At 39.7% G+C, this 72,089-nt stretch overlaps 1 protein-coding gene across 1 annotated transcript; it reads left to right on the top strand.

Moving 5' to 3' along the window:
* The first annotated feature begins 18,836 nt into the window (after window positions 1-18,836).
* LOC136875796 (uncharacterized) lies at window positions 18,837-47,204 on the top strand. Its single transcript, XM_067149399.2, has 2 exons — window positions 18,837-19,955; window positions 46,680-47,204. The coding sequence occupies exon 1, from the start codon at window positions 18,863-18,865 to the stop codon at window positions 19,931-19,933; it is 1,071 nt and encodes a 356-aa protein (XP_067005500.2). The 5' UTR covers window positions 18,837-18,862; the 3' UTR covers window positions 19,934-19,955; window positions 46,680-47,204.
* The last annotated feature ends 24,885 nt before the right edge of the window (window positions 47,205-72,089 follow it).

The following is a 72,089-nucleotide window of genomic DNA, read 5'->3' as shown; positions in this document are numbered from 1 at the left end:
ATCAATCAAATTTGGAATTGCTGTAAGTCTGCCTGATTTTTATGGGGGATACTTTGCCAGAACACCAGAGTCCCTTGTTAGTTTTATGCACTGCAGATGGTCATTAATATTTAGGCTTACTTGGTGCTTTGTTATTTTGAACATACAAATTTTGTTCCGTCTTATTTTGTAATGGTTCATGTTTGTGGGTTACTGTAGTCACGTCCTAGTTTGTGAACCATGGGCAACGGCTGAGTGGCCTAGTAAGTGGTCCTGAGAGTCGGGATACCAGTTGCTATGGGATGGGAGTGGGCACCTCGGACATATTCTGAGTCATGGTCCTCCTTGTGCTCCGGCGGCTTGGACTATACAATTCACCGGTGGTCCATAACCTGTTAGAGGAGAGATCCTCACTTGGACTATGTGCAAGTAGGGTAGCATCCTGCTTCATGAATTTACCGAGCTCAGATCATTTTAAGCAAGCCTCGGACCTGTGGGAGTAATGGAGTCCCACTCCCATTTGACAGGTGAGGGACTCCTTGGAAACAACTTGGCGAACAAAATGGAATTCGATGGGGAGCTATCAATATTAATGGGGCTTGTGGAAGAAAGAAGGTAGAACTGGCTGAGTCAGCAAAGAGGATGCATCTGGATGTGCTAGGAGTAAGTGATATTCGGGTAAGGGGAGAAACGAGGAAGAGATAGGAGATTATAAAGAGTACTTGACGGGTGTTAGAAAGGGAAGGTCAGATTCTGGGGTATTGCTCTTTATCAGGAATACCATCGCACGCAACGTAGTTTCTGTTAGGCACGTAAATGAGTGAATGATGTGGGTAGATTTGTCAGTTGGAGGAATTAGGACAAGAATTGTGTCCGTGTATTCACCATGTGAGGGTGCAGATGAGGATGAAGTTGACAAGTTTTATGAAGCATTGAGCGACATCGTGGTCAGGGTCAACAACAAGGATAGAATAGTGCTAATGGGCGATTTCAATGTAAGAGTTGGGAATAGAACTGAAGGATACAAAAGGGTGATTGGTAAATGTGTGGAAGATATGGAAGCTAATGGGAATGGGAAGCGTTTGCTGGACTTCTGTGCTACTATGGGTTTAGCTGTTACAAATACATTCTTCAAGCATAAGGCTATTCACCGCTACACATGGGAGGCTAGGGGTACCAGATCCATAATGGACTATATCTTAACAGACTTTGAATTCAGGAAATCTGTTAGGAATGTACGAGTTTTTCGTGGATTTTTCGATGATACAGACCACTATCTGATCTGTAGTGAACTAAGTATCTCTAGGCCTAGGGTAGAGAAAGTGAAATCTGTCTGAAAACGAATAAGGGTAGAAAATCTCCAGGACGAGGAAATTAGACAGAAGTACATGGATATGATTAGTGAGAAGTTTCGAACAGTAGACAGTAAGCAGGTTCAGGATATAGAAAGTGAATGGGTGGCATACAGGGATGCTGTAGCAGCAACAGCAAGGGAATGCCTAGGAACAACTGTGTGTAAAGATGGGAAAGGGTGAACATCTTGGTGGAATGATGAAGTGAGAGCAGCCTGTAAACGTAAAAAGAAGGCTTATCAGAAATGGCTCCAAACAAGGGCCGAGGCAGACGGGGATTTGTACGTAGATGAAAGAAACAGAGCGAAACAAATAGTTGTTGAATCCAAAAAGGTCGTGGGAAGATTTTGGTAATAACCTGGAAAGGCTAGGGCAAGCAGCAGGGAAACCTTTCTGGACAGTAATAAAGAATCTTAGGAAGGGAGGGAAAAAGGAAATGAACAGTGTTTTGAGTAATTCAGGTAAACTCATAATAGATCCCAGGGAATCACTGGAGAGGTGGAGGGAATATTTTGAACATCTTCTCAATGTAAAAGGAAATCATCCTGGTGGTGTTGCAAATAGCCAAGCTCATGGGGAGGAGGAAAATGATGTTGGTGAAATTATGCTTGAGGAAGTGGAAAGGATAGTAAATAAACTCCATTGTCATAAGGCAGCAGGAATAGATGAAATTAGACCTGAAATGGTGAAGTATAGTGGGAAGGCAGGGATGAAATGGCTTCATAGAGCAGTAAAATTAGCGTGGAGTGTTGGTAAGGTACCTTCAGATTGGACAAAAGCAGTAATTGCACCTATCTACAAGCAAGGAAACAGGAAGGATTGCAACAACTATCGAGGTATCTCATTGATTAGTATACCAGGATCGTCACCATAAGACCTATCTGTGTCGGTGCGACGTAAAGCCCCTAGCAAAAAAAAAAAAAAAAAAAGTATACCAGGCAAAGTATTCACTGGCATCTTGGAAGGGAGGGTGCGATCAGTCGTTGAGAGGAAGTTGGATGAAAACCAGTGTGGTTTCAGACCACAGAGAGGCTGTCAGGATCAGATTTTCAGTATGCGCCAGGTAATTGAAAAATGCTACGAGAAGAATAGGCAGTTGTGTTTGTTTCGTAGATCTAGAGAAAACATATGACAGCGTACCGAGGGAAAAGATGTTCACAATACTGGGGGACTATGGAATTAAAGGTAGATTATTAAAATCAATCAAAGGCATTTACAGTATGTTGACAATTGGGCTTCAGTGAGAATTGATGGTAGAATGAGTTCTTGGTTCAGGGTACTTACAGGGGTTGGACAATGCTGTAATATTTCACCTTTGTTTTCGTAGTTTACATGGATCATCTGCTGAAAGGTATAAAATGGCAGGGAGGGATTCAGTTAGGTGGAAATGTAGTAAGCAGTTTGGCCTATGCTGATGACTTGGTCTTGATGGCAGACTGTGCTGAAAGCCTGCAGTCTAATATCTTGGAACTTGAAAATAGGTGCAATGAGTATGGTATGAAAATTAGCCTCTCGAAGACTAAATTGATGTCAGTAGGTAAGAAATTCAACAGAATTGAATGGCAGATTGGTGATACAAAGCTAGAACAGGTCGATAATTTCAAGTATTTTGGTTGTGTGTTCTCCCAGGATGGTAATATAGTAAGTGAGATTGAATCAAGGTGTAGTAAAGCTAATGCAGTGAGCTCGCAGTTGCGATCAGCAGTATTCTGTAAGAAGGAAGTCAGCTCCCAGATGAAACTATCTTTATATCAGTCTGTTTTCAGACCAACTTTGCTTTACGGGAGCGAAAGCTGGGTGGACTCGGGATATCTTATTCATAAGTTAGAAGTAACAGACATGAAAGTAGCGAGAACGATTGCCGGTACAAGCAGGTGGGAACAATGGCTGGAGGGTACTCGGAATGAGGAGATAAAAGATAATTTAGGAATGAACTCAATGGATGAAGCTGTACGCATAAACCAGCTTCGGTGGTGGGGTCATGTGAGGCGAATGGAGGAGGATAGGTTACCTAGGAGAATAATGGACTCTGCTATGGAGGGTAAGGGAAGTGGAGGGAGACCAAGACGACGATGGTTAGACTAGGTTTCTAATGATTTAAAGATAAGAGGTATAGAATTAAATGAGGCCACTAGTTGCAAATCGAGGATTGTGGCGACGTTTAGTAAATTCACAGAGGCTTGCAGACTGAACGCTGAGAGGCATAACAGTCTATAATGATAATGTATGTACTTACTTACTTGCTTACTTACTTACTTACTTACTCCTTGACGCTACGGTCCTTGCAGAACCTTGGTCTCCGCAACAATCTTCTTCCAAAACTCTCTGTCGATTGCCTTGGTCCTCCATCTCCGGACTCCCGTGGTACGTAGATCAGCCTCCACCTCTTCTATCCATCGCTTTCTTGGTCTACCTCTACACCGTCTTCCACCTGGATGCTCCTCCAGCACTTTCTTAGGTTCTCTTGTAGTCTCCATTCCATGGACATGTCCTAGCTAACGCACTCTAGCAGTCTTCATCAAAGATACTATATCCTGCTCTTGGTACAGGTCTCTAAGCTCCTGATTAGATCTAATACACCATCCCAGTTCAGTTTTAACTGGCCCAAAAATCTTCCTCAATACCTTTCTTTCCCATGTCATTAATCTATATTCTTCTGTTTTATTTAATACCCAGGTCTAATGACAGTCTTATAAATGGTCAACTTAGCTTTCCTGGATATTTGTTTATTTCTTAATGTTGGAATTAAGGCAGCATGGCATCGATTTCCTGCAGCCAGTCTAGAGTTTATTTCCTTTTTTGTTTCATTTTGTGAAGTAATCAGAGAGCCTAGATATCTAAATTCCTGTACCCCTTCAAAACACTTTTCTCCACACCTAAGTGCATTTGGAGGTTGACTAGATCTGGAAGTCACTAGGAACTTCGTTTTGTTGTTATTCACTACCAGTCCAATTTGCTGTGTTCCCCTTTCCAATTCTTCATAGGTTTCGAGAAGTGCATTCTTTGTACGAGAAATTATGGCCACAACATCTGCATATGCCAATATTTGAATTAGTCTATGATATATGTTCCTTTTACGATTTGCAGTAATGGTACGCAGAGCTGTTTCTAAAGCAATATTGAAGAGGACAGCAGACATTGGATCTCCTTGTCTCAAAACCACTTTTACATCGAAGGTTCGCGATACTTTCCCTTGTACGCATACCTTAGATTTACTTCCACTCAAAGCTGTTTTTACCAACCTAATCAGCTTCCCAGGATAACCAAGGGCTTTCATTTCGATGAGTAGTTTTACTCTTTGCACTGAATCGTATGCTTGTTTAAAGTCAACGTACAGTTGATACTGTGGTATGTTATATTCATAGCACCTCTCCAGGATAATCCTCATTGTAAAGATATGATCTATTGTTGAATGGTTTGCACGAAATCCACACTGATATTCTCCAAGATCCTGCTCTGCTTCGTGTGTTAGACGCTTAGCTATTATTATGGTAAAGATCTTGTAGCCTATGCAAAGCAGAGATATCCCTCTGTAATTTTCACATTTCAATTTCTTTTCCTACTTAAGAATTGGGTACACCAAAGCTGTTTCCCATTCTTCTGGTAATTTCTCTGTTCGCCAGATTTCCAGTATCAACTTATACAATGATTGTATCAATACCGTTCCACCATATTTTAACAACTCAACTGTTATTCCATCTTCTCCTGGTGACTTATTATTCTTCTTCGATAAGAGGACACCTTTTACTTCTTCCAAAGTGGGTGGTTCACTATTGCATTCCTCAGATTCATCTTCATTAGATTCACTATTTGGCAATTCTAATTCATATTCTTCATTTTGTTTTTTAACTGGATTCAAAACCTCCCTCAAAATATTCTACCCATCTATCTAATATTTCCTGGGTATTTCCAAGTAGTTGCCCATCCTTATTTTGTATGCAGCTTACTCTTGGTTGAAATCCACTTTTTCTCTGCTTTACGTTTCTATAAAACTTTCTACTTCTCTTATGCTCGTAATCTTGTTGCATCTCTTTTATCAGATCTTTTTCCATTTCTCTTTTCTTTTTCCTACAAAGATTCTTGGCTTCCCTTCTGCATTCCACATATGTTTGGTGAGTAGCTCTTGTTGCCCGTTGCATATATATCATCCTTGCTTTATTTCTTTTCTCCAAGGCTAGCTTTACTTCCTCATCATACCAATCCTCCTTTGGCTGTTTCTTTCTTTCTCCTAGTACCTCCTGGGCTGCATTCGTGATGGCTTCTTTAATCACCCGCCATGATTCATCCACTGTTACTGCAGTTTTATGGTTTTTCAAACCTTCTTCAACCTGTCTTTCATACTCCTTTCTCCTTGCATCATCATTAAGTTGCTCTTGGTTAAATCCTTTCCTCCTTTCTGCTATACCTCTGACACTTACCGCAAGCTTTTGTTTCAATTTAGCTTTCACCAAATAGTGGTCTGAATCTATATCTGCACCTCTATAAGTACGCACATCCTGTACATCTGTCGCATGTCTCTTATCAATCAGTATGGGGTCGATTTGATTCTTGGTGTTCCCATCTGGTGCCTCCCAAGTTTCTTTATGAATTCTCTTGTGCTCAAATGTAGTGCTGCTGATTACCATATCCTTTGCTGTAGCGAAGTCAATAAGCCGTAACCCATTGTTGTTACTTTCCAAATGTAAACTCTGTGCTCCTATTGTGGGTCTAAATTCTTCCTGTTGTCCCACTTTTGCATTGAAGTCCCCAATTACTATTTTAATGTCATGTCTAGGTGCCTCATCGTACTGTTTCTCTAGTTCTTCATAAAACTTATCCTTTAGTTCATCCTCCTTTTCTTCCGTAGGTGCATGTACGCTTATAAGTGTATAATTGAAGAAGCGGCCCCTGATTCTCATGATACAGATTCTTTCATTTACTGCCTTGTAAGACATTAAGGTATGCTTCAGTTGTTTAGATATCATAAAGCCTGTTCCACAGATGTTATCGCTATCCCACTGTTGATTAAAGTATAATCCTGTAAATCGAACATCTCAATTTCCCGCCATCTAATTTCTTGTACAGCAGTGATTTCAACATTACACTTTCTTAGCTCCTCTTCTAGTTTTCTGCTTTTCCCTGGCTGGAGTAGGCTTCTCACATTCCAAGTCGCTAATACCAATCCATAACCATTTCCTCGCCTAGGTCGTTTATCAATTTTATCCGTCCGGTTTGTTCTTACTCTTTGCGGCTTCTCAACATTTTTTTTTTTTTTAAGGGATAGAGTTGTCAACCCTATGCCCAACCTCCAACGTGGAGGACCAGGGTATCACTTTTAGTCTGGATCATCACCTTCGACCTGTCCGGCAAGGGAGGCCCTACCAGTAGCTAAGCTTCCGCCGGCATAGCTCTCAAGATCTTTTGACCACACAAGCCCCACCACCACGACAAGGTAAAAATACCATCGATGGGGGATAATGTATGTATGTAATGTGATTTTGTAGCTTTTATTGAAGGTGTTGTAGGATATTGATCATTCTTGAAAGTGTTTAGTGAAGTATTTAGCAGATTTCTTCAGCTTTTTATATATATAGATTATTCTAAAAACAAAATAAAGCTTATTCCTACCACTGAGATTCTGACTTAGATTGTAAGGTATCTCGTCCTGCGAGGTACCATTTTAGGTCATTATGTGCTTGATAATGATTTTTTCTTTCTTTTTTCAGTTTGTTTTACTTGGTCATATTTGAATATGTTTCTTTTTGAGGTGTAATTCTGTTATCGTATGTTTTCTTTTTCTGGTAGTTTCTAAATTTTACTTATTCGTGAATTAGTTTTGACAGGTTAAAGAACCGAACAGTTTTAAATTTGTTTTAACTTACGACGACACAGATAGCTGTTATGTCGATGATGGGATATGAAAGGGCTAGGTGCGGGAAGGAAGCGACCATGGCCTTAAATAAGGTACAGAACCATATTTGCCTGGGGTGAAAATGGAATACCTCAGAAAACTATCTTTAGGGTTGCCAGCAGTGGGGATTGAACCCACTATCTGCTGAATGCAAGCTGAAAGCTGCTTGCTCGGTCATCCGTTATTAAAATGGTGTGTAGAGTTTTGACATTAATGTTTTTTACACTTCTTAATAATATTCATCAATTCATAATATCTATTAAAGTAATATTAATAAGAAGTGTGATTTGGTGGAATCTTATGATGTTTTTTTCAAGAATAAAACATGGAGTTCTGTTTTTAATTAATTATATATTTTTCAGGTATAATCTGTTATTTTGAAGTTTTCTGTTTCTGGTATTTTCTAAATATTTTATCCTGAATTAGTTTTTGACAGACTGAAGAACCTAAGATTTTTTTAAATTGGCTTACGTTGCACCGATACAAATAGGTCTTATGGTGACGATGGGACAGGTGGACGGGTGTGAAAATGGGAATCCACAGAAAACCATCTTCCGGGTTTCGAACTCGCTGTCTCCCTGATGCAAGCTTACAGCTGGGCGACCATAACCACGTAGCCAATTTGCTCAGTGAACCTAAGATTTCATAACCACGTAGCCAATTTGCTCAGTGAACCTAAGATTTATGGATTAAGTTCAAACAGAAGAGAAATGGCGTCCACTATTAAAGAAAACTTCATGAATGTTGCTTGTTTTTCATTTTGTTCCAACAACCAATGAGAATAATTCATATATTTATATGACAAAAAGAATTGTTTTTGTTGACAAATGTTAAGTCACCACACCGAAAATGCAAGATGAATAGTTATCACCATATTTCCAGTGCACTACTTTTTTTTTTTCAGGCCTAGTCATTTCAGGACTTGCACTCATGGAGGGAAGTCTCCATACAAGGAACTTGTCTGTCTTGAAAAAATAAAATGATTTAACCCTTTCCCACGGAATATCTTTGACTCACTGTCGGCGAAACCTAGAGTAATAATTTGTTTGTCAGTTATAGTTGTGGAGTACCTTCACTAAATAATTTATTCTGTAAAAACCACTTAAAATATCACCTTCAAATTTTGTAACAACAGAAAATACACTATAGTTATTCTAAAATGACACAATGAGATCACCTAATTACACGCAAGACTCCCCGCTGTTCAGAATGATACATCAAGAAGCATCCAATATGGTGCACAATGTTAAACTGCTTGTTCTTAAAGTCAGTCTGAATTGCTGGACCTGATGGGGCTCTTATTTTCTTGGTAATGCAGAGAACGCAGGAATTCACCCTGATTCTCCCAATTTATTTCATTTTTGGGATCAGTCGGATGAAGATATTTAGATAGCAAATCGTACTCTCTCTCGGACATATAAACTATGAACAATTTTTGACTGAATGGTATTGGAAGATAAATTGACATTAGTTGGAATATTATGTAATTAAGTAGAGGCTCATAGTCCGAAACAGAATTAACTGAAGAATTAAAACTGATAATTATGTGTTTTACAAGTAGGCCTAATATTTTAAAAGGAGACGGTACCTGAATGAACATTTCCTGTCCTGTGCCGTATTTCGATTTCTCTGATTCATATCCTGTCCCAACTGCTTCCCATACCATTTTTATTATCATACCTACCACTTCAAACTCACTACCATTGCATTTGTCAACATATTGATCTAATTTGTAACAAATATCCTCAACACTCAACTGGTTATGAGCAGCCATGTTGCTACAATGTGTTTACATTCAGTCAGCTGTCTGTCCTGTCTAAGAAAACATATAAAAGAACACCTTATTTTAGGATTCCGTGCATGCCAGTTGTATCTACAAAGCGTAGGGAATTCACTGGTTCCAAAAAGTTATATGTTTAGCAGATAGATGGCAGAGCAAGGCGGTTTGAAAGTCGAGTACGCCTTACCACGCAACCCGCGGGAGACAATGTGCGACTCCAATATGCTTTACTATGCAATCCACGGGAAAGAGTTAATGGACTACTTCAGGGGATAGCTATGATGAAACTGAAAAAGTATAAAAATACGGAACCTGTATTCTTCAAATGGAAGGAGGGGAACATAAACAGACTTAAATAAAATGAGGTTTAATTCTAAAATTGGGTGGGTGCATCATCACAGTAAGAGTCTTAAAGAAGCAATGACAAACAGTGATGGATATCGAAACAGCATAAAATAATTTTTTAAAACAGGGAAAGTTTTGATAACCTCTACTATTTTAGGAAAAAGCATGTAAAAACATGCGGTTAGTATAACAAAGAAATTGCATAAAGCAGCAGTAGAAATGATAAAATACAAATGTCTCTATAAACAAACTATGATACAATGACAATTTTGAGTAAATAAAATACATTTAAATTCTTCGAAACATACAAATTCACAGAATGTAATAAAGAATAAACAAGCATCATCTTATTTTGTCAGTTGTAACAGCAAACTATCAAATTTAAGAATGTGAAGCACAGTTTCAAAAATTACTCAACAATTAATTTCTTACAGTAATATGTAAAAGTTTGCATCACACCTTTCATCTCGTGGAGGCACACCGGCTGCTGTTGTAGGCACACTGTTTCATGATGTTACTGTTTCAAATTTCCCTACTGTAGTTAAGGAAGTTCTTGGTTCAGTTGCCGAAACTTGCAGACTGCACACTGAAAATGAGACCATTTCATAATTACATTATCTGTGTAATGTGTGTGTTTTGTTTTGTTTTTTACTATGGTAGTAATAAAATTTATTTTATGATTCAGGTTTACGTCCTGGCTGGTGGAGAGATCTTCAGGATTCTCACAGTACTAATGCAATTCATTTCATTCCCTCACCTATTCTTGGTGGTTCAACATATGACTCTGCCGAAAATCCACCTCAGGGATGGTATCAACATCTGGATGTGACTGAAATTCCAAGCTTCAGGCACACTTCTGATACGATGACTAGATCTTCAGGGAGAGAATCGTATCCTAGTCCTGATACTGCTTCATCCCCAAACTTACACAAGCGACCTCTTAGGCAGAAGATTGCTTCAGTGATTAATGTAGGAGTTTTTCAGGATGCTTATGACTTAGGAGATTCTGAGCACCATTCCAATACAAGATCGAAGCCCTTGCAAACTTCATCTCATAATTCCAATAATATCTCTGGTGAACTTGAATCTCTATCAGACCGAAACACCTGTAAAAATAATTTTACAAGAATCAAAGATAGTAACATTGTACATTCCAGCGTTTTTTTGGATACAGATGAATCGCCTGTTAGAAGTAAGAGGCCTCTCAGGAGAGATTCCAAATTCCCATCTGATTATCATAATTTTGATGCAGTCCTTGAAAGTAGTGACACGGAAATACAAGATGCTGTCATAAGCACAAATGTAGCTCAAAGTCATTCAGTAAATGTGTCAAATAATGTGGAGCATCATTCTGTGTCCAGACATGATGGAGTAACAGAGGATGGACAGTCGTCTCCATCCCCCTTAAAAAATACTAATTTGAGGATAGTTGGACATCGTCCCTTTGCTCAGAAAAAAAATGAGAAGTCATCTCTTTACAAGAATTTGTATGCTGCCTTGGAAGATGCAGACTCTCCTCAGGGTGATGAAATACATACGAAAAGCAACTCCTTGCATTCCAAATCTCTATCAGAGCCCACCAGTTCTCCAGTTAAGAATTCCTCAGAACCTTTACGAAAGAATAGATCAGTGAAGCTGTCAATCAGTGAGGATTTTACCCAGACTTATGAAGATGACGCAGAATTAGTGCAAGTTAAAGATGGATGTAAAACTATTGATGGTATTTATGACGATCAGAAGGAAAGAGCAGACAAATCGGAGTTAGGAGAACATGTCAGTAATAAAGATCAAAAAATTTCTTATAGTAAAAGATCTCGAAAGTCTATAGGTTCTAGCATCTTATTACATTCAACCGAATCCGCAGTTCCACCTTTAAAAAAACGCTTGAAAATGGTAAGAGATTATCAAAATTTTGAAGAAACTCTCGAGGACAGTGACCACGATGTTACTCGCAGAGATGAGGGCAGGAGGTCTGGCCAGGATGAATTATTATTAAAGACAGTCGCTAGTTATGAAGGTCCTAGTAACCTTCATCAAGTTTCAGAACCATCCAAATACCCAATAAGTATCGAAGAAGAATCTCCTACTTCAGGTAATGTTTCTCCAATAGATAAAATGGTCTACAAGCCCTTTGCACAGAAGAAGGGCCGGAAGTCATCTGTTTATGGCGGTTTAGAATTAGTTCTGGAAGACAACTCTCCTTCTCAAACTCGTATCGTTCCCCAGAAAAGTCCTTCTCTACCTTCCAGTGTTCCATCAGAATCTTCTGGATCTCCTTCAAAGAAGATATCTGGATCTCCAATTAAAAAGGTTTCCAAAATTTTCCAGAAGAATAAATCAGTAATTCTGTTAAATGAAAGAGACTTGGCAACTGCCTTCGAAGATAATTCATCTCAGACTATTGATAGAAACAGATCCAAAAGGGTAATTTCTGTTGATGGCGATGATAATGTAGCTTCCTCCACGAATCGTACAGTATTTGAAAAATCTGTTCAGTCATACATCCCTTCTGATACCACCGGATCTCCAGTTCGAACCAACATTAGACCATTCAAAAAGCACTCTAAGATTATAACTGATTATCAGCATTTTGAAGAAGCTTTTGATATTAGTGATTCCAGGGCATCTGATAAAAATAAATCCAGAAAGTCTCGGAGAGCTACTGGTGGTGTACCTTCTGCTTCAGGCTCTTCAAGAGAGGCAGCAATGCTTGTAGAGCAAGGCTCATTAAATGAATTGTCATTCGACATACAGTCTTCGGTAAGCAGTGCTTCTCCAGCAAGTAAAATGATTATTAAACCCTTAATGGGTAAAAATAGCCAAAAATCATCTTACAAAGATTTAGAATTGGCTCTACAAGAAAAATCTGCCTCCAAGATTACAACTGATGATGAGGATTCGAAGGCATCTGGTAGAAATAAATCCAGAAGGTCTCGCGGAATTACTGGTGCTGGACCTTCAGCTACAGACGCTTTAAGAGAAGCAGCTGTCTTAGTGAAAGAAGATTCGTATGAAATGCAGTCTTCAGTAAGTAATGCTTCTCCTGTAGGTAAAAAGAGTATTAAACCCTTAATGGGGAAAAAGAGCCGAAAATCATCTTACAAAGATTTAGAATTGATTCTACAAGAAAAATCTTCGTCCGAATTAACAACTGATGATGACGATGATGATTCCAAGGCATCTGGCAGAAATAAATCCAGAAGGTCTCGTGGAATTACTGGTACTGGACCTTCAGCTTCAGACGATTTAAGAGAAGCAGCAAACTTTGGGATTGTTGATTCATATGAAATGCAGTCTTCAGTAAGTAATGCTTCTCCTGTTGGTGAAAATATTAAACACTTAATGGGTAAAAAGATGCAAAAATCAACGTACAAAGATTTAGAATCGGCTCTACAAGAAAAATCTTCGTCCAAGATTATAACTGATAATGATGATTCCAAGGCATCTGGTGCAAATAAATCCAGAGAGTCTCGCGGAACTACTGGTGCTGGACCTTCAGCTTCAGATGCTTTAAGAGAAGCAGCTGACTTTGAGAAGGAAGATTCATATGAAATGCAGTCTTCAGTAAGTAACGCTTCTCCTGCAGGTAAAAAGAGTATTAAACCCTTAATGGGGAAAAAGAGCCGAAAATCATCGTACAAAGATTTAGAATTGGTTCTAGAAGAAAAATCTTCCTCCGAACTTACAACTGATGATGATGATACCAAGGCATCTGATAGAAATAAATCCAGAAAGTCTCGCAGAATTACTGGTACTGGACCTTCAGCTTCAGACGATTTAAGAGAAGCAGCAAACTTTGTGAATGATGATTCATATGAAATGCAGTCTTCAGTAAGTAACGCTTCTCCTACAGGTAAAAAGAGTATAAAACACCTAATGGGAAAAAAGATCCAAAAATCGTCTTACAAAGATTTAGAATCGGCTCTACAAGAAAAATCTGCGTCCAAGATTATAACTGATGATTCCAAGGCATCTGATAGAAATAAATCCAGACAGTCCCTCGGAACTACTGGTGCTGGAGCTTCAGCTTCAGATGCTTTAAGAGAAGCAGCGATCTTTGGAAGGGGAGATTCATATGAAATAGAACCTTCATTAAGTAATACTTCTCCTGTAGGTGAAAAGAGAATTAAACCCTTAATGGGAAAAAATAGCCAAAAATCATCTTACAAAGATTTAGAATTGGTTCTACAAGAAAAATCTTCAACCAGGATTACAACTGATGATGATGATGATGATGATGATGATGATGATGATGATGATGATGATGGTGATTCCAAGGCATCTGGTAGAAGTAAATCCAGACAGTCTCGTGGAACTACTGGTGCTGGCGCTTCAGCTTCAGATGCTTTAAGAGAAGCAGCTGTCTTTGAGAAGGAAGATTCATATGAAATGCAGTCTTCAGTAAGTAACGTTTCTCCTGCAGGTAAAAAGAGTATTAAACCCTTAATGGGTAAAAGGATCCAAAAATCATCTTACAAAGATTTAGAATCGGCTCTACAAGAAAAATCTGCGACCAGGATTATAACTGATGATTCCAAGGCATCTGGTAGGAATAAATCCAGACAGTCCCTCAGAACTACTGGTGCTGGAGCTTCAGCTTCAGATGTTTTAAGAGAAGCAGCTGACTTTGAGAAGGAAGATTCATATGAAATGCAGTCTTCAGTAAGTAACGCTTCTCCTGCAGGTAAAAAGAGTATTAAACCCTTAATGAGTAAAAAGAGCCAAAAATCGTCTTTCCAAGATTTAGAATTGGCCCTAGAAGAAAAATCCGCCTCCAAGATTATAACTGATGATGATGATTCCAAGGTATCTGGTAGAAATAAATCCAGACAGTCTCGCAGAACTACTAGTGCTGGACCTTCAGCTTCAGATGCTTTAAGAGAAGCAGCTGACTTTGAGAAGGAAGATTCATATGAAATGCAGTCTTCAGTAAGTAATGCTTCTCCTGCAGGTAAAAAGAGTATTAAACCCTTAATGGGAAAAAAGAGCCGAAAATCATCGTACAAAGATTTAGAATTGGTTCTAGAAGAAAAATCTTCCTCCAAGATTATAAATGATGATGATGATGATAATGATGATTCCAAGGCATCTGGTAGAAATAAATCCAGACAGTCTCGCGGACCTTCAGCTTCAGATGCTTTAAGAGAAGCAGCTGACTTTGAGAAGGAAGATTCATATGAAATGCAGTCTTCAGTAAGTAATGCTTCTCCTGCAGGTAAAAAGAGTATTAAACTCTTAATGGGAAAAAAGAGCCAAAAATCATTGTACAAAGATTTAGAATTGGTTCTAGAAGAAAAATCTTCCTCCGAACTTGCAACTGATGACGATGATACCAAGGCATCTGGTAGGAATAAATCCAGAAAGTCTCGCGGAATTACTGGTACTGGACCTTCAGCTTCAGACGATTTAAGAGAAGCAGCAAACTTTGTGAATGATGATTCATATGAAATGCAATCTTCAGTAAGTAATGCTTCTCCTACAGGTGAAAAGAGTATTAAACCCTTAATGGGTAAAAAGATGCAAAAGTCATCTCGCAAAGATTTAGAATCGGCTCTACAAGAAAAATCTGAGTCCAAGATTGCAGCTAATGATGATGATGATGATGATGATGATGATGATAATTCCAAGGCATCTGGTAGAAATAAATTCAGAAAGTCTCGCGGAACTACTGGTGCTGAACCTTTAGCTTCAGATGCTTTAAGAGAAGCAGCAAACTTAGTGAAGGAAGATTCTTATGAAATGCAGTCTTCAGTAAGTAACTCTTCTCCTGCAGGTAAATTAATTATTAAACCCTTAATGAGAAAAAAGAGCCGAAAATCGTCTTACAAAGATTTAGAATTGGCTCTACAAGAAAAGTCTGCGTCCAAGATTGCAACTGATGATAATGACGACGATGATGATGTTAATGATTATTCTAAGGCATCTGGTGCAAATAAATCCAGAAAGTCTCGCAGAAGTACTGGTGCTGGACTTTCGGCGTCAGACGCTTTAAGGGAAGCTGCAATCTTTGGAAAGGGAGATTCATATGAAATAGAACCTTCAGTAAGTAACGCTTCTCCTGTTGGTGAAAGGAGTATTAAACCCTTAATGGGAAAAAAGATCCAAAAATCATCTTACAAAGATTTAGAATCGGCTCTACAAGAAAAATCTGCGTCCAAGATTATAACTGATGATGATTCCAAGGCATCTGATAGAAATAAATCCAGACAGTCCCTCAGAACTACTGGTGCTGGACCTTCAGCTTCAGATGCTTTAAGAGAAGCGGCGATCTCTGGAAAGGGAGATTCATATGAAATGCAGTCTTCAGTAAGTAACGCTTCTCCTACAGGTAAAAAGAGTATTAAACCCTTAATGGGAAAAAAGATCCAAAAATCACCTTACAAAGATTTAGAATTGGCTCTACAAGAAAAATCTGTGCCCAAGATTACAACTGATGATGATTCCAAGGCATCTGGTAGAAATAAATCCAAAAAGTCTCGGGGAACTGGTGCTGGATCTTCAGCTTTAGGCTCTTCAAGGGAAGCAGCTATCTTTGTGAAGGAAAATTCATATGAAATACAGTCTCCATTGAGTAATGCTTCTCCTGCAGGTAAAAAGAATATTAAACCCTTAATGGGAAAAAAGAACCAGAAATCATTGTACAAAGATTTAGAATTGGCCCTAGAAGAAGAATCTTCCTTCATATTTACAACTGATGATAAAGGTGATTTCGAGGCATCTAATAGAAATAAATCCAGAAACTCTCGTGGAACTACTGGTGCAGGACCTTCACCTTCAGGCACTTCAGAAGAAGCAGCAATCTTTGTGGAGCAAGACTCGTTTAAAGAAGATCTAAGTGACGTAGAGTCTTCAGAAAATAATGCTTCTCCTGCAGGTAATATGAGTATTAAACGCTTAATAGGAAGGAAGAGCCGGAAATCATCTTACAAAAATTTAGAATTGGCTTTACAGGAAGAATTTTCTTCTCAAATTCATGGAACTCCCAGAAAAAGCTCTTCCATGCACTCGAGTCATCCCCTAGAAATTTCAAAGTCTTCTGTTAGAAATCTTTTAAACATTTTCCCTAAGAACAAATCAGTGATCCTATCAGGTTCATCAATAGCTTTTGAAGGTGTTTTACAGTTGTCTGATGCTGTTCAAGGAACCAAATCTAAAAAAGAATCTGACTCTTTTCAGACTAACATCCTGGAAAATTCTAGAAACTTGGCTGATTTGCATAAGAACAAAGTATCAGAGAGATCAATTTCTTCTAACACTCCCTCAAATACAACTGAACCTCCTCTTCAGACTGTCCTTACTTCATTTCAGAAGAACACCAAACTAGCATCAGGGCATCAGGATTTAAATGAAAGTCTCGAAGACAGTAATTCGAGTATGTTTGATAGAGGGAAAATTACGAGGTCAAAAACAAGTACCCAATTGGAACACCATGAACGATCAAGTATTACACCAGATTATTCAGTTCGTGTTTCGAGTCGTAAGGAAATGGCTGAAGAAATGGAGCTTTCTTCTGCTGCTTTAAATAATATTTCTCCCATAAGTAAAATGAGACATCAGCAAAAAAACATCAGAAAGTCATCCATAGATGAAAATGAAGAGTATTCCCATAAAAGTGAAGTTCACGGAAAAGGTTCTTTAACACATTCCATTCTTCCACCTGAATCTTCTGGATCCCCAATTAAAACTCCATCGAAACCCTTTCAAAAGAATAAATCGGTACTTCCATCATATGAAGGAGATTTGGGAGCTATCTTTGAATATAAGTCCTCTCAAGATAGACTGTATAACAGGCAGTTACAGTCTTCAGTAAATAATGCTTCACCTGGAGTTAATATGAGTACTAAACCCTTAATGCAAGAAAAGGGCCCAGTTGAAGAATTTCCTGAATCTTCTGTTACTCAAGAAGGAACCAAATCTAACAAAAAGAAATCCAAGTCTTCCCAGGAAAAGGAATATTACAGTCAGTCAAAGGAAAAGAATGACAGCTGGGAAAGTGCTAAGAATTCTGCTGCTTCCCATAAGAATCAAGCAGTTTCCTTCAAATATGTCCCTTCCAGTGTTCCATCAGATACAGCTGAATCTGATGCTCTTACCAACCTATTTAAAAAGAACCCCAAACACAGATCAGGTTCTGATGAAAGTACTGAAGACAACTCCAGTTTATTTGATAGAGAGGAGTCCAGAAAATCCAGGCCGACTGAGGTATTAAGAACGAGAAGTGTCACATTTAGAGATATTGATGATCAAGAAGATACCCAGGAACTGCGTACTATTTTGAGTCATAAGGAAGGGGCAGATGAAATCCAGTCCTCTTCATCATTAAACCATAATTCTGCTGACGGTAAAATGACTCGACAACCTTTCACACAGAAGGTTCGAAAGTCATCTGTTTACAAGAGTTCGGAGTCGTTTCTGGAACAAAACGCTCCGCCTTCTCGAACCAATGCAGTTCTGAAAGAGGATACCCCGCTACTCTCTGGTTTGCCACCAGAATCCTCCGGATCTCCAACTAAAATGGTATCCAAAATTTCTGAGAAGAATAAATCCATAATCCTGTCAAATGAAGGTGATTTGGCAGCTGCGTTTGAAGTTGGTTCATATGCTGATAGTGATGATATTGAACCCTCCCAAGATAGGCTGCATGACAGTCAATTGAGTGGAAGTAAAAAAAATGTATTTCCTAAGCAATCAAAGGAGATAAGTGCAAAGAATTCTTCATCTATGAACCGTACTGTGTCTGACAGTTTGGTTCAGTCCACCATCCCTTCTGATAATACTGGACCTCCTATAGCTGATAATCAGTATTTTGAACGAATTTTTGATAGTACATCTGCTAGAAATAAATCCAGGAAATCTGACCAGGTACAACAAGAATCTGTCAGGCGAAGGGAGATGTACAGTCTACAGCCCTCCGTAAGTAATGCATCTCCTGGAAGAAATATGTCCTTGATGCAAAACAGCCAAAAATCATCTGTTTCTAAAAGTTTGAAATTTGCCGTGGAAGAAAATACGCTTTTTCCTCAAACTAGTAAACTTCACGGGAAAAGTACTTCAGTGCAGTCCAACTTGTCTTCAGAGTATTCAGAATCTCCAAATAAAAAGTTTGCAAAACTAGTCCAAGATCCTGCTTCGTCTGATATCTCAGTTGAAATTACATCTGAAGAGGAAACATATTTTCATGCTGATATTGAGCTTCCCCAGGATAGACAACATTCTAGTAATTTGAGGGTAATGAATGAAAATCCACTTTATTTGAAACAAGATAACACTAATATGAAGCGTGGACATAAAGATTCTGTGAGTAGTGATGACACTGTGAAGATTTCACCTCGCAGAAAAAGTGTGAAACAAAGTCATTCTAATAGAGTAAATACTGGTAAGAATACCAGTGATAATAAGATGCCATCAAGCCAGGTCCTTGTGAAACCATCAGAAGAATTGGAAATATCCTCCTTTTCAAATTCAGATCCTGTTCCTGTTGCAAACTCTACAGCTTTTCATTCTCCTACTAAAAAGATGAAATATATAGCAGCCACCATATCTGATGCTGGCGGCAGCAGTTCTTTAGCAGAAAGGAATTCACACATTCCTAGCCCAAAACAAAGAAGCTTTGTGCAGAATAATGAAACTTCAGAGAATTTTCCTTTTATGAGAAAAGATAAATCTCGTGTAAAAAAAGATTCTTCTACAGATCCTCACCATTCATCTGGATTATTAGCAATAGAAAATGATCCTGGTAATAAGGACAAGAGTAAAGGAGATCCTTTTGAACCTTCCCCCATTGTAAGAACAAACATTAAGAAAAGCATCTCCAGATTCAGGATGTCAAAAGAGAAGAAAAATGAAGTGGGCAAACCTCCAATAAAGACGACCAGTGAGTCGTTATTGTGTAAAAGCATTATATTTCCTGTAGGGACAAAGAATACTGATAAAGAAAATTTGCTGTCACTTCCAGCAAAAGGACGCACTAATAATGTCTCAGGTTTGAGTCAGTCTCTTCAGAAAAATCAAGACCTTGGGAAAGCAAAGGAAATGAATCAAGAAAGAATGAATCAGATTGAAGAAAACCTTCGTAAGGAGCAGAAGAAACCCAGGACTATACAAGAGTATATTGAAGCCTTGAAGATGGCTGAAAATCAGAAACCTAAAAAACCTCCAAAACCAAAACCTCCTATTGATCCCGATTTCCTTGTAAATGGCAAGGTATACCGCCCTCCGCCATTTAAGAAACCTAAACCTTGGGTAACCAAACAGCTGATCAATACTCTTCTCAAACACTGCGAGAAGAAGTACGGCCCTATAAGAAAGAGACGCAAGGCGGAAGAATTTTTGGTTGTTTTGTGTAAGGAAGTAAGTAATGCAATCAGACGTCCTAAGAACTATTTAACTTCAGTGGAAAATACCAAGAGGATGTTATATAAATTTGGCCTTATTAAGAATCTTCATGAACATTATTGCTTTATTGAAGATTACTTGCCCCCAGAATTCAGATACAAAGCTATTCCATGTTTACGTGCATTTGGAAAGACTACTGGGCCACCGTGGATACCTGGTACCAATATATTTCTAGAATTGGAATTTGATTGAAGATTGTGAAGCTTCACTTATGGTAAGTTTTGGCACCAGACTGGAAGTAAGGTTTTTTCTCCAATTCAATATTTTTACAGTATTTTTTAAAAATGTTAAATATTGTAGAATTAAATCTTAACATTAATACGGTTGAATCTCTTTTTTAATGAATCTCAGGGAAATTTGATACCTGTTCCTTAAATAGAAGTTTCCTGTAAAAGGGGGCTCGTGTAAAAATTGCAATATATTAAATAAAATAAAATTGTAATTGTGACCCATGTTAATTTAATGGTCATAATTACGGATGGGAAGTCCGACCGCTCAAGTGGGGTCACAAGCATAACCTTGCTGATAAAGCACAATCGTAGCTAACCTGCTTCATCGGCAATGTTGGCTTGAGTGCCTTATGTGGCCATGTTTAGAAAATGTGTCAATAGCAAGAAGAGCAAATTTCTCAGTTCGAGCTTAAAATTATTTGATTACTCACTCTCTCACTCTCACTCACTCTCCTGGCGCTACAGTCCATGCAGGACCCTGGCCTCTCCTATAGCTGTCACCCAGCCATCTCTGTCTGCTGCACACCTTCTCCAGTTCCGGATTCCCAACGCCTGCACATCCTCTCTGACGTCATCCCACCATCTCTTCCTAGGTCTTCCTTGCCTCCTGCCTTCAGGGTGTTGTTCAAGGGCCTTCTTTGGAACCCTCTCCTCCTCCATTCTCACCACGTGCCCCAAGTAACTCAGGCGTCTTTTCTTCGCTTCTGCAACCAGGTCTACTGCAGCATAGAGCTGGTACACCTCTTGATTTGTTCGGATGCGCCATTCACCTTCTTCACATACAGCCCCATAGATTTTCCGCAGCACCTTTCTTTCCCATACTCGGAGCCTGTTCTTATCACTTTCCGTAAGCGTCCAGGCTTCACATCCATAAAGAACTAATGGCCATATTATGGTGCGGTACACAGTGAGCGTAAGCCTTCTAGACAGACTGGAGGACTTCAAAAGTTTGTGAAATGCATAGAAGCTTCTACTGCCTGCTGCAATGCATGCTTGGATCTCTGCACTGACTGCATTATTTTCCCGTTACCATGACACCCAGGTACTTGAATTCTGCAACTCTCTCATACTTTCCTTCTTCCCATTCCAGGTCTCTCACCCCTTAGAACCTTTCCTTCTCCCCCGTACTCACCATATACTTTGTCTTTTAATTCTCAGCCCCAGGTGTCTCGCACTTTCACACATGCACCGTAGTGCCTCCGTCAACTCTCTTGTGTTCCTACCAAGAAGGACAACATCATCCGCAAATGCCATATACTGAAGCGACCTGTTGTAGATAGTACCCCGAGGGTTCAGTGGTATTTTCCTAATGACATGCTCCAGGCAAAGATTGAAGAGTGTCATTGTCAAAGCATCTCCCTGCCTAAGCCCTCCTCTCTCTCTCTGGGAACTCCCTGGTCAGACTCCCCTGGATTTTCACTTTAGCTCTAGTATTCCTCAATGCCATTTCCACAAGACTGATGATCTTTCTTGGCACCTGCATTTCCTCCAACACCATTCGTAGCTTGGGTCTATGGACACTGTCATAGGCCTCTTTTTAATCAACGTAGAGTTGATGTACGCTGATGTTATACTCGTGGCACTTCTCCAGAATTAGTCATAATGACAGGATGTGATCAGTTGTTGACCTGTTCTGCTGAAATCCACACTGGTATTCACCCAGTTCTTTCTCTGCATATGCTTCTAATCTCCTTGCTAGCACTTTTGAGAAGATCTTGTATGCCACATTGAGAAGGGAGATCCCACGGTAATTGCTACATACTGTCTTGTCATTACTTTTATGGATGGGGCAAATGACCGCTAGGTTCCAATCCTCTGGTATATTTTTGCTTTCCCACACTGCACAAATGAGATTATGCAGCTTTCTACACACTTCCTCCCCACCATACTTGAAAAGCTCAGCTGGAATTGCATCTTCTCCTGGCGCTCTGTTATAGTGCATGAGGGATATTGCCTCCTTCACCTCTTCTAAGGCCACTTCAGGCATGTTTTCCTCCTCACCATCTACAACCAACTGACCATCTCCCACCTGCTCTTGTGATTCCTGAATTTTTTCCTCTATAGGGTTCAGAAGGTCTTCAAAATATTCTGCCCACCTTTCCATTCTCCCAGTCTCATCTCCAATCAAGTGGCCTACTTTATCCTTACAACATATTGTCCTTGGCTGGAATCCCTTCTTAATTTCCTAGCTCCCTGGAACATGGCTCTGACCTCTTTTCTGTTCTGCATTTCCTCGATCTGTTGTAACTTCTCTTTTTCCCACTCCCTCTTCTTCCTTCTCAGTAGCTTCTTCGCCTCTCGTCTAGCTTGTTGGAATCTCTCAGTGCTTGCTCTTGTTCTTTGCTGCAGTGGTATTTCTCTGGCTTCATTACGCCTTAAGACTGCTGCCTGACACTCGTCATCGTACCATTCTGTCCTCCTCACAGATTGCTGAAATCCCACCGTTTCTGCGGCTGCACTCTTCAAAGTATCTTGTAATACTTTCCACTGCTGAGTCACTGTAGCTCCTAGTTCTTGCTCTCGACCTCTGAGCTTTTCAGTAACCACTTCCCTATAGCTTTCTTTCTTCATTTCATCTCTTTGCAAAGACTTCTTTCCCTGTGTCTTCGTGATATTGGCTATTCTCTGCCTGTACTTCATTATCACAAGATAGTGGTCCGAGTCTGCATCTGCCCCCCTCTTTGTCCTGACGTTCATAACGTCCGACCCGTGTCTTCGGTCGATAAGAACATGATCATTCTTATTCTCTGTCTCTCCATCGGGGGATTTCCATGTTACCTTGTGAATATTCTTCCGTGGGAAATACGTACTGGAGATCGTCATCTCGTGCTATTGCGAAGTCTACGAGCCGAAGTCCGTTATGATTACTTTCCATGTGGACCCTATGCAGTCCAATCGTTGGTCTAAATGCTTCTTCTCTTCCTACTTTATCATTCATGTCTCCGAGAACAATCTTAACATCATGAGAAAGAATATGAGGCAGCTCCAAGACAAGTACACTGTAGAATTCATCTTTCACATCTTCGCTTGAGTCTTCCATAGGAGCATGAGCACAGAATACTGTTATGTTAAACAGGGAGAACTTTAAGCGCAGGGCACACAGTCTCTCATTCATGGGTTTGAATCCCAGAACCGCTTGCATCACATCATTTGCTACCATGAATCCTGTTCCCAGCTGGTTTTTATCACCCCCACTGAAGAAGATGGTGTAATTTCTCAAGTCCATAATATCCGCACCTTTCCACCTGATTTCTTGCAGTGCAGCAACCGACACCTTATAATTCTTTAAAACTTCCTTCAGATTCCTAAAGGCTCCCTCTCAGTTCAGGCTTAGCACATTCCAGGTTCCAAAAATAACATCTCGTTTTCCTTTTCCTCGCTTAGTCGTCATCAATTTATCCATCCAGCTATTTCTGTAGGTAAGTCTCATATCAAGATTTTTTTCACGTGGCTGTGGTGTTAGCCCTGTGCAGAACCTCCAACCTGGAGGACCAAGGAACCTTCTTTCTGGGTTACCATACCATAGCCGAGAACATCCCGTTTTAAGGCGCTGTATACTCGCCCTCACCCATCTCCTTAGAGAGTAGGATTTGCTGGTTACGTTGGTAGGCGAACCCTCCAACTTAAGCATTTCTCAGTATTTACCATAGACACCCACTCGGCATTGGTGCCCACACTGAGACTCAATAACCAGCCATTGACCCTCCTCCTTTTTCCAGGTTTGGGACTGGCGCTGGGATTTCCGTGGTATCTCCCAGTGGCAGAGTTTAAGATTATTTGATGCAAGAGAAAAATCAGTATTTGATATGCACATTGAATAATTTCATAAAATCCTCTTTATTATTATGAACCATGTAACAAGCTCTAAAAGCTCCATTTTAAAATCTGTATGCACGTGTGTTCAGTCTTCAGCCCTAAGGCTAGTTTGATCAACAGCTCTGCCATCAGCTGTCATAGAGTGCCTAGGCATTACTGAAGAGGCGTACTAGGGAAATGAGAAGTGAGGTTATTTCCCGTTGCTTTCCTCACCGAGCCAGAAGTTGCTATTATATGTCAGTCTGCTAAGCCCACTGAAATGCATGCACCAACCAACACTATGAGCAGCATTATCACACCATTCATAGCAGGGACTGGCTGCAGAAGGAATGGCATTACTAGCATCTCTCATACCTGTCACTTTCATATCATCAAAACCAAGGATAAGAAAGTCTAGCCCATACCAGAAGACATAGTGCACTGTAAACACTAGGTCCTGCTGGCAAAGGCATATAAAACCCGTCGTCATCATCCATGTCTCACTCCAGTTGCTCAGGTGTGGTTAACAAGCCTCTCCCACTCCTTTCTGACCTTCCACATCTGATCCATCCACCTTCTTCTCGGTCTTCCAACTGGTCTCATTCCCTTAACTTCTCTAATTCCCTTCTTGCTACCCGTTCCTTTCCCATTCTTTTTACATGTCCGAACCATCTGTCTTGCTTTCTGTATGTTCTGTACTAACGGTTCTATATTTAGCTCTTCTCTGATTTTAATATTTTGTATTCTCTCTCTTCTTTTCTTTTTAACCGATGTTCTTAAAAATTTCATTTCTACTGCTGGATCTTACTATCTTGTCTCTTATTAGTTACCAGTGTTTCTAGTATGTATGTTACAATTGGTATGAAATACTATTTGTATAATGTTAATTTCGTTCTCTTGGGTACTTTGTCATCCCAATAAAGCTCTCTGACTTGATGATAAAATGTTGTACCTTTACTTAGTCCGTTATTCATTTCAGGGTTGATTTAGATACTTCCATTAGTAATGCTGACCAGATATGTAAACTGTTCTAAATTCTCTAACCATTCTCCATCTATGTTCACTTGGCTTCTCTTTTCCACAGTGCATGACTACAGTTTTCTTTTACTAATTACCATCCCAAACTCCTTCAGATTTTCATTCCAAATGTCCAGTCTCCTTTGTATTTCCTTTTCTCCCTTTCCCCACATCACCGCATCATCTACAAATACCAAAGCATTCACTTCATCACTACTGATACTCTTGTTTTACACGTTTCATGATTTCACCCATCAATATAATAAACAATAATGGTGACAGTGCACTTCCTTGCTTGAGACCCTTTTTGTATAAAAAATTTGAGTCACCATTCCCCACTTGTACACTGCTTTTGCTGTCATGATACAACATTTTTATCTTGTTAATTAATGATTCTGGTATATTCCTTTTCCGTAGGCATTGCCATGCAGGTTTTCTCTTAACTGTATCATAAGCTTTTTCCAAATCCAAAAATACGAAGATGATTTCCTTGTTCCTTTCCAGGTGTTTTTCCATTATCGTTCTCACTGTAAGTTTCAAGTCTATTGTTGATCTATTCGATCTAAACCCATATTGTTCTTCCTCTGTGTTTCTATTTATCCCTCAGTCTTTTGTCTATGACTTTCTCCATTATTTTTAGCCCATGTGATAATAATTTTAATTTTCACATTTCTTCCTATTTCCTTTTTTGAGCAATGGCACAATGCTTCCTTTTTGCCAATCTTCAGGTATCCTTTCATCCCTCCACATGGCATTGAGGACTTGGTATAGCCACTGTAGTCCATTCCTTCCTGCTGCCTTAATCATATCAGCATTGAATTAGTCTTTTCCACTTGCTTTACCTTTGGTCATTGCTTTCACTGCCCTTTCAAGTTCCAACTAGGCCTATGTTATCGGGTTCTCTTCTTTTTCCCATCTATTATTTCCACTTTTTTTATCTCCTTCCTCTGAACAGTCATCTCATTATAAAGTTTTTCAAAATATTTTGCAATTACCTTCAGAAGACCCTTTTCGTCACGTACTATGGATCCATCTCCCTTCTCTAATGCCTTGAATTTTTTCTTGATTTATTCTCTTCAATATTATTCCTCTGTATAATAGTTTCTGATTTCCTCGACTATCTTGCTCAATTTCATTCATAAACTCTCCACAACATATCTCCTCTTCTTCCTTGAAACTCCTCTTTACTTGTAGTTTCTTTTGTATTCCATATGTAACCTTTCTATCTTATTTTTTTATTTTATTTTTTTATTTATTTTTTTATTTTTGCTTTTCCTTATCCATTTCTGTCTTCACCTTGTTCCTTTCTTTTATTTCTTTTTTATTTTGTCCATCACTGTGTCTCCTTTCCTTTAACCTTTGCTTTTGTTTCCCCACATACCTCAGTTGCTGCTTCCACAAATGTCTCATATTGTCCCACTCTTCTTCTCCACTTTATATTTCTGTGTTAGGCAACTTCCTTTTTATACAATCTTGGAATGCAATTCTTTTATCCTCCTCCTCCAATTACCAAATTCTGATCTTTGGTTTCTTATTCAGTACAATCTTAGGGATTGACTAGAAAATCAAGTAGATAAATATTTAAGAATGTGTAGTCAAATATTCTATATAGCCGTCCGCCTTTTCAATACATGTTAAATACGTTAGTCTAGTACATGTTTCGCCCCCTGGGGGGGACATCATTAGCTAGAGTGAAAAATAAATTTATATCTGAAACAAAAATTACAATTTAAAATGGTGAGACACAAGCTAAAAATCACTAAAATACGAGACATTTAAAATAGATTACAAAATGTGAACAATAAAAAAATGTTCTTTCTAAGTTCTGTTGAGGTTAAATCACATTAAAATGTATTAAAATTAATCAAAAAAGGAGAGTTCATGAAACTCTTGATTGGGTCTTGAGGTTCGTGGAAACACTTTTAGGTACAAAATTTGAAGGTATTTATAATTGTATGTGGAAAGTGATACTGTTGTTGAAATTGTTGCTTAAGTTAGACATGTGGAAAAAGACGCCTGTAAATGGCTATTAACAAATCATTTTAGAAACCACTCATTGATACATTAAAAGTCTGTTATGGCGAGAATTCATAATGGTGGAAAATGTACTCTCTATAGCTGATTGTCGTTATATCCAATTTTTCGTCAAAATTGGGGAAAACTCCACATTAAAAGCGGTATGAAACAATCAGTTTGTTCAAAACTTGCATTTTCGCAGATGATACCCACACCACAGCTTACTTGTTTCTTTTTTTCAAAATCCTATACTTCGTTAAAGTGTGTTTAATTTCATTCTGAAAAAATTATAGTGTCCCTCCAGTGTTCTCTGTCCCAAATGTTTCAGTTTTCTTCTTCAAGCAGAATCATCTAACCTAACCGTATTGCACCATATCCCGTCACAGATTTGGCTAAGCTCAGGGTAAATCGCGTGGTTACGTTAGAAAAATAATGGGCGACACAAAAACCTCTAAAAAGTATAACAGGAAATACAGATACATAACTAGCGATTAAGAACGCAAGTTAACCCTCTACTGCATGAATTATTTTTCGTTACGTTTGGTGAAGAAAATTTCAAGCTTTAATGTTCAACATACGTTCAGTGTATTAGATGTGCCGGCAATTCTTAACTGGGGTTAATAGCTTAACACTCATATGTGATGTGGATTGCCATAGTTGAATATACATACGATTTATCACGATCGTAGGTCGGTAATGTCTTTGAGGTTGAGCCAGAGGTACTCCTGAAGCCTGTGGTAATGTGATGGGGAGGGCCCACGTAAAATAAACAGTGGTTGGTTTGCGTGGATGTTGACGGGGTGGAAGGAGTAAAACTACCTCTGTCTACAATATTTGTCCATTTAAACAGGTGAAAAGAAAAATAATGGGCGACACAAAAACCTCTAAAAAGTATAACAGGAAATACAGATACATAACTAGCGATTAAGAACGCAAGTTAACGGGTAAGGTTGATTTATTGATGTAAAAACATAAATTTAGTTCATACTAGTGTGCCCAATGCATTTTCTGATGTGTTACAAAATACGTCAGAATAGAGGTATAGCCACACAAGTCAGAATTATATAAAGTGAACTATAATTTGAAAGTTCACAGGAGGCCAAGATCAAGAAAAGAGCGCACAATTTCAAAGGCTGTGAGTAAAGAATATTAAAACATCAAGTGGATTGTTTGAAAAAAAAAAAAAATGAATATATTATTACACTAACTAATTTGCCGAGATACTGGATGGTCACGGAAGATTTCAGCTGCGTGAGAAGAGAGAGAGATATTAGCCGATTTAAAGTAGAATTCTCAAATATTACTTGTCTTAAGAAGATATGGCGTAATACAAAGTATTCTGCGCAGAGGAAAATAATCGCAGCATGAAATAAGGAGATTTAAATTAAATACGCTAGTCAACTGGTCAGACAAGGACTGAAACGACACGTCGAAATCTATTTGAGGATAGAGATCGGAGGACTGAAAATAGCTAAGAATTATTACCAAGAAAGCAGAATTAAGAGATTCTTAAACGTTAAAGAACTAAATTATTATATAAAATTCTATACAAAAATTAAGGCAAGGATAAGACTGAAAATACACTGAACCCAGTGTTTGATATTTTGGAAGTCATCAGTTCAATAAGCAAATATAAGAGGAGTATTGACGAGATATTTGATCTTCAGGAAGCATTAAAATGAACTCTTAGTTGTCGGTATTATTTTATGTTGACACTAGCGCAAGAGAGATGATGATCACAAGTTGCTAAATTCGTACCGGACCGACCTGGAGATGAATATGTAACTACAATAGAGTAAATTAATGTACATTGACTGACAGAGCAAATGCAACACCAAGAAGGAGTGGTCAGAACTTTATGCCAATTGCAGGGTAGACTGACGTCACTGAGGTATGCTCATGATGTGAAATGCGCCGCTGTGCTGCGCACGTAGCGAACGATAAATGGGACACGGCATTGGCGAATGGCCCACTTCGTACCGTGATTTCTCAGCCGACAGTCATTGTAGAACGTGTTGTCGTGTGCCACAGGACACGTGTATAGCTAAGAATGCCAGGCCGCCGTCAACGGAGGCATTTCCAGCAGACAGACGACTTTACGAGGGGTATGGTGGTCGGGCTGAGAAGGGCAGGTTGGTCGCTTCGTCAAATCGCAGCCGATACCCATAGGGATGTGTCCACGGTGCAGCGCCTGTGGCGAAGATGGTTGGCGCAGGGACATGTGGCACGTGCGAGGGGTCCAGGCGCAGCCCGAGTGACGTCAGCACGCGAGGATCGGCGCATCCGCCGCCAAGCGGTGGCAGTCCCGCACGCCACGTCAACCGCCATTCTTCAGCATGTGCAAGACACCCTGGCTGTTCCAATATCGACCAGAACAATTTCCCGTCGATTGGTTGAAGGAGGCCTGCACTCCCGGCGTCCGCTCAGAAGAATACCATTGACTCCACAGCATAGACGTGCACGCCTGGCATGGTGCCGGGCTAGAGCGACTTGGATGAGGGAATGGCGGAACGTCGTGTTCTCCGATGAGTCACGCTTCTGTTCTGTCAGTGATAGTCACCGCAGACGAGTGTGGCATCGGCGTGGAGAAAGGTCAAATCCGGCAGTAACTGTGGAGCGCCCTACCGCTAGACAACGCGGCATCATGGTTTGGGGCGCTATTGCGTATGATTCCACGTCACCTCTAGTGCGTATTCAAGGCACATTAAATGCCCACCGTTACGTGCAGCATGTACTGCAGCCGGTGGTACTCCCGTACCTTCAGGGGCTGCCCAACGCTCTGTTTCAGCAGGATAATGCCCGCCCACACACTGCTCGCATCTCCCAACAGGCTCTATGAGGTGTACAGATGCTTCCGTGGTCAGCGTACTCTCCGGATCTCTCACCAATCAAACACGTGTGGGATCTCATTGGACGCCGTTTGCAAACTCTGCCCCAGCCTCGTACGGACGACCAACTGTGGCAAATGGTTGACAGAGAATGGAGAACCATCCCTCAGGACACCATCCGCACTCTTATTGACTCTGTACCTCGACGTGTTTCTGCGTGCATCGCCGCTCACGGTGGTCCTACATCCTACTGAGTCGATGGCGTGCGCATTGTGTAACCTGCATATCAGTTTGAAATAAACATCAATTATTCGTCCGTGCCGTCTCTGTTTTTTCTCCAACTTTCATCCCTTTCGAACCACTCCTTCTTGGTGTTGCATTTGCTCTGTCAGTCAGTGTATTATTTGGGTCCACCTTTTCAATACAAAATTTCAATAGTTTAAATTACATAAATGATTAGGGACTAGTTTCGACCTAGTACTAGGTCATCGTCAGCCTAAAGCACAATTAAAACACAAAATATCGAAGAAATTAAGCAATGTAAAGACACATACGGTCTCGTAAAAGTACATACCATGTGAGATATTGTGCAGCACTATGTTAAAAAATAACTCTCTGAAAGAGATTCATAATAAGTCCAGTGCATATTAAGATGATGTTATAGAAAGGAATCCTCGAATTGCTGGAATATGCTGGCTCCTTTAAGATGCAGGTATCCAATTGAAGAACCAATGAGCTGAAGTTACGTCGTTTAGTTATGAATAAAGTCCAGTGCGCCGTATAGCATTAAAAAGTCCAGTGCGCACTAAAAAGATGTTAAAGAAAGAATTCTCGAGTTGCTGGATAAGGAGATTAGAATAAGCTGGCTCCTTTAAAATACTGGTATCCAATTGAAGAACCACTGAGCCGAAGTCATGTCGTTTATTTACGATTAAAGACCAGTGCGCCGTGTAGCATTAAAAAGTTGATAGGGATGGAAATTTTTCAGTTGTTGGTCAAGGAATTCAACATATGCTGGCTTCTTAAATTTGCTGCTGTATATTCAAAGAACAACTGAGATGAAGTTACGTCATTTTTTAAGATATTCATAGACGTAAAAACATGGATGCTGGAAAGGCTCTTCAGTTTTTTGGAACTTGAAAGAAGGTAATTGTTGCGCGTGGAGGCTTAGGAATCCAGAGATGTGCTATATTATGATAAAAAAAATAGAGATGCATAAGAAGGTTCCGAGCGCCGTATAAAAGTGACAAGTTGTAAAAGTAATATTTAAGTTGTTGGTCATGGAAATCGAAAAAGGTTGGTTTTCAAGCTATGCTGCTGTTCATTCAGAGATCAATTGAAATTACAGTACCGTAACATTGTTTTTTCAAGATGTTTATAAACTTGAAATAAATGTTGATGCGAAGTAAGATGCTAGAAGAAAGGTCTTCTGTTTCTAGAATCTTGAAGGACAATGGATGTTACGCGAGGAGGATTAACATATATGGAGTTAAATAAAGGTGGATAGAAATTCGCAGTTGACTCTGAATAAATGACAGCAAGGAAAGAAAGAAAGAAAGAAAGAAAGAAAGAAAGAAAGAAAGAAAGAAAGAAATTTGAACCTCACCTACCCCCATTTCTCTCTTCAGCTTATTACAACACGCGTTAATTCCCTTATGACATATTTTGTTTAAATATTTTCTTCCACCTGACCAAATGTCTTTTTAATGCTACACGGCGCACTGGTCTTTAATTGTAAATAAATGACATGACTTCGGCTCAGTGGTTCTTCAATTGGATACCAGTATCTTAAAGGAGCCAGCTTATTCTAATCTCCTTATCCAGCAACTGAAGAATTCTTTCTTTAACATCTTTTTAGTGCGCACTGGACTTTTTAATGCTATATGGCGCACTGGACTTTATTCATAAATAAACGACGTAACTTCGGCTCATTGGTTCTTCAATTGGATACCTGCATCTTAAAGGAGGCAGCATATTCCAGCAATTCAAGAATTCCTTTCTATAACATCATCTTAATATGCACTGGACTTATTATGAATCTCTTTCAGAGAGTTATTTTTTAACATAGTGCTGCACAATATCTCACATGGTATGTACTTTTACGAGACCGTATGTGTCTTTACATTGCTTAATTTCTGTTAATAAGGTACAAAGAACACGTTAATGCGGTCAAACATAAAAGATATTCGGCAATGGGAGAACATATGGTTGAAATGAATCATAAATTTACAGACATTTCCAATGACATGAAATTATTACATTCGACCAGAAAGGGAAAACTAATGAATGTTTTGGAAAATTTAGAAATTTACCTTACACAAAAATGTAATTCTGAATCAAGTTTAAATGAGAAAAGTACAGAAGATAACCCACTGTTTAGGCTAGCATATAATCATTTAAGGAACAAAAAGAAGAAGAAAAGAAGAAAAACTTGAAGATCATAAATTTGTATAGTGTTTCTCATTCAGTTCAACCAAAATTGTATGTATTGATCATTTTTATAATATTTCGTAAGTTCTCTTTACTCTTTGACATGATGTATTGGGAAACAATACTCCTTTAAATTGTAAAACAAAAGATTGTGTCATTATGTTATTCTTTGATCTAACCACTGATGAAGGGAATGGTTGAGATTTCCCGAAACATGTATGGTTAATAAATAATGTTTCTTTCATTTAATGAGTGTATTGATCAAGGCGGATTTAAATAAACTATTATAAATAGTTATATTGTACATTTGCTTAATTTCTTCGATATTTTGTGTTTTAATTTTGCTTTAGGCTGACAATGACCTAGTACTAGGTCGAAACTAGTCCCTAATCATTTATGTAATTTAAACTATTGACATTTTGTATTGAAAAGGTGGACCCAAATAATACACTGACTGACAGAGCAAATGCAACACCAAGAAGGAGTGGTTCGAAAGGGATGAAAGTTGGGGAAAAAACGGAGACGGCTCGGACGAATAATTGATGTTTATTTCAAACCGATATACAGGTTACACAATGCGCACGCCATCGACTCAGTAGGATGTAGGACCACCGCGAGCGGCGATGCACGCAGAAACACGTCGAGGTACAGAGTCAATAAGAGTGCGGATGGTGTCCTGAGGGATGGTTCTCCATTCTCTGTCAACCATTTGCCACAGTTGGTCGTCCGTACGAGGCTGGGGCAGAGTTTGCAAACGGCGTCCAATGAGATCCCACACGTGTTTGATTGGTGAGAGATCCGGAGAGTACGCTGACCACGGAAGCATCTGTACACCTCGTAGAGCCTGTTGGGAGATGCGAGCAGTGTGTGGGCGGGCATTATCCTGCTGAAACAGAGCATTGGGCAGCCCCTGAAGGTACGGGAGTGCCACCGGCCGCAGCACATGCTGCACGTAGCGGTGGGCATTTAACGTGCCTTGAATACGCACTAGAGGTGACGTGGAATCATACGCAATAGCGCCCCAGACCATGATGCCGCGTTGTCTAGCGGTAGGGCGCTCCACAGTTACTGCCGGATTTGACCTTTCTCCACGCCGATGCCACACTCGTCTACGGTGACTATCACTGACAGAACAGAAGCGTGACTCATCGGAGAACACGACGTTCCGCCATTCCCTCATCCAAGTCGCTCTAGCCCGGCACCATGCCAGGCGTGCACGTCTATGCTGTGGAGTCAATGGTAGTCTTCTGAGCGGACGCCGGGAGTGCAGGCCTCCTTCAACCAATCGACGGGAAATTGTTCTGGTCGATATTGGAACAGCCAGGGTGTCTTGCACATGCTGAAGAATGGCGGTTGACGTGGCGTGCGGGGCTGCCACCGCTTGGCGGCGGATGCGCCGATCCTCGCGTGCTGACGTCACTCGGGCTGTGCCTGGACCCCTCGCACGTGCCACATGTCCCTGCGCCAACCATCTTCGCCACAGGCGCTGCACCGTGGACACATCCCTATGGGTATCGGCTGCGATTTGACGAAGCGACCAACCTGCCCTTCTCAGCCCAATCACCATACCCCTCGTAAAGTCGTCTGTCTGCTGGAAATGCCTCCGTTGACGGCGGCCTGGCATTCTTAGCTATACACGTGTCCTGTGGCACACGACAACACGTTCTACAATGACTGTCGGCTGAGAAATCACGGTACGAAGTGGGCCATTCGCCAACGCCGTGTCCCATTTATCGTTCGCTACGTGCGCAGCACAGCGGCGCATTTCACATCATGAGCATACCTCAGTGACGTCAGTCTACCCTGCAATTGGCATAAAGTTCTGACCACTCCTTCTTGGTGTTGCATTTGCTCTGTCAGTCAGTGTAGAATAAGTAGTACTTTAATATTATGTTATTTTTAAAAAAGATAAAGTTTCTTCAGCAGCTGAAGATGACCCACACATAGGGTCAAAACCGGCACCGTAATGTAAAATGTTTTATGTACCTTATAATAAATATTGCAGTAGTATTGATTAGGTGAAAAGTCCAATCTTTAGACTTGTGATCATTGGAATTATCAGTATGGGACATGAAGCTAATGGATTATGAAACTGCTGCTCTTCAGTAAGGTGGTGTTAATTCGTACAGGTATATGCCCCACAGTCTGGATGTGATGAAGAAGAAACTGACCTGGAGGAAGCTACTAAAGGAGTGGAAAATGCATTAATGATGGGTGATCTGAATGCACAAGTGGGAACAGACAGACTTGGGTATGAAAATGTGTTGGGCCTGCATGGTTTTGGTACCAGGAACCATTAATGTGAACAACTTCTATATCTTTGTGCAAAAAATGGCTTAAAAATAAATAACACCTTGTTTCAAAAACAATTATCTCACAAAATAACAAGGTATAGTTGGGATGGACAATCCAAATCCTTAATAGATTACATAATACCTGATGGAAAAGCTGGTCAAACTATTTTGATGTTAAGGTTGTAGCAAGTGAGAGCTTCGATAGTGACCACATATTGCTTCTTTCAATCATCGAAAATGTAAAAGTCCACACACAAGGAAAACCAAAAACTAAAACATGCAAACTGACAACAGTAGAAAACAAAATGAATACAAAAATGGTGGCCTCCAAAATACCTGTAGACAGAACATAAGGAGCAAATACAGAGTGGAACAGATTCAAAGAATGTCGTGTTGGAAATGCTGTAGAAATATGTGCCAAAACTAGTAGTAAAGTAAAGGAAAGAAAAACAGCCTGGTGGAATGATGAAGTATGCAGTTCAGAAGAAAAATGAAGCAAGAAAGGCTTGAGATAAAGAAATTCAGAAAGGAGATTGAAAAGATTAATTAAAAGTGAGTGAATTACAACAGACATACAGATATTGTAGACTGCGAGTAAAACAAATAGTAGCAGAAGAAAAACAAAATTCTTGGATTGATTTTACAAATAAATTGGAAGAAGATAGAAAAGCAAATTCCAAATTGCTGTACATTGTTACTAGAGATATCAGGAGTAATTATGAGCAAATAACAGCTTGACAGAAACCAGATGGGAGCATCACTAGGGAAGGCAGAGAAATAAGAGAAATTATGAAATTATACTTTGATAATTTATACAATGGTATAAAAAAGAACAACTCCAGTCGTAATGCACAGATTCAGTCAAGCTGCAGTGATAATATATCTGAAGAAACACCACCAACTTGGAGTAAAGTAGAATCAGCCCTTAAAAGTCCAGCTCCATGGCTAAATGATTAGTGTGCTGGCCTTTGGTCGCGGGAGTCCCGGGTTCGATTCCCGGCAGGGTCAGGAATTTTAACCATCATTGGTTAACACATTGTTGTTCGGGCGCGCACTACTCCATTCTTTCCTGTCGACCGGCAACAGAAGCACACCTAGCTTGAGAAGTAGTATGAAATATAAATACATGTGACTTTTAAATGACATGGAATAAATTATTGAAACCTGGTGAGAGCACTTGCCAGTGATTCTAGTACTTGATTTTAGTGTGGTATTGCGTGAAGCAGATATACCTTGTGTCCTTGCATTTCTTGTGTACAGGGCTTCTGAGGGTACTTTTTCCTTCCATCACATTTATATGTTTCCATTTCTGGGATTTTGGGGAGGTTTTATACCTCTCGGAATTTTGCTCATAATAGAGATTTGATTGTTCCACAAGCAGCTGAAGCAAGTCATCGCCTAGGGGACGATCTACTACCTCCGGGATACTCGCGGAATTACTGGCTGTATAAGTGAGGCCTGTAAAATATATAAATGGTTCTAGGACTGTTTCCATCCTTATTTGTCCATCCATCAACCTCACTGTCACTACTGGCATCTTCACTCGTATTATTGTCGCCGGCAACAGACTCGTCTGAACTGAATGTCGCATTTTCACTTCCACGCGTATATTTTCATGTTGACGGACACACATCTTCAAAATCACTAATCCTTACACTTTCACAATCACTGGGGACATAAGATAAACTATCACCATGCAATTCTATAAATATTTTATCATCGTTCAAGCTGTCTTTGCTACGGTGTGCCATGCTGACACCTGACAAAACACTCGGTCGCGCGGTACTGAGTGTTATGAAACCACACTTCCTGTGCCGAAAGCATTGCTAAGGAAATATATCTATGTAAATTCTGATCAACAAAGACTTTAGTTTGTAAACAACACAAAATAATTTGATTAATAAGCAGTGGAGAGGAAAAAATCATAAGAATGAAGCAATGTGAGAAAAAGTTAATTTACGTAGCCTGTCGCCCGCACACCGATACGAAACTACGTTAATTAACTTAGCCCGTCATTAATGTGTTAATTTCGCTGGCACGGGGGCTGGGTGTAGGTGTTGTCTTCTTCATCATTATTTCATCCTTATCATGATGCGCAGCTCGCCTACGGGTGTCAAATCAAAAGACCTGCACCTGGCAAGCCAAACATGTCCTCGGGCACTCCCGGCACTAAACGCCATACACCATTTTCTTTTCAACCCTTAAACTTATGCACAATGAACGAGCTACTGGCTTTGATGAACGAAGTGCAGACATGATTAAAGCTGCTGGCACACAAGGAATTCATTGCCTATACAGGGTGATAAGGCCAATATGAAAGGATAATATAATACCAGATGACTGGAAAAAGAGAGTTATAGTTCCCCTGTTCAAGAAAGGCAGTCGAAAAAAATGCATTAACTATAGAGCTCTATAAATCAGTCCCTGAAGGAGACCATAACTTGGGCACGTTTGTGATGGTTTGATCACGTCAAACGTATGACAGAAGAATTGCAAAACAATGGTTGCATACTGCGATTACTGGAAAGAGACCTCTTTAAAGACCAAGGAGGAGATGGCTGGACCAAGTGAAGGAAGATATCATATCCAAAGGAATCAACCGGGATGAAGTCTTGAAGGAGCAGTGATACATGAATAGACTAAAAGCGCTCGTAAACCACACCTGGAAACTTGATGATGATGATGATGATTATACTTTTTCGTACTTAGTTTTTGACTGATTAATCGTCAGTCCCATCTCAGCCCCACATTTTTTTAGTTTTCCCAACTTATCTCCCAGATCCAGTTTGCTTCTGGATAGCAAATCAATATCATCTGCATATGTAAGGTGTTGTTTCATTCGATTTGATTAAACGTTCCATTTGTGTTGCTCTCTTGTATTAGACTATTTGTATTACCCTCTCCAAGGCAATGTTAAACAGAAGGGTGTACAGTACATCACCCTGTCACAATCCTTGGTTAACTTCAAAAGCTTTTGATAAAGTATGCTCACACTTTACATATTGTTGTTGCCACATTCAGAAGAATTAATAAATAGCTGGTGAACATCAGTGTTATACTCATAACATTTGTAAAGGATCTATCCGATAGTAAAATCTGGTCCATAGATCTGTTAATTCTGAAGCCACACTGGTAATCTCCTGGATATTCTTCAGTGTATGGTCTCAGCTTTCCAGATATGATTTTTGCTAAGATGTCATAAGCAATACATAGCAGTGCTATTCCTCTTATCATTTACACTGTCTGCTTTATCATGTTTCTTATGTATAAGGCAGGGTATTGCTAATCATCGAAAGGGGGTGGGGGGGGGTAGCAGCCTTTCGGTAGTTGCAAGGGCGGCAGTCTAGATGATTGACTGATACGGCCTTGTAATAATACTCAACATGGCTTAGCTGTTTTGATACTGCTACACGGCTGAAAGCAACGGGAAACCACAGCCGTAACTAACTCCCAAGGACATGCAGCTCTCTCTGTATGAATGATGTACTGATCATGGCTTCCTCCCGGGTAAAATATTCCGGAGGTAAACTAGTCCCCCATTCGGATCTCAGGGTGGGGACTACACGAGAGGGGGCGATCATCAGGAAGATGGATACTGACATTCTGCGAGTCGGAGCGTGGAATGTTAGAAGTTTGAATCATTGTGGTAGGTTAGAGAATCTGAAAAGGGAGATGGATAGGCTAAAGTTAGATGTAGTTGGTATAAGTGAAGTACGTTGGCAGGAAGAAGAAAATTTTTGGTCAGGCGACTACCGAATTATCAACACAAAATCAAACAGGGGAAATGCAGGAGTTGGTTTAATAATGAATAAGAAAATAGGGCAGCGGGTAAGCTACTACGACCAGCATAGTGAAAGAATTATTGTCGTCAAGATAGACACCAAACCAATGCCCACCACAATAGTGCAGGTCTATATGCCTACTAGTTCAGCGGATGATGAAGAAATCGAAAGAATATACGAAGAGATAGAAGATTTAATACAATATGTAAAAGGTGACGAGAATCTAATTGTGATGGGAGACTGGAATGCAGTGGTAGGCCAAGGAAGAGAAGGTGGTACAGTAGGAGAATTTGGATTGGGACAAAGGAACGAAAGAGGAAGTCGGCTGGTTGAATTATGCACTGATCATAATTTAGTCCTTGCCAATACTTGGTTCAAACACCACAAATGACGGCTGTATACGTGGATGAGACCTGGAGACACTGGAAGGTATCAAATATACTTCATTATGATTAGGCAGAGATTCAGAAACCAGGTGTTGGATTGCAAAACTTTCCCAGGTGCAGACATGGACTCTGACCACAACTTGTTGGTCATGAAATGCCATCTGAAGTTGAAGAAATTGAAGAAAGGAAAGAATGCAAAAAGATGGGATCTAGACAAGTTGAAAGACAAGAGTGTGAGGGATTGTTTCAAGGAACATGTTGCACAAGGACTAAATGAAGAGGCTGAAGGAAACACTATAGAGGAAGAGTGGATAGTCATGAAAAATGAAGTCAGTAGGGCTGCTGAAGAAATGTTAGGAAGGAAGAGAAGATCAACTAAGAATCAGTGGATAACTCAGGAGATACTAGACCTGATTGATGAACGACGAAAATACAAGAATGCTAGAAATGAAGAGGGCAGAAAAGAATACAGGTGATTAAAGAATCAAGTGGATAGAAAGTGTAAGGTAGCTAAGGAAGAATGGCTGTAGGAGAAGTGCAAGGATGTCGAAGGCTGTATGGTCCTGGGAAAGGTAGATGCTGCATACAGGAAAATCAAGGAAACCTTTGGAGAAAGGAAATCTAGGAGTATGAATATTAATAGCTCAGATGAAAAGCCACTTCTAGGGAAAGAAGACAAAGCAGAAAGATGGCAGGAGCATATTCAGCAGTTGTATGAAGGTAAAGATGTAGATAATTTGGTTCTGGAACATGAAGAGGCTGTTGATGCTGATGAAATGGGAGACCCAATTTTGAGGTCAGAGTTTGACAGCTGTGAGTGACCTCAATAGGAACTAGGCACCTGGAATTGATGACATTCCCTCTGAATTACTGACTGCCTTAGGAGAAACCAGCATGGCAAGGTTATTTCATTTAGTGTGCAACATGTATGAGACAGGAGAAGTCCCATCCGATTTTCGGAAGAATGTTGTTATACCTATTCCCAAGAAAGCCGGTGCTAACAGGTGTGAAAACTACCGCACCATTAGTTTAGTATCTCATGCCTGCAAAATTTTTACACGTATTATTTACAGAAGAATGGAAAAACAAGTTGAAGCTGAGTTGGGAGAAGATCAATTTGGCTTCAGAAGAAATGTAGGAACACGTGAAGCAATCCTGACTTTACGTCTGATCTTAGAGGATCAAATCAAGAAGGACAAGCGCACGTACATGGCATTCGTAGATCTAGAAAAGGCATTCGATAATATTGATTGGACCAAGCTATTTGATTCTGAAGATGATAGGGATCGGATACCGAGAACGAAGAATTATCTACAATCTGTATAAAAATCAGTCTGCAGTGATAAGAATCGAGGGCTTTGAAAAAGAAGCAGCAATCCAGAAAGGAGTGAGGCAAGGCTGCAGGTTGTCCCCTCTCCTTTGCATTGTTTACATAGAACAGGCAGTAAAGGAAATCAAAGATAAATTTGGAAAGGGAATCACAGTCCAAGGAGAGGAAATCAAAACCTTGAGATTTGCCGATGATATCGTTATTTTATCTGAGACTGCAGAAGATCTCGAGTTGCTGAATGGAATGGATGAAGTCTTGGGTAAGGAGTACACGATGAAAATAAATAAGTCCAAAACAAAAGTATTGGAGTGCAGTCGAACGAAGGCAGGTGATGTAGGAAAAATTAGATTAGGAAATGAAGTCTTAAAGGAAGTAGATGAATATTTTTACTTGGGTAGTAAAATAACTAACGATGGCAGAAGTAAGGAGGACATAAAATGCAGACTAGCAAAAGCAAGGAAGAGCTTTCTTAAGAAAAAGAAATTTGCTCACTCCAAACATTGATGTTGGAATTAGAAAGATGTTTTTGAAGATTTTCGTGTGGAGCGTGGCATTGTTTGGAAGTGAAACATGGACGATAACTAGCTCAGAAAGAAAGAGAATAGAAGCTTTTGCAATGTGGTGTTACAGAAGAATGCTGAAGGTGAGATGGATAGATCGAGTCACGAATGAAGAGGTACTGAATCGAATTGGTGAGAGGAGATTGGTTTGGCTAAATTTGACGAGAAGAAGAGATAGAATGATAGGACACATCTTAAGACACCCAGGACTTGTTCAGTTGGTTTTTGAAGGAAGTGTAGGTGGTAAGAATGGTATGGGTAGACCAAGGTATGAATATGACAAGCAGATTAGAGCAGATGTAGGATGCAATAGTTACGTAGAAATGAAAATGTTAGCACAGGATAGGGTGGCATGTAGGGCTGCATCAAACCGGTATATGGACTGATGACTCAAACAACAACATTGCTATATTCCATTGCTCTGGTGTTTTCTCCTTTTGCCATATCTCTACCATAATCTAATGCAACCAGCTTGTCAGTTTCCCACCTCCGTATTTTAACATTTCTGCTGTAATGTTGTCTTCTCCTTGTGCCTTATGTTTTTGAGAGCCTTAATTCCATTTTTACGTCTTGCAATATAGGTTCCTTGATTGATTCCATGTCCAGCTCTCCTCTGCTTTGTTCTTGTCCCATCTCTTCCATCTGTCCATCTTCAACCCTACCTTTGTATCCTTATTCCGTATTCAGCAATTCACTAAAATACTCCACCCATATGCCTAACATTTGATCTTTACCTCCAATTAGATTTCCCTTCTTATCTTTACAGAAAACTGTTCTGGGTTGAAATCCCTTCTTTATACATCTAGTTTCCTGAGCAGTCTTTCACTCTTCTAACTCTTCAGTCTGCTGTTTCTCAGATTCTCTCTTTTTTTTCTTCCTACATTCCTTGTCTGCTTCCTTTCTCTTCTCCCTGTATTCTTCGACAGTAGTTCTTGTTCTTCTCTGTAACATTCTCCTTCTTGCTTAATTATTTTCTTCAATCTTCTTATATTCTTCATCAAACCAATGGTGAGTCCTCGATTGTTTCTTTCTCCCCAAAACAGTTTCAGCCATTTTGTATATTATACCTTTAACAGTTTGCCACCTTACTTCAGTACTCTCTCCGGTCCAATCTTCCATTTCATTGAGGCTAATTGTCAAAACTCTTGCATATTTCTGTGCTGTATTTTCATCCTTTCTCAACTTAGCATCATCAAACCTGGGTGTAACAGCTCTCCTAATCTCTGTATAGTAGGCTATCCTTTGGGTGTATTTGACTGTTACCAGGTAATGCTCACCGTCTCCATCTGCACCTCGACAACTATCCACTTCGAGGGCATCTGAAGCATGCCGTCTATCTATAAACACATGATCAATTTGGTTTTTTGTGATCTCATAAGGGGAGCACCATGTTACTTTTCTTTTATCCTTCCTTTGCATCCATGTGCTTTTAATAAGCATGTTATTACCCGTTGCAAAATCAGTCAACCTTATACCATTATCATTCAAAACCTCATGCGAACTCTCCTTACTAGCTCCTTTCCTGTGAGCAATTTCTCTTCCCACTTGGGTGTTGAAGTCCCTCATAACTACTTTAATATCATGCTTTGCCACTAGTGCTAATTCTTGTTCCAGTTCATAAAAGATACCTTTTTTCTGCCGACTCTGTATCTTCTGTTGGTGCATATGTAGATATGAAAGATATATTGAAGAAGCAGGCTTTTGTTCAAAGAACACAAATTCTGTATCTATAAGCTTGACCATAATAGCCACCAATGGTCCGTATTGACGTAACACTATAACTGCGGCACTCTGTATACCCCCTAGAACCATGGCTGGGTCATTTATGACCCACCTCCCGTTTTAGTGATTATTAACTAATGGATTGGGATTTGGTAACTAAGGAATATACCGTTACATGCGCTAGATAATTTATTTGAAATTTAGAATATTAAGAATAAAAATGAACATTTAGACAATTGTGTAACTTAACTGGCGAATGTCAATGATGTACAGTATGCTGCAAATAGTTTCTTTGCAGGAATGGCATTTCACACAACACACATTGAGCACACATAGTACTCCTTGGCTGTACACTTGCTGCAAATAGTCTTTTTGCAGGAATGGCTCTTCACCAACAATTTGTTTCCTTTGCAATTGGACTTACCTGACAATGCGTGCGCTTTTCCTGTCTCTTAGGAATCTCATCTAGAATAATGGTGCAGGCATTTGCAATCCTAGTTGATGCATATTTCTCAGCGAGCTCTTCATCCAGCTGCAGAATTAAGTCCCTGCATTTCAGTTTCTTTTCATTCAATGCATTGTTCACTACCCAGGCATTTATTCTTGCCAAATCCACCCAGTTGTAGGATGTGTGAACTGGTCAGCATCTAAATGGTGCCTTGGTTGAGTATTTGCGAGCCATTTGATCGACCGCATCTATTCCATATTTTGTGCCGTTGTAAAACGTGACTGTGTCTGGCTTCTTTTTGTTACCAGGCTCTATTTTCACATCAGTGTGCATAGCGCTGAGAACGAGAACATTTTTGTTGCTCTTTCCCTGATAGATTGTCAGTGACATATCATGTTTATTCAGCAGCACTGTGCTGTGCAAATTGTGTTTTGCTTTTTTCACACATACTAGTACTTCCCTGGGAGCCTTGTTCAAGGTATTGTCACATGTGACATTTCTTCCCTTCTTCATATTAGGTTTATCAACTTCTTTACTACAAAACCACCAAGGCGCTCATTCTTCGGCCTAGCATCATATTTTACGAGATACAGGAAAGCGTTCACGGCATATTTGGAGTCTTTGTCTACCACCATCCAATACTTCTGCCCATATTTCTCTGGTTTCAAGGCCATAAACTGCAAAAATTTACAGCGGCATATAGAAGGGAATAGCTGCTCGTCAACAGTTATATATGCTCCAGGTATATAGCTACTTTGGGTATTTGGAATGAAGACATTCCAGATTTCTGATACCAATACAAATTTGTCTTCTTTTAGTCTTTCTGACCTTGTAGATTTGATATCAAATCTCAAGAAACTCATTATTTCTCTGAATCTATCACGAGCAATTGTTGATTTTACAATAGGACTGCCCCACTTCTCTGACCACAATGAGTCCAGTTCTGAGCTCCTATGATGCCACAAATGTACAGTCAGTCCTCAATCTTTAGACACCAATCATCTGACATCAATACACGATGTGCCTCTGTCTCAGTACATGTCACAATATGTTTCAAAATCTTGTCCGTGATCATAAGTCGCCAACCACATACACATTACGTGAAGCATGTGCAGTAGGTTCAGCATGATCTCTGAACACATTTTGAGCTCCACGTCTACCAGCTTTAACATCACCAATTACTCCAACTTTCCAGGTTTTGCCATCTGTAGATACAATTTCTGTACCTGCTGGAAGCTGAATCAGGCTCTCAACACAAAACCTGCCTTGTTTCACTTCTGGCGCATCCTCTCTGTTGTCGTCAGATTGTACAATTCCTTGACCGTTAGCGATGGTCTCCTCTCCCGATGAAGGAACTGAACAGTACTCCTGGTCACGCTCCCTTTGACGACCCTGGCATTTCAAGACCTGATTAGATACAAAGATAAAGTTTGTCTTAGTTTGTCAGCCCGAAAATAATATTTACAGCAAGTAAAAATACACCGGGCTATATAAACATAATAGCCCAAACATAAATATCACAGTGATAAGAGAAACTGTAATCTAAATACTTTTTGGTATGAAATTTGCAAAGAATCCAAGATATAGTCCATAAATTACAAAATGAAAGTTTAGAAATGCATACCTTCTTTATCAGGATTTGCTACAGATTCAAATGGTATGACATCATCTGATGATGAATCCAGAGGTGCCAACTATTACAGATTGTCCGTAATTATAACGGATTTCACCTCACGATTACGGAATTACAGTTAAAGGGGAGATTATTATGGAAAAACTGACATTATCACAAAACAATAATTTTCTACGGAAAAAGAGAACAGAAGGAACAATGATCAATCCTTTCGAGCCTTTCTCCTAATTCCTCCTCATTTCAATGCTTATGAGTTGGTAATGATACTTATTCGATCGCGACTTCCTTTTGCTACCCATAAGCGTTGTAAAATTCATTGTGAATGAAGGAGCTCAGGTGCTGCTCTTCTCCACTATAAATCCCTCAGTAATCTTGTATTTGCTGCGTTAAGTGTACCTGACAGTTGACAGAAAGATTCAGAATGAAGTGCGGCCTACATTAAACATATCTGCACTGGAATCGCTTATGTTATCACAGTGGGAAGGATGTTGCATGAGAAACAAGCTACAAGGAATGAGCAGCATTTAAAGTAACATTTTATGTAATAATCCTTGCAGAGTAGCCTATGAAGTTCTACCTGTTTTATCACAGAACTTACAGGTTATGTGCAAATTTTATTGTGTTATATGATATAATTTCGAATAGATTGCTAGAGGGAAGGGCAAAAGGGGTGTCATTATCGAGAAGGAAGGAGCATGCTTTTGACTTGACTCGAAATTTTTCTTGGCAGTGGGAGGCAATTACTGATAATCCAATTTAAAGGTTGGCACCTCTGCGAATCTAAAGGTACAAGCTATGATCCTTCATCGGACAAAAAATCCAAGATTCCTCATCGGAAATGTCATTTATGGCATCAATAATATTTTGTTCAGTAGTAAGTCATTGATGTGCGGCCATTGTCAACTATTCACACGCTATTTACACACAGATACTGCAAAACTTAGTACCTATTGCACAACAAAGCGTGGGTAGTGTCCTTACTGCACGACTTTTCAGATGTGACTAAGCAGTTTCGTGCCTCTCCTTTCCTCCGCAGCCAATGCGATGTTGCCAGCCTGGGCACGGTATATATGCCTGGAGAATCCCGATGACACATGAACTAAAAGTATAAGAAGCTAGATGGAAGAACAGATGTTAACACTTTATTATCAAGGACGGGTCAAATCTGACCCAGCCACGGTTCTAGGAAAATCTGAATTTTTTTAAGCAGGGTGTTGCCTCCCCGAGAACTAAAATTGTGTGTGGTTGTTAAACACCATTAGTTATGAAAAGTCATTAAAATCTAGCACTCCAGGTAGAAACACAAAGAAGATAAGGAAGGAAGAACTATCAGCTGGGTCACAAATCTCCCAGCTGTTGTTCTAGTGTTAAATTACTGTTATTATTTCAAGGTCTGCCTTGTCAATAAAATTCAAAATCTAGTATATTTACTAATACATTATGGCAGACCTTTAAATAATGAATAATAGAAACACAAATTCTCAGTTCCACAGCTATAGAACAAGGTGTGTGCATCCCAGTTGCAAGTATTCCACATCCGTTCCAGTTTACCTCTTGTATTGCTAGCACCATCACATTATATTTCTTCATTTCCTTCTTCAGGTTCAATAATCCTCCAGGTTTACTCAGTGTTCTTACATTCCCTGTTGTGAAAAAGCAATTCATGTGCTATTTCTGTTGCCAGGGTCATTTATCCGTTACATCCGCCCGGTTTCCTTTGGTTCTGTAATAAGTGCTTTTTCCCTGGGTAGGTTTGTTTACCCCACGGCCAACCCGCAACCTCGAGGACCAGGGTACTGCTCTTAGTCTAGCCTTAGACCTGTCCAGCTTGGGTAATTCAGCGGATACAGAAAAGTGGTTTATACCCTGCACAGCTCTGCTACTAAGCATTGAATATTTTCCAGGCATACAAAAATTTAATAAATTTATTCCAGATGCCTTATCCAGGAAAACAACAGTTTTGTGTTTTTCAGCCATTGCCTTTGTATTGTTTGTATTAGAGTTTCAACTCACTGAGTGCATTATCTACTGAGAATTCACTTGTACTACTTTTTCTCTCTAGAGATTTGCATATTAGCTAGTCATGCACTTTGGATAAAATTTCTTCAACTGTCATTTATCACTTCCATTTTTCGACCCTCGGTTGGAGTAGGTATTCTGAACCAATGCCATTTCTATTCAAATTACATTAAAATTTCTTCACTTGTCATGTATCACTTCCATTTTTGGACCTTCACTTGGACTAGGTATTCTAAATCAATGCCATTTCTCTTTAAATTACATAAAGTTTTGAAAATGTATACTTTATTTTCTCCTCCAAATATTGATATTGTCCCCATAAAATATTAAGTTATAACTTATCTGTTTATTTTTTTAAATATTTTTTTAAAGTTTGCCAAAATACATATGCACTGTATATCTTTCATAGCACTTGTCTTATTAAAGAATTTTATTGTTTTTCTTTCAGTCAAAATACTGCACGACTCAACAACTGAAGTAATTTCATGAACTTCTCTGATTGCTGACACAGATCTAATACTGGAATGCAGTGTATTTTCATTCACAGCTTTTATGTCAGTGGAATGAGAAACAGCCTCATATTTATAATAGCCTCAGTGTTAATTATTGGTCAGTTGGTATTAATGACTTTTCAAGGTGTGATGATGAAGACTTTTATTATACTTCATAGTTATATCTATTGACTTGTAAGAATAGTGGTTTACCATGTGTCACTCTCAGGTTGTAAGAAGAATTTAGCGTTATAGTGAGAGCTGTTCTAACAACTGTTTAGCTCTCCCCCTTAGTAAGGTCTCCTGATCTGTTATTTCTGTTTAGTAACTGTGACAATTTATAATACCATGGTCACAAGCAGGTGATTTTTTTTTCACATATTTCTCTGGATGCCTAGTTACCCACAGAGACAGTTATGTACATTCACATTTATTCACAATTCGAAATTGTAAAAACATCAGATTAAAACAACAGTAAGCCATCTTCAGCTGTTTTTTTTTAATTATTTTTTTTTTAGTGTCGGCAGTATCTTTCTTTAAGGTGGTGACAGGTTTATCTTTCACCTTGTGACAATTTTATTCACATAGTTTTTGTTATATCCATTTTTAATGCTATTTCATAGATGGTACTAATTTCTTTCTTATAATTATGCTTAGAAAGCGGAATATTCAAGGATCTATGTATCAAATGATAAAAGGAACTTTTCTTATGAAAATAAGGGTGAAAAATAGTCCTGTTTTATTATATTAATCATCTTGAGTAGGCTTTCTGTAGATGTCTTAAAAAAGACAGTTGTGATTCCTGGTGATTTTAAAGTCTGAATAATTCAAAGATTTGTCAACTTCCAACCCTAATGGAAATTTAATGTATGGGTAAAAAGAATTGAGATGATCTAAAATGTTTTTCCATCCGTGTTTTTTTTAATCATTGATTGCAAATTTATCATCCACGTATCTGTACCAGTGACAAATACATTTGTATTTATTAATAACATTTTTTCTCAGCAGTTGATAGATAAATGGTCTTTGAGAATGAAAAAATTATTTATGACAAAACTTAAGATTGTTAGAAATTCAATTTCCAAGGTACTAAGAGTAATAAATTTATTCAAGTAATTTTTAACTAAACCAGTGGTGTTTTTTATAGGTATGTTTACATACATGTTTGTTATGTCAAATGATTGAGTGGTACAATTGGGTTTGAATTTTAATTGTTTAGTGATATTATAGAAGTCTACTGAATTTTTAACTGAAGTGTTAGCCAAAAAATGATGGTGTTCTTAGTTTTTTAAAAATTGTGATATTTTATAGGTGAAGGGGCTAGTTTTAAAGTTTATTATTGGTCTAATGGGGACACCACTTCTATGAATTTTAGGCAAAGCCCTAGCTGAGGGAAGCCTTGGGTTCATAGTAGTTAAATTGGCTAATTCTTATATTCTTATTCAGTAAGGAGGAAATGAATATTATTCAAGATATGTTTGACGTTCCTGTGTGGGGTTTTTTTTTTTTTTTTCCTTAATTTTAGCGAAGTTGTTCTCTGAGAAGGTTTGTTCATAGTCATTTTTTGTTAAAATAACTGTAGTGTTCCCTTTGTCAGTCTTGATAACTATAAGGTTCAGATTTTTTAAGTATTTTTTTGAACCCTCTGAAATTTTCATTCTTTTGTTTATTGTGTACTTTATATTCGATTTCCTCTTAATTGCATACTTAATCTCATCCTGTTTATCCAAACAGATGTTGTCACAGGCTAATTCTGCTTCTGCTATAGTGGTAACAAAATTATTATGGATTGAAGGGTTCACCCATTTATATTTATGACCTTTGCTTAGGATATCCTGTTCCATCTCATTCAAGTGAACACTGGAGACGTTTTCAATTGGTGAATGAAAGGCACGATTATTCAATGCCTGAGAAGCTGAATCGGTTTACATTTGTAAACTCAAACATTCTAGAAGTTTTTATATAAAGTGGAACAACAATTCTAATTAATTAGCTGTTAATATTTTATCTGAAACAAATTTTAAGGAACAGAAGAAGCTTTTATTACAATATCATCACAATGTCATACATAGTCACACTCATTCTGACTTCTTCATACCACATCGAGCGACTCTCTCATCAAATGTTTTAGCATGCACCTATTTTATCTTAAAGTATATCATATGAATGTAAAATGTACTCATGTTTTGCAATTTTCAGTACATTAATTTTAAGCCAGTGTTATTTCTAGACAACTGAAGATGGTCTCCTGTTGTTTTAATCTGATGTTTTTACAATTTTGAATTGTGAATAAGTTTGAATGTATGACTAGAAGGAACAATTATACTAGTTTTTTCATCTTATATAACATAATTGTCAATAATGATCCAAAATGAATTTTATTTGTAGTTACATTCACAAATGGGTAACATTTTATCATTCCTGCAAGATAGAACAGCGAAGAAAGGGGGCTTATATCCTTTTAGAGTAAATTAAAATTATCTTAGATTATGCAAAATTATTTGTGAGGGCAGCCCATGAATCCATGCCTCAAGTCTCCAAATTAAATTTCCTTTTCATCTTATCACGTCCATTAAGCTACTCGATTCTGACCATTAAAGGAAAAATAAGAAACTCTAGCTGTAAAATTACATGTTTTACATTATACCAAATGCTAACCTACATTTTTACCATTGGAAAATGGCAAACAAAGTTCAGGAGAAGGAAATAAATCTTTGCAAGTATTTCTTGACTTCAGTTCAATTTAAGGTGTTCATTTAATAGGCTCTGTTTTTCAACTACACATGGTGCTAAAAGCCAGAAAATGTCTTTTGACCGAACTTGCTTTTACCACTGTAAGTTACTGAAAATTTTCTCTAAGCGACCTGTGGCATGGTATCACATTTGTCACACTTCACAAAAATGGTAATTAGTGACTCCAGGCGTTATTTTTGTGATTTTCAAAGCTGTGACATGTTACGCTTTCTTCAACATTCTAATTGTTATCCCATAGATTGACCTAATTTATCACTCATCATTTAAGACACTGGAATATTACAGTATTTATCATATTGTACTTTATCAACAATCAGTATAAACTGTCAGACTTTAAACACACCTTGGAATAATAATTTTTATTTCTTATTGGGGAACTATCCCAAAATTAAAGTTTAACAGGAAATCTTCCAGTATATATTTTTTGAGATTGTATTGAGATATATAATATACAAATACATCATTGTAACTCTCATTGAATTGCTATATATATATTTTTTCAAAGATATTGCCTGTAAATGAATGTAATTTTTTTATATACACTGGCAGAAAAAAAAAAAACCACCAAGAAGGGGTTGTGCTAGATTAACAAACATTAGTAGGCATTTTTATACATCTGAAAGATGATGTTGATTCAAATTTGCCGCAAATTGCATTAGCGTGGCGCTAGTAGCAGCCCCATGACGTTGCACATCATGTTTGCTTTAAATATGGGCTGTACTGTGCGAGAGCATTAGTTACCTGTGAGATTGGACGGAGTGACTGTGAGTGGGTCAAGAATGCCTTTTACGATGATAAAGAGGCCAGTATCAAGAGCTCATTGCGGTTGAACGAGGCCCTATAATAGGGCTACGTGAAGGTGGATTTTCCTTCCACCCTATAGTAGAACGACTTGGCAGGAATGTCTCCACTGTGCATGCGTGTTGGTAGCAGTGATCACGAGAAGGTACGCTCGTAAAAAGACTGAGCTCCAGACGTCCCCGTAGCACCACCAAGAGGAAGGTCCGCCATATGCGGCATATGACTGTGGCACAGCAGACTGTGTATGCAGCAGCAATTTGAGTTGCAGTTGGCACCACAATGACGCAGCGATCTGCTTGAAATTGGTTACTCGAAGGACAGCTCCGAGCCGGACGCCCTGCGGCATGCATTCCTCTTACCCCAAACCACTGCCGTCTGGGTTGAAGCGAGAGCTCGTGGGAGGAATGAGTGGAGGTCCGTTGTGTTTTCCGATGAAAGCAGGTTCTGCCTTGGTGCCAGTGATGGCCGTGTGTTGGTTAGGGGGAGGCCAGGTGAGCGCCTGCATTCCTTCCACCTGTCTGCGGTGTCGACACATTGGACCTACACCAGGAGTTCTGGTCTGGAGAGCAATTTCCTATGACAGCAGGAGCACTCTAGTGGTTATCCCATGCACCCTTGTCTGGTGATTCAACCTGTTGTGCTGCCATTCATGAACAGCATTCCTGGGGGTGTTTTTCAACAGGACAGTGCACGCCCCTGTGCTGGTGTTGTAACCCAAAGTGCTCTACAGAGTGTAGATATGTTGCATTGGCGTGCTCGATCCACCAATCTGTCCCCAATCGAGCACATATGGGATATCATTGGACGGCATTTCCAGCGCCATCCACAACTGGCGTTAACCGTCCCTGCATTGACTGGCCAAGAGCAACAAGCATGGAACTCCATCCCACAAGCTGACACCCGGCACCTGTACTATACAATGCATGCACATTTGCATGCCTGCATTCAACAGTCAAGTGATTACACCTGTTATTAATGCACCATTATGGAACATTTGCGATGGCTTCTCACGTGGATATTAACCCTGAAGTCTTGTACCTTTCATTAATTAAATATGTTACCTCGATAAATATATTGCCAAAATTTCTGTATTCTACATTTCTTATTTCATGCTGTTGAATATTTTTCTGTCAGTGTATTTTTGTACTAATTAATGTAAATAAATATAAATGATTGTAATTTTATTGTATATTTTTGTAAAAATTAATGTAAATAAATGTTGCTGATTGTATAGTATTTTTGTTTATTTTACTGTACAGAGTTGAGTAACTGGCCTCGCTCATCTCATCTTACTAGACACTTCTCTCCACTTTGTTATTATTTTGATCATATGCTTGTAACTGTCAACTGTTTGTTTATATTGTTTTGATGAAGTCAGTTGACAGGTGGATGTGTAAAGTGTGTTATGTCACAATTTACTAGTTTGAGGAAATCAATTTTTAAAGTTCAGTTCAAAACCCAAAATCGAGTTGGGGAATATAAGTATTGATGGGCAACGCTCTCGCTCGAGACTCGAGAGAGGCGTCGTAGATCTCGAGATCGATCCCCCTGTAGTGCAAGCTGTGCGACGTACCAGTAACTACAGCTGTAAACTTGATAGTGTATCATTGGCAATGATTGCGTGAAATACGTTCTCATATGAAAACGTGTGAGGCAATACATTTTGTCAAAAGCCAGGAAAAGTACTGCATGTTCAACTATGAATCCCGTAATACCATTAACGAAAGTGAAAACAGAATGTCAGTATCTTAAACTGTTCACGACTTATTTGGGGTGGACATCTTAGCTGCATAACCATGCATAATTTGTGAATAACTGTAGATAGTAGTATAATTGGACAGTTCTGCGGCCTCCTCCCGCGGGAAATTTGAATTTTGGCGCGAGATTTGAATTTGTAAACAAAGCCACGTGCTTTTTGACAGCTGTCATCGACAACAACGCATCGCTAACCTCACTGCTGCCATCTTGACGGGCCTAAACCTCAGTAGTGCCAACTTAACCTAACTAGCGTGAGGTAAACAAAGCCACGTGCTTTTTGACAGACAACAACGCATCGCTAACCTCAGCACTGCCATCTTGACGGGCCTAAACCTCAGTAGTACCAACTTAACCTAACTAGCGCGAGGTAAACAAAGCCACGTGTTTTTTTGGCAGACAACAACGCATCGCTAACCTCAGTACTGCCATCTTGACGAGCCTAAACCTCAGTAGTGCCAACTTAACCTAACTAGCGCGTGGTAAACAAAGCCACGTGCTTTTTTGACAGCTGTCATCCGCCATCTTTAAACCACAGAGCACTGTGCTGCCCTCTTTATCGCAGTAGCTGCAAATACGTCACCCGTCATCCGCAGTGCTGCCATCTTGACGGGTCTAAACCTTAGTGCTACCAACTTAACCTAACTAGCGCGAGGTAAACAAAGCCACGTGTTTTTTGACAGCTGTCATCCGCCATCTTTAATCTATAGAGCACAGTGCTGCCCTCTTTAGCTACTTACCTTTGAAATGTGGTGGCGGATAATTTGAAAAATGCTTTTTGACAGCAGCCATCTTTGTGCACCGTGCTGCCCTCTTTAGCTAGATACCTGTGGTGGCACGCAATTCCACATGACAGCAGCCATCTTTAATCAAGAGAACACCGTGCTGCCCTCTATGTGGTGGCGGCAAATTCTACATGCTCTTGTTTGGAAACAAACACACGCGCTTTTTTGACAGCCGTCATCCGCCATCTTTAATCAACAGAGCACAGTGCTGCCATCTTTAGCTAGATACCTTTGAAATGTGGTGGCGGCAAATTCCACGTGCTCTTGTTTGGAAACAAAGCCATGTGCTTTTTTGACAGCTGTCATCCGCCATCTTTAATCAACAGAGCACCGTGCTGCTATCATGCGGGCAATTTCGTCAGCTGTCATCCACCATCTTTAATCCACAGAACACCGTGCTGCCCTCTTTATGGCTACTACCTTAAGCACGTAGTAGCGGGCAATTTGAAAAGTTCTGTTAGCTATCATCCGCCATCTTTAATCAAGAGAGCACCGTGCTGCCATCTTTAGCTAGATACCTTTGAAATGTGGTGGCGGCAAATTGAAAAATTTCACGTGCTCTTGTTTGGAAACAAACTCACGTGCTGTTTGGACAGCTACCATCCGCCATCTTTAATCAACAGAGCATAGTGCTGCCCTCTTTAGTTTGAAATGTGGTGGCGGCAAATTCCACGTGCTCTTGTTTGGAAACAAAGCCATGTGCTTTTTTGACAGGTGTCATCTGCCATCTTTAATCAACAGAGCACCGTGCTGCTATCATGCGGGTAATTTCGTCAGCTGTCATACGCCATCTTTAATCTACAGAGAACAGTGCTGCACTCTATGTGGTGGTGGTAAATTCCACGTACTCTTGTTTGGAAACAAATTCTATGTGCTCTTCAGCTGTCATCCACCATCTTTAATCAAGAGAGCACCGTGCTGCCCTTTTTGTGGTGGCGGATAATTTGAAAAATTCTTTTCGACAAGCAGCCATCTTTAATCCAGAGAGAACAGTGCTGCCCTCTTTAGCTACTTACCTTTGAGGCGGTTGATTTGAAAAATTCTTTTCGACAAGCAGCCATCTTTAATCCAGAGAGAACAGTGCTGCCCTCTTTAGCTACTTACCTTTGAGGCAGTTAATTTGAAAAATTCTATTTAACAAGCTGCCATCTTTAGTGAAAAGAGCATCGTGGTGCTATCTTGCGAATAATATTTTACGTCACAGCTGTCATCCACCATCTTGCATTGCTAACCTCAGTGTTGCCCTCTTTAGCTACTTACCTTTGAAAAAAAATCTATTTGACAAGCTGTCACCCGCCATCTTGCATCGCAAACCTCAGTGCTGCACTCTATGTGGTGGCGGATAACTTGAAAAAATCTTTTTGACAAGCAGCCATCTTTAATCAACAGAGCACCGTGCTGACATCTTTAGCTACCGCCATCTTACATCGCTTACCTCGCTGCTGCACTCTATGTGGTGGCGGTAAATTCGAACAAGTTTAATCACGCATCGGGAAAGCTAGAGTAAGCACGTGCTGCAGTGATGACGTCATTGTGCATGTTTAAACCCGTTCGTTGACTAAAAGCTTTAGTCTTCGAGAAACAGTGATAGAGTGTGGAGTGCAAACATGACGAAAACATTAGTAGTTGATGTGCAAGGCTTTAAAGTAAACGGAAACAAATTTGTGTTTAAAGAGGTGGCTGTGTTAGATTGCAGTGTGTTGTGGGCTCCAAAACTTGTTAGTTTAGTATTTAGTCCACCGTTTCCTTACTGTTTGCAAACAGATGAAGATAAAAAGCAGACTCAGTGGATTGAAAACAATTTAGGTTTGAAGTGGGGAGAAAAAGGAATACCTTATCGTTTTCTACCTTTAATGATGAATGCGCATTTGTCAAGAGCAGATCTTGTTCTTTTAAAGGGTTGTGAAAAGAAAGAATGGTTGCGTGATTTTCTACCATCATCATGTGAAATTATCGACATGCATGAATTAGGGTGCCCATCATTTAAAACTCTTCCGAAAGAGCATAGCAGAGAAACAAGTAAACAGTCTTTACAACATGTATGCATGCTCTTTGATTGGTTGTGTCGCAGTGCATGCCGGGAAGTGAACAACATATGTAAATTGCAGTGTCGAAATAACCTTAGTGTAAAAGAAACATTTGTAGAGTAAAGACATCATGTCATTTCTAACAGATACTAAGTGTAACGCAGTTGAAAAGGCGATCGTAAAGTTTTATGCATGCAAAAAGAAACTAAACACTTTTACTGAAGAAGAGTTAAATGCATTACCAAAGGCATTTTTGGTTAATGTAGCTGCGAATGCTGTAAAGAAGATTTGGGATAAGGTGCCTCGTGAGTGGACTCAAGATCCTGTTTTGTCAGAGCTTCAAACGTGTAGTTTACATCATGAACACGTGAGTTTAGGTAGCCGACCTTCTGTGAGACAGTGCCGTACATGTCAACTAATTAAACTGTATCACGGACCTAAAACTAACGAGTTGTCTTCGCTTATAAACACTTATCATGGCTGTGGAGAGAGTAAACAAGGAAAAGGTGAAGAAACGTGCTGGGAGAAAGATGAGGAAGCATGTTGGGCGTGGACTCATCAATAGAGTGATTGATCTTCTTTTCTTCGTGCTTCATCTCCCCTGCGCCCCTAGAACACGTTCGCCTGACACGTAGTTACATGCTGCCTGCATAGAGTATGTCGTGTAGCTGTTAAAATCTGCTTCGTACAGTTATGCTGTGTGTGTGTGTGTGTGTGTGTGTGTGTGTGTGTGTGTGTGTGTGTGTGTGTTATTACCTAGTGCTTTAGCTGCTCAGAATATAGCAGCACTTGTTGTTGGTGTAATAAAACGAAAACTGAGTGACAAAGACCGTAAAATAAACAAAGGATAAAAATGTATATATATATTCTAAAATAAATATGAATTGTCAAAACATATTACAGGTGTTGTTTAATCCTACAGCATGTCCTAGTGACTTAGAAGAAAGGAGAGGTAGAGGATTAAAAGAAAACACACATAAGATTTAAAGTACATCCTCTTTATTAATCCATGAATTAAAGCTGTTATTAAAACCAAGCCATTTAACATACAGTTTATTGCCACGACGTCGAATAACACGTTCAACTAAATAGTGATCAGGATATTTTGTTTTCTGCAGTTCTTCGATGTAGAATCCTCCTTCAATAGGCTGTCCACTGAGATCGCGAAGTAAATACGTAACTGGATTAGTAAGCTAAACACTTCTGATTTGAAAAATTTCAGTGCTCCAGTTAGGTGTGTATCCTTTTGCAAAGATAGACTTGTGTTTGCTGATGCGAACAAAATCACCTTCTTTAAAGCGATGGCGACGTGGATCAGCTGTTTTAATTACAAGATGAATAGCATTTATACGAGGTGTATTCTTTGTAACAAGACGTGGCTTTGTTCCGATAGTGCGATGAGGTGTATCGTTGTAGGTAGATAAAAGTCTAGGTAGCAGATCAATCCAACGATATGAACCTTGCGCTGTAAATTCTCGCCACATCATTGTTTTGAGTGTACGATTAAAGCGTTCTACAACACTTGCCTTGAGATTGCTGAACGTAGAGTAGTGTTGAATGCCAAGTAACTTGAGGTAAGAAGAAAAATCCTTGTTGTAAAACTCTTTACCTTGATCAGTTTGAAGAAGCCTTGGGCAGCGTTTCGATTCTTCAACAATATGTTTAAATGCTTCTTTAACTTGAGCTGCTGTTTTAGAACGCACGGGTTGTGCAAAAGCAAACTTCGAGTACACATCGCTAACAGTAAGTAGACACTTATACCCCTTATTACTAGAAGCATATGGAATCATTTCTACTAAGTCTGCTTGCCAGAGATCATCTTTTCCTCGTGTAATAACGCGTCTGCGACAGTAGGTGCGACGTGCTGGTTTATGTAACTCATGTGCGATGTTTACCTTTACAGGTGAGATCTTCTCTTGACGAGCCATTACAAAATAATACCGGCATAACGTAGTTCTCTTTCTATTTCTTGAATTTCTGATCCGTGACCAGTGTGCCCAGCCTCTTGCGATGCTCTTAAAAGTTGTAATCGTTCAACAAGTAAGTTTGGGTCATTCCCGTATCTTACATCCACATACGGCAACAAAGGCTTGTAGATAACGTCTAGACTACGTGCAGTCGGAAACAGCTTAGAAATAAACTCACGATACTTGTAACTCTTATTCGCATTTACAGCTTCTGTTCTCTTGTAATTACGTCGTGTTGCGTCAGTAGCAAAAAGTATTGCTTTATAGTTTTTTAAGATCATCTTGTAAAATTATATCCTTGTCAGGTATTCGTGAGAAAAGAAGTTCTAAGAGTCCTTTCGTAGGTTTATAGGTAACACCTTTTACAATGAGTTTGTTGCTATTAATCTTAACATTTGAATTTCCTATCCGGAAACAGTCATCTTCGTAGCGAATACCGTAGGTAGTGTCAGTTTGTCCTGTAAAAAGTTTTTCTATATAAGGTGCAAAGAGAGATCCATAGGTATCTTGAATAAAAGTTCTAAACTGATTGCGATACTCTGGTGTAATCATAACCTCAGACAAAGATGGTAGATTTTGCGTCGATGTAGTAGGTGTTTAAGCAATAACATCTGTAGTTAAAAGCTCAACACGCTTAGATGGTGATATATCATTAAGTTCTTCTTCTCCTTCTTCCTTATCTTCCTCTTCCTCTTCTTGATCTACATCCTGCTTCTTCTCTTCCGTATCTTCTTCATGCTTTTCTTCTTCATGCTTCTCTTTATGATATGATGTTTGCATAGAAGCAAAACTTGAAGTAGACTGCGGTAATGAAGTAGAATTAAAAATTTCTTTGAGTGGTGTACTTAGTTGTGTTTTTAAAAATAAATCCGTGTCTGCTTGAATACGTTTAAGCTCTTTAAATTTCCGTCAAATATTGTTTCGAGCTTGGATGATATGTTTTGTGATCTCCTTGCTAGATGTTAACATGATGATGGTTTTTAATCAAGTAGTTACTGTAATTCTGTGTTAATGCATATAAAATGATCGAAACCCATGCGATATCGTCCATGCTGTACATCACTTTCTTTATCAATAACTAAAAAGCTGTAACGGTGTAATGACCAACATTTAGCACACATACGTTTAAAGTCATCGAATGTCATATCAGTGTTAACATGATCGTTATACACATGTCGCATGTTGCGCTCATCTTGCCGAAAAAGCACAATAACATTTGCGTTGTCGCGTATGAACTGCTTAGGCACACGAGAATAGGTTTGGCACAAAAAGATGCAATCAACATATTTATGCCGACCCATACTAAAGAATGCACGAATAACGTTTTGCTGTTCTGTTGCGACATCATCAAAGATCATAAGAGAATTAGGAAGCACATCGTCTGGTGATGGTACTTGCTCATGTGAATTAAATTTAAAATATCTTATTCCATCTTTAACTAGATCGTGCATTACAGTTTGTAGAATAGTATATAGCGGCTGATAGAGTGACTTTGCGAAAACGTAAATATTCTCGAAGCGTACACCATTTACAGAAGTAATAAGTGTGAGTAAAAGATTTGTTTTACCGCATCCCGACGGACCTGATATAATACATCGAACAGTAAAAGGAAACAACGTTCCATGACGTTTTCTTGTAGTTGTACAAGAACTAGGTAAGAGATGTGGTACAATGTCGGTAACAGGTAGCGTGTCTTGCTGCTTTATAATCTTCATGATAACTGAATCATAAAGTACGTAATAGTAATATATATATATATATTAAACGAAACAAGAGGCAACGGTTAGTTTATGATTTGCTCTTGACTAGTAAAGTCGTGTCCAGCATGGTGAAACAACGATATCCAAACGACATGAAGAAGAAGAAGAAAGTAAAAACTGTTGGATGGAAAGATGTTATAAAGGCTGCGCAAAAAGCTATTCGAGGGGAATACAATCCTAGTGTAGCTATTACTAAGGCGTTACGCGCAGCAAGAGCGAGAATTTCTCCAAAGTGCAGAGCAATATTTAGTAAACCTGCACGAATTATTCCTGTACCAAAACGAGGAGGATTTCTTCCTGCGCTGTTTGCTGGCTTAGCAGCTTTAGGGTCATTGCTAGGTAGTGCTAGTGCTGTAGCGAGAACTGTCAAAGCTGTAGAAGAAGCGAAACAACAGTTGAAATAGAGTGAACGTCATAACAAGACGATGGAGGCAATTGCGTTACGAGGCAAAGGTGTGAACATGAAGCTAGCGCCATACAAGAAAGGGCTTGGTATCTACATTTCTCCAAAAAACGTCTACTGAATGCACTGCCATATCGAGCTCTAACGCATGATGAAGTTGTTACGTTTGCTAAACAACTAGGAATTCATTATTTTCGAGGAGTGTATATGCGCGATCAACTACCAGTGCGCCCACGTGAACGTGAAAGTGCCGTAATTAACTTGGACGACAGTCGTGGACCTGGAACTCATTACGTTGCTTATGTAAAACGTAAATCTAAAGTATGGTATTTTGATAGCTATGGAGATTTACGTCCTCCTTTTGAGCTCATACGTTATTTCGGAAGCAGTGCAGACATTGTTTACAATAAAAACCGTGTGCAAAACTTTAATACACGCATGTGCGGACGATTATGTCTTATGTTCTTATATCAAACCCAGACAGTAGAGAAAGTGCATTAGTGTCTACGTGATGACGAACAGTGAAAGAACGTTTGCTGTACGTGGAGAAGGACCTGAAACAACCGTCTATTTTAATACACCAATCGAACCTGGTTATCAGCCGCATAGTCTTGGACTAGTATCGTTTGAAAGCTACAATAAAATCTATAATGTGCGTGATGGTTTAAACAAGTTCTATTACGATGAGTATGTGCTAACACTACCCTCAGGTAGTTATACAGTAGACGATATTCATGACTATATTGAAAGTACGTTAATTGATCAGTTTGGGGAAGATAGGTTTAGTAACCATAATTACAAGTTCTCAGTCACTATAAGCAACATTACACATAAATGTGTTATTGAATCATCATTTAAGATTGACTTCAAATCACAACCTGATTCGATTGGACCACTGCTTGGATTTTCATCGAGGGAGCTCCTACCGAACGTACGTTACGAGTCTGATCAACCTATAAAACTCTTCGATGATTATAATGTGAACATTACTTGTAATATTATTACAGACTTGAATAGTAATCTACAACCTTCGCACGTCCTGCACGACTTTATTGTTACAGAGGAACGTGGATATACTATTTGTGAGAAACCAGCAGTAGTTCTTTATCATCCTGTGTCTGTAAAACACATTAGCAACATTACTCTTAGACTTGTAAATAAACATAATCAGCTTATTCATTTAGATCAGCACGCGTACGTAGCTTACAAACTACATCTTAAACCAGTATGAAAACCATATATAAAACACGGTGTACATTCCGAAGACATACTACATGTGTGCAGAGACTCATCGAGTTAACAGATACCCATAAGCAGATACTCCAAGATTTAGGATATACACTACTACAACAGAATGGAAGAAATTCTAGACATTACGAATACAGTAGAAAGTCGTGAAGGTGTAGTACGAAGTGAGCTTCATTCCTATCGACCTTTTACGTTTGGATTAAATAACAATGATGAAATTCATTTTATTATTAATCAGCAAGGTGTTTACACCTTACCACACGAAAGCTACCTCTATATTGAAGGACGACTAGAAAAGTCTGATGGAATTGGACCAAGCACTTCACAACTAAACAACCATGCTCTAGCTTTTCTCTTTTCTGAAGCGCGATATGAAGTAAATAATGTTGAAATAGATCGAACGAAGAATGTTGGTATTACAAGTGCAATGAAACTCTACCCTTCTTTCTGTGATGAAGAAAGTAATCTTTTGCGGATGGCTGGATGGTGTCCAAAAGCTACTAACAACTGGATGATTAATGAGGATGGAACTTTTACGGGTATGTTATCACTGAAACATATTTTTGGATTCGCAGAAGACTTTACACGTATTATAATCAACGCAAAACAAGAGCTTATTCTAATCCGTGATCGAAGTGATTACAATTCTCTTAAAGCAGTAGAAACACCAGTAGAATCGAAAATAACACTGCATCGTATACTGTGGCGGATTCCACATGTAATCTTATCTGATCGTGAAAAACTTCGATTGCTCAAGATTGTAGAAAATGATACACCATTACCTATACGTTTTAGAAGTTGGGAGCTGCATGAATATCCTGTGTTACCACCTACAAACAAGCATAGCTGGGCTGTTAAAACATCACGTTTTACTGAGAAGCTCTTGTACATTATTTTTGGATTTCAAACTAATCGTAAATTCAATCACCAAAAAGATTGCTCACTGTTTGATCACTGTAAATTAAGACACGTTAGACTATATCTCAACGGAATTACGTATCCCTACGAATACATCGACATTAACTTTGAGAAAACTAAGTTTGGGATGCTCTATGACATGTTTTGTAAATTTCAATCATCGTATTATCAGAAAGAAGATCGTCCGCTATTTACACCTCAAGAATTTAAAAATAAAGCTCCGGTTGTAGTTATAGACTGCTCTTATCATGAGGAATCTATAAAAGAATCTCCAGTTGATATTCGTTTAGAATTTGAAACATCTGAAAACATTCCTGCTAACACAGCAGCCTATTGTCTTATTATTCATATGAGTGATGTTACTTACCATCCGCTAACGAATATTGTTACGAGACTATAAATAAGAATAGATCTTTATCATTTTCATTAGTGTGTGCTTCGAGATCGTACGCTATGGAACAAAACTGTAAATGTGCATGCTGTTTGCATGCTCATACGCAACATCTTATTTATGTTTCACGAGTGAGTGAGGCTATTAAGATGTTCTATAAACATTGATCGTCGATGCCGAAACATCTTATTCAATACTTACCACCAGGATTTTTATATACGTACGCTGCCTCTTACGTACATAATTTTTGGGACATCCTTCCTCTACACAGTAAGATGTCGATCGAAGTAGCTTTATGCAGAACTTGTGAACGACATTACAAGCATCGGGGAGAAAATGGTGATGATGATTGGGATGGACCAAATCCGAGGAGTGAACACTGTACACAGTGTATGAATGAACTTTCTCTAGTACCTCATGATGATGATGATGATTCCGAAAAGGAATAACAGCAAGGTAAGAAGTATATGATCTTCTCTGTAAAGCATAACATACTTAGTATAATATATTTCTAAATGTTTTGTTTAATTTGAATGTTGCAGGAGGCATTTCAGAAGCATACGTTGTTAAGAAGCACACCAACCTTGTCAGCAGCGAAAACGAACACTGTTGTAGTACATTTGTAAATAAATATTTGATCGCATTCAAAAAATGTTGTACTTATTGCATTGCTTTACACCGACTTACTCTTAAGGAAAACGATCAGGTCTAAACATGCACAATGACGTCATCACAACAGCACGTGCTTACTCTAGCTTTCCCGATGCATGTTTAAACTTGTTCGAATTTACCGCTACCACATTCCTTTACACCGACTTACTCTTAAGAAAACGGACAAGTCTAAACATGCATGATGACGTCATCACTGCAGCACGTGCTTACTCTAGCTTTCCCGATGCGTGATTAAACTTGTTCGAATTTACCGCCACCACATAGAGTGCAGCAGCGAGGTAAGCGATGTAAGATGGTGGTAGCTAAAGATGTCAGCACGGTGCTCTGTTGATTAAAGATGGCTGCTTGTCAAAAAGATTTTTTCAAGTTATCCGCCACCACATAGAGTGCAGCACTGAGGTTTGCGATGCAAGATGGCGGGTGACAGCTTGTCAAATAGATTTTTTTCAAAGGTAAGTAGCTAAAGAGGGCAACACTGAGGTTAGCAATGCAAGATGGTGGATGACAGCTGTGACGTAAAATATTATTCGCAAGATAGCACCACGATGCTCTTTTCACTAAAGATGGCAGCTTGTTAAATAGAATTTTTCAAATTAACTGCCTCAAAGGTAAGTAGCTAAAGAGGGCAGCACTGTTCTCTCTGGATTAAAGATGGCTGCTTGTCGAAAAGAATTTTTCAAATTAACCGCCTCAAAGGTAAGTAGCTAAAGAGGGCAGCACTGTTCTCTCTGGATTAAAGATGGCTGCTTGTCGAAAAGAATTTTTCAAATTATCCGCCACCACAAAGAGGGCAGCACGGTGCTCTCTTGATTAAAGATGGTGGATGACAGCTGAAGAGCACATAGAATTTGTTTCCAAACAAGAGTACGTGGAATTTACCACCACCACATAGAGTGCAGCACTGTTCTCTGTAGATTAAAGATGGCGTAAGACAGCTGACGAAATTACCCGCATGATAGCAGCACGGTGCTCTGTTGATTAAAGATGGCAGATGACACCTGTCAAAAAAGCACATGGCTTTGTTTCCAAACAAGAGCACGTGGAATTTGCCGCCACCACATTTCAAACTAAAGAGGGCAGCACTATGCTCTGTTGATTAAAGATGGCGGATGGTAGCTGTCAAAAAAGCACGTGAGTTTGTTTCCAAACAAGAGCACGTGAAATTTTTCAATTTGCCGCCACCACATTTCAAAGGTATCTAGCTAAAGATGGCAGCACGGTGCTCTCTTGATTAAAGATGGCGGATGATAGCTAACAGAACTTTTCAAATTGCCCGCTACTACGTGCTTAAGGTAGTAGCCATAAAGAGGGCAGCACGGTGTTCTGTGGATTAAAGATGGTGGATGACAGCTGACGAAATTGCCCGCATGATAGCAGCACGGTGCTCTGTTGATTAAAGATGGCGGATGACAGCTGTCAAAAAAGCACATGGCTTTGTTTCCAAACAAGAGCACGTGGAATTTGCCGCCACCACATTTCAAAGGTATCTAGCTAAAGATGGCAGCACTGTGCTCTGTTGATTAAAGATGGCGGATGACGGCTGTCAAAAAAGCGCGTGTGTTTGTTTCCAAACAAGAGCATGTAGAATTTGCCGCCACCACATAGAGGGCAGCACGGTGTTCTCTTGATTAAAGATGGCTGCTGTCATGTGGAATTGCGTGCCACCACAGGTATCTAGCTAAAGAGGGCAGCACGGTGCACAAAGATGGCTGCTGTCAAAAAGCATTTTTCAAATTATCCGCCACCACATTTCAAAGGTAAGTAGCTAAAGAGGGCAGCACTGTGCTCTATAGATTAAAGATGGCGGATGACAGCTGTCAAAAAACACGTGGCTTTGTTTACCTCGCGCTAGTTAGGTTAAGTTGGTAGCACTAAGGTTTAGACCCGTCAAGATGGCAGCACTGCGGATGACGGGTGACGTATTTGCAGCTACTGCGATAAAGAGGGCAGCACAGTGCTCTGTGGTTTAAAGATGGCGGATGACAGCTGTCAAAAAAGCACGTGGCTTTGTTTACCACGCGCTAGTTAGGTTAAGTTGGCACTACTGAGGTTTAGGCCCGTCAAGATGGCAGTACTGAGGTTAGCGATGCGTTGTTGTCTGTCAAAAAACACGTGGCTTTGTTTACCTCGCGCTAGTTAGGTTAAGTTGGTACTACTGAGGTTTAGGCCCGTCAAGATGGCAGTACTGAGGTTAGCGATGCGTTGTTGTCTGTCAAAAAGCACGTGGCTGTCAAAAAACACGTGGCTTTGTTTACCTCACGCTAGTTAGGTTAAGTTGGCACTACTGAGGTTTAGGCCCGTCAAGATGGCAGCAGTGAGGTTAGCGATGCGTTGTTGTCGATGACAGCTGTCAAAAAGCACGTGGCTTTGTTTACAAATTCAAATCTCGCGCCAAAATTCAAATTTCCCGCCAGAGTTCAAATTTCCCGCGGGAGGAGGCCGCAGAACTGTCCAATTATACTACTGATAGGATGTACACCTACTTGGATACTAGAGGCGTGCATTATTCGAAACCGAGACTGGAAAGATGTGCTTTGCTACATATGCAACCCACATTACACATGAGTGGAACGTGTAATCTAAAATGCCCGACCGTGCTCCAATTCTTTCAGCAGGGGTGATGGGAAACGCTCTCGAGACCGATTCTTGTGTGCTGCGAGCTGTGCGACGTCCCAGTAACTAGTGATGGGCAGTCTGAGACGAGATCTCGAGACTAGCACAAGCACTATTTCGAGAGATCTCGAGAGCGTTGTCCCCGCAGTGTGTGGCGAGCAGCGTGTTGTAGGCCTACAGGTAGTCGGAGCTGTATGCTGTTTGTGCCGAATATGCGAATAGCAATCCACGCACCTTCTCCATTCCGTAAATGGGTCAACAAGCTACTAGGGTGTTCATTTATATCGAGGTCTATTTTGACGCAATATAACATAATTATAAATGATACGCATTCTGACATTGTATGTACTGGTAGGTACACGAATAAATAGGCTAAGTACAGAAACTGAGGGCTGCTGTAGGGTACCTGGATACTAGAGGCGTGCATTATTCGAACTCGAGACGATGCAAGATGCGCCTTGGTGCATATGCAACAACCATTACGCATGAGTGGAATGTGTGATCTAAAATGCTTCAGTTTGCTCCAATTCTTTCAACAGGTAGGTGTACATCGTTATCAGACCCCATATTCAATATAATATGACTACTGCTTGTGTTTACCAATATTTTGGTGACGAAGGAAATAATTCCTTACAATGTTATAGATTATTCGCGTCATAATAAGGTACATCGATATATGACGGTGCAATGTGTAATTGTGTCTAGTTGCACGCGACAACTTGAAGACGATGTCCGAAACGCAACGTAAGTCGTGGATGTCTGTTATTTTGAAGAGATGTCACATAGCACAGCCCGCTGTGTTGCTTGTTCAAAAGAAGTAAAATTATGTCGGCAGAAATACTTCTGGGATGATCCGGCACTTAAAAACGCGTATCAATGAAGAGGAATAGTCGCAGAACACCCCCGGCCCGGTCTGCATTGACAAGAAGCTACCCTGTCGACAACGACTGCGAGGTATCCAGGTAGATTTACATCCTATGTACAGTTATTAACAAATTATACGGGTTATTCAGCCAAGAAGTCCACCTGAAATAACTCTTGAACAGTTTAAAATACTGACATTCTGTTCTCACTTTCGTTAATGGTATTAAGGAACTCATAGTTCAACACGAAGTGCTTTCCTAGGCTTTTGACAAAATTTATCGTCACACACGTTTCCAATATGAGAACTGCTGATGATATACTATGAAGCTTGCGCTCGTAGTTTCTGGGAAGTCACAAAGGTCCTGGCACACGAGAATCGTCTCGAGAGCGCTGCCCATCACCCCTGTCGAAATAATTGGAGCAAACTCGGGAATTTTAGACTACACGTTCCACTCATGTGTAATGGTGGTTGCATATGTAGCAAAGCACATCATTATTTTCCCGTCTCAAGTTTGAATAATGCACGTCTCCAGTATCCTAGTAGGTGTACATCCTATCTGCAGTTATTCACAAATTATGCAGGGTTATTCAGCTAAGATGTCCACCCCAAATAATTCGTGAACAGTTTAAGAAACTGACATTCTGTTTTGACTTTCGTTAATGGTATTAAGGGGTTCATAGTTAAACATGCAGTACTTTTCCGGGCTTTTGACAAAATGTATTGGCTCTCACGTTTCCACATTAGAACGTTATTTCACGCAATGGCTGCTGCTGATATACTATCAAGTTTACACTCGTAGTTACAAGTACGTCGCACAGCTCGCACTGCAGGAGAATCGGTCTCGAGAGTCTCGAGATCTGCGACTTCAGTCTCGAGCGAGAGCGTTGCCCATCACTACCAGTAACTACGAGTGTAAGCTTGATAGTTACCATCAGCAGTTCTCATATGGAAAAGTGTGTGACGATAAATTTTGTCAAAAGCCCAGGAAAGCACTGCATGTTGAACTATGAGCTCCTTAATATCATAACGAATCTTAAACTGTTCACGAGGTATGTCAGGTGGACTTCTTAGCTGAATAACCTGTATAATTTGTTAATTGTTATTAGGATGCAAACCTACCCGGGTGCCTTACAATCGTTGTCGGCAGGGTAGCTTCTTGTGATTCAGACCGGACCATAGGTGTACTGTGACGATTCCCCTTCATTGATATACGTTTCTAAGTGACGGATCATCCCAGAATTATTTTTGACGGATCATCCCAGAATTATTTTACTTCTTTTGAATAAGCAACACAGTGGGCTGTGCTATGTGACATCTCTTTAAAATAACCAACATCCACGACTTACGTTGCGTTTCGGACATCGTCTTGAAGTTGTCGCGTACAGCTATAGACAATTTCACATGGCACCGTCATATAAATTATGACGCGAATATTCTATAACATTGTAAGGAGTTATTTCCTTCGTCACAAAAATATCGGTAAACACAAACAGTGGTCATATGTTATTGAATACGGGGTCTGATAACGATGTACACCTACCTGTCGAAAGAACTGGAGCAAACTGAAGCACTTTAGATTACACATTTCACTCATGCGTAATGGTGGTTGCATATGCAGCAAGGCTCATCTTGCCTCGTCTCGAGTTCGAATAATGCACGCCTCTAGTATCCAGATACATGTACCTACAGTAGCCGTCAGTTTCTGTGCTTAAACCACTCATTCGTGTACCTACCAGTGCATACAATGCCAGAATGCGTATCCGTTATAATTATGTTATACTGCGTCAAAATAGAACTCGGTAGAAGTGAACGCCCTAGTCGCTTGTTGACACGTATTTAGGAAACTGTGAAGGCCCGCGTTTGGCTATTCGCATACTCGGCACTGTACCTGCCGAGGCTTCAGTACATAAACAAGTTACCGTGGTCCATGAATATGACATTAGAATGGAGCACCTCCGATGAGCTTCGAACTCAGCCCGGTCATCGAAGTCTCACCTTCCCCTACTAGAATGATTCGCTAACTGAGTCGGTATAGCATTCGGGTCTGACTGGAGCGTCCGATGGGGCTATAATTTTCTAATAATCTCTAGTAGGGGAATATTAATTATGAGAGGAACACTAGTTCATTACTAATGAGAAGAGAAACAATATCTTGTATAACAATTTTACTATACTATTGAAACACATCTTATTAACATGGATATGCCAAACAACGCACTTTACAAATATTATTTAGATTGATCTAGACGTCGTGAATGTTCGTTAGTCTGTCTCTACAGCTCATTCCACCGAGCCCGATAGCTGTAGTCGCTTAAGTGCGGCCAGTATTCGGGAGATAGTAGGTTCGAACCCCACTGTCGGCAGCCCTGAAGATGGTTTTCCGTGGTTTCCCATTTTCACACCAGGCAAATGCTGGGGCTGTATCTTAATTAAGGCCACGGCCGCTTCCTTCCCACTCCTAGCCCTTTCCTGTCCCATCGTCGCCATAAGACCTATCTGTGTCAGTGCGACGTAAAACAACTAGCAGAAAACACCTCATTCGACGTTAAATTATTTCAAATTCAAAGAAGCCTTTCATCCTGAATTATTTACACTATTTCAAACTTAGAGAGGCGTCTCCTCTCGAATCATTTACACTTATAACTTTGCGCACACGTTTAATTAGTATGGACATTCCCTGCTGTAGTTCTGTTTACCTGTTTAGAATTAATATATTCAAATTATATCAAGTTACGATATCCTATGAACTGAAGCGAACGTATGTTTCTGTGAGTAAATTTTTTTGGAACTTTTGAAAGTCGTATCACAACACTTCCCTAAATTAATCATTGCTGAATATGCAATATAATACACACGCTCGCTTCATTAGGATTTTTATCAATACGCATAACACGACATTATTTACACAACGTTGCTACCTGTGGACCCTAACATAAACAGAGTTTCATAGTACTTCCTTCAAGAGATGGGCAAGAACAAATACATTTCAAACGCACGATGAGTCACAGATGGTACAAATCATCTGTTGCTGGTGGCAGTGAGTAGAAGCTTTCACTGTCTCCTGGAATAAACTCGGGATTTTCTGAGACGGGGTATATTTAACCTGGAATTCCCTGCACGCTGTAAATAATTAAGGAAAGAAATTGGAGGGACCCTTCCTTTAATGCACATTGGAATCTATGCGACGTTGGTAATATTTAAATTGGCGCACGTAATCGCTGTGCCGAGAGGAATGAACCAACTACTTGTATTATTTTCCCTTTCAATGGAGTAAACCTTTACTTCGTCTCCTCTGACGGGCTCGTAAATCACCCAGCTGTGAATCGCCCACGGCCTACTTCGAAATAGCGGCCACTGGGTCTTCTCATACAATTGCTTCACGGCAAATAATCTCACTTCTTTCTTTCCTGGCCACAATGGCAGCACATTAAATATCGGATCTAAATCCGGCCGTAATCGTCATCTTCGTAGCACGGTATCCACTTCGCGCATAGTAGCCTAATAACAGACTCCAGGGGAAACGTTACATTTCTACTTCACAATCTTCATTAGGGCTACAGCCTGTCTAGTTACCTCGTTCCTCCTCTCGGTACCTCGAATACAATGCTATTTAATGATGAACCCCTGCCATACGGGCCCATCACGCACTCACGAGCTAAATAATTCGACGATATATATACCCCAATGTCATGTATCCATCTGTTGTTTCAGCAGCCTTAATTACTAGTTAGGAGGACTCCCTACCAAGTGTGAAGTGAAAACGAATCAATTACTGAGAGATCTTTGATGACTGATATTTGCTATAGAGAAGATGATAACTGGAGTCATTTTTACAGAATATTTAAGCCCTCTTTACTCGACAGCGCTTCACGCTTAATCTAAGGTCCTTTGAATTACGTCATGCATTACCAAAACCCCTTATAAATATGAAAGTAAAATATGGTTATTCCAAACCCTGATGAAGGTATTCCATGAAAAAAACTCAAAAATAAAATGAAATTATTGTTATCCCTCTGAAATAACATATAGGCGATCTACGTTACAACTACATGCAAATTTACTCTATATTTACAATAGAAAACGACTTTTAAGGCCACAAATACTTGGAAATGTACTCATCCTTCGGGATAAACCACGAACACATCATTACAGGAAGGCACATCCATGTGTTTATTCGATCTGCATGATGTCTTCAGAGATGTGAAGTACTTTGGTGACCAACTGGCAAGTCACGAACATGACGACTTGATCTCGTGCGAAGTTCCAGACGATCTCTGCTACACCAGGCGAAATTCTGACAGGCAGTTAGATGTCTCGTTTCCTTTGCTACACGGGGCGAAATTCCGGTAGGCAGCTAGATACCTCGTTCACTCCGACGTTCTTGTAGACTCCTTATGTAAATGAGGGGAAGTTGTCTCATGTGAATGCATTAGTTTATATTGCACCTCACAGATTAGATATATGGTTGGGTCTGCTTAATGACACAAGCATCCCAACCTAACGTCGGTTGTGTCCCTGAAGCCCGACATTATTCCCTTCTCATCCACCTATCTCCTTAAGTGACAGCTACTCTAAGTCCTGAAGCTCCACTGGTTCACTTAGAAATGTCACTGGTTAGGCTACTAATGTGTTAGCACTCTCGTATTACACAGCAATAATTCAGGCACTTAGTCATACGTAAGTCGAGCTCTCTACTGCGTTAGGGATCGATCTAATGTGGCACTGCCCTTAATCATGCCGACAATGAGCTGTTCATTTCCCTTCCTTATATTTCACATTCATATCGAGTACACTCGCTCCACGCACTTAGTTAAATACGGGGGCCGATGACCTTCGATGTTAGGCCCCTTTAAACAACAAGCATCATCATCATCATCATCATCATCATCATCATCATCATCATCATCTTAGTTAAATACGTGCCTGTTTATGTTAATTGAGCCGTATTAGTTTAGGCATATATGAGGCTCGATGCACGACCTCTTCGACACACGGACAGCGATCATCACGGTTTTGTACCGTTCCTACTATATTTGTTAGCGGCACACTGTACGCGCCAACAACTTACTCAGATTGTGGTTATTTCCACATACATTCACAGACTTGAATACATCACTGCATTACACTGCTCACATTACAGAATGATTTCTTCATAAAAGACTCACACACAAATCACGACGAACTGGCGTTGTACTGAAAATGAACTGGTGGTGTCCTTTCCTCAGCCCCTTACTATATAGGCGAGATGCCCTGGTGCTAGCAGTGGGGGTAAAACAACCCCTTCTCAAAATGTGCTCCGGTAATACGCAACGTAGAGTAACGAACAGGATATCAAATTGTAGCTCCTGTATTCCCATTTTCACTGAGTGAATATTATTAACATAGCTTCGTAGATTCTGAAACAATCTTAAAAGCGTCGTTTTGTCTCTGTCGGTGAATGATGACGAGCGCCAGGGGAATCCTTAAGCTGGCTGCCGCGGTTGGGACCCAACATCTGGTAACCTTAAGACGGCCCCTTCTTACGGCGTAGCTACCCTTCTTTCACTTATGTAGAGCACTTCTCGGTCTCATAATTATGTGTAAAATTCTCTTATTGAAATGAATGTTTGCACGTGACTCCGTCGAGTATTTTGCGATTTATAAAAATTATCAGGGGAAAAACAATTGAACTTGATGAGTTGGCGGTGGTGAATGAATGAGGGAAATAGAGTATAATGTTAGTTCTCACGTTGGATGTACTCCCTGAGCTCTGCTAGTGACCAACATTCTCTGTCACGTGATAACGCGCCTCTTTCTGGCAACTGATAGTAATTAGTATTTAACTCTTGTCTAGTCACGCGAAAATTATTACGTTACTAGTCGCGCACGGAGACAACCTCCGGGGTTAAAAATGCGCGTAAATTTCGTCATTTGAGATGTTTTGGCATGTTCGTTTGCAGTATTCTTCGGTATAATTAAAAGAAACCCTTTTAAGTACTACAGCAGTAGGTTATTCTTACAGTTTGTTTGATCTAAAATCAGAATGCTGTAGACCTTAACTATGACGAATGTCCGACTCGTTGGCTGAATGGTCAGCGTACTGGCCTTCGGTTCAGAGGGTCCCGGGTTCGATTCCCGGCCGGGTCGGGGATTTTAACCTTAGTTGGTTAATTTCAGTGGCCCGGGGGCTGGGCGTTTGTGCTGTCCCCAACATCCCTGCAACTCACACACCACACATAACACTATCCTCCACTACAATAACACACAGTTACCTACACACGGCAGATGCCGCCCACCCTCATCGGAGGGTCTGCCTTACAAGGGCTGCACTCGGCTAGAAATAGCCACACAAAATTATTATCGTAATCTATAATCTTCATTTCCATATTGACGAACTACACAATTAGAAATAGGAAAGGATTTTCACCT

Source organism: Anabrus simplex, chromosome 6, assembly GCF_040414725.1.
Source record: "Anabrus simplex isolate iqAnaSimp1 chromosome 6, ASM4041472v1, whole genome shotgun sequence".
In the NCBI taxonomy this organism is placed as follows: Eukaryota; Metazoa; Arthropoda; class Insecta; order Orthoptera; family Tettigoniidae; genus Anabrus; species Anabrus simplex.
The sequence above is the reverse complement of the archived record's forward strand: the minus strand, read 5'-3'. Positions and strand labels throughout refer to the sequence as shown.

Bases quoted from the DNA above. Each gene is read 5' to 3' on its own strand.
- LOC136875796 (XM_067149399.2), top strand. From the start codon at position 18,863: ATGAAATATATAGCAGCCACCATATCTGATGCTGGCGGCAGCAGTTCT.